This window comes from Triticum aestivum, chromosome 1B (genome assembly GCF_018294505.1).
Source record: "Triticum aestivum cultivar Chinese Spring chromosome 1B, IWGSC CS RefSeq v2.1, whole genome shotgun sequence".
Taxonomy (NCBI): Eukaryota; Viridiplantae; Streptophyta; class Magnoliopsida; order Poales; family Poaceae; genus Triticum; species Triticum aestivum.
In genome coordinates this window covers 677,510,572-677,582,660 of record NC_057795.1, presented here as the reverse complement: position 1 = coordinate 677,582,660, position 72,089 = coordinate 677,510,572, and the positions used below count along the sequence as shown (strand labels likewise).

The following is a 72,089-nucleotide window of genomic DNA, read 5'->3' as shown; positions in this document are numbered from 1 at the left end:
CTGAAGAACAAACAGCAAACTCTATTCAATGCGTATGGTGCAAGAAATAGGTGTGTTCAACCATTCCTGTCAATTCCCTACTATGCCGGCCCAGGTGACATTGTTTCCACCGGTTTTTGGAACTAGAAGGTTACCCAGTTTTTCCGGGGCAGTTTTCTTTCGTCCCAGATTTTGTTTGTCTTTCATTTTATTTTATCTTTTTGTTTTTAATTTTTATAAATATTTGTTCAAATATTTTTTTCTTAATTCGAGAGTGTTGTATTTGTCAGATGATTAATTTGATGATTCCACCGAAGCCTCGAGAAGAAATTATCTGCCGGCAGTCCCGCCGGTATGTGTCCACGGACCCCGGCGGCCTGAATGTGACCGGCCGACAGCAGCCGCGATCACGTCGGGCGACGTGGAATCACCAGAAAATGACCACCGTGACTGACTGCGTATGGGCTTGGGCTGGGTGACCTTTCTCTGCGGCTTGACGCAACCATGGCGCAACCCATTTTTTGCAGCAGTTTTTCTTCTTCTATTGGTTGTTTTCTAGGATTTTCTCGATTTTTATTTTTATTTCTCCTTTTTATTCCAGGATTTTATTATATAATAGTACGTTTTAAAACATGAACATTTGTAAAGCATGATGAATGTTTTTCAGCACATGACAAATATTTTTTGAAACAAACTTGAATTATTTTAAGACACAGTTAGCATTTGTCAATTACACGACGAGTAGTTTTCAACATATGATTTTTTTTTCAAATACATTAATAACATTTTTCAGAATTTCTAAAGAATAATGCACATTTTCAATTCTAAAACTTGTTAACAATAGTTTTAAAGAAAATATTTCTCATAACAAAATTTCTAAGAAAGGATATGAGGTTATTGGGCCACCCATGTTTAGTGATTGATAAGGTGGACTTTTCTTATGTATTCTACACCATTAGAGAAGGCAATAAAAAAGTTATATAATGAACTATCTCTTAGTGTTGTCTCTAGCATTTAATGTTAAGGGATCTTAAAATTTTGGGGTGAGGATAATTAAAACTAGAACATTGTGGATAAGAGAAGACATCTTGTACAATGGACACAAATGTCTCATCTTTCTTCATAAGTGACCGTCCCTTAGGTAAGAAGAAGGCAATACTTTTTTTTTCTATTTCTCCATCTTCCACCTCACTAATTATCCTACATGGTATCGCTAAGATATCTGTATATGCCTTTAATGTCTCCACGTATTTTTTGTGAGGGTAAGGTTTCGTATAAATTGTTATTCGAAACACAACAAAGAATATCGCAAGTACTACAAAACTATCCCAAATGCATGAGCTGCTCTCCATGGACTAGGGAGGGACATAACAGTACTGGAAAACGTCAGTAGTCCCGAGATAGGGTGGCGTGTGAGATCGGAAGTACTAGAGGGGAATTTTTTCAATTTCACAAACATTTTATCGAATTAACAAACATTTTCAAATTTGTGATTTTTTTTTTCAATTTCGCTATATTTTTTCAAATTCATGAACTCCGTGACTTTTTTTAACTTTTGAAATTTATCTGTATTCATGATTGTGTTTTGAGTTCATGAACTTTTTTCAAAATCGTAGTTTACTTCAAATTCGTGAACAAACATTATTTATATCCATGAACATTTTCCGGCATACTTCTTGTGCGATGAGATCCGGCATGCTTTAATTTGTGTAAAATAAGCACCAAAGCTTAATAAAGTAGAATAAGTGAAACTATACTTCACATGTAAAAAAAATGTTCTCTATGTTCCGCTATATATAAAAAATTACAACTAGTTAAGGTAATGTTTGATCGGCAATTATTATATGCCTTGGATGTGCCTACGTTTCAATAAAATTATTTCTTAATCAACTGACATTATCATAAATTTTCCTTTTATTTAAATATGAAAAAGAAAAAACAGATGGATCGTGGCGTATATCTGATGGTTAGGAACCAACTGAAAATATTTCTCGGTCGATTAAGAAACAGCAATCTGATTTTATATGCCTTACACTATGAAACAGGGAAGTATATAGAGCTGGTTTTGTGGTGCCTTAGAGCATCTACAACCACAAGCACCAAAATCCGCCCCTCCAATGCCCGCGGACACGTCTGTTGACAGTGACCGGACATTACAAAATAAATCATTTTCATAACCGAATACCCCATTTGCAAATCCTCAAATCCATATTATTACATGCACGTGAAACCTAATCTAAAGCGGAGCAAGTCCAGCTCGACCGTGTCCATGTCCGGCGGCGGGCTGCACCCGCCCAAATGTAGTCCGGTTGCCAGCGTGGTACAGTAGGACATGTGACATGGAGCGGCTAGCGGGAGTTGAGACCCCGCCGTCTCCCATGCATGCCTTACTCTTTCTCATCGGTGTCTGAAACCTTCACAATGCCGGTGGACAAAGATCGATGATGGATCCATCTTGGAAGGAGCCGGCGACGTCCACCATGATGCGGATCAGTCGTAATGATGACTAAACATGAGAGAACACATGACTAACTCTCAAGAAACCAAGAGAGAAGGTGAGGTCCAACTGAAAATTAAACAAAATAAACAACCCCCTAGGTTGCTCCAGAAATCGCAGTGCCCCAGACTTTTATGCCTTATGCATGCAAGCCTACATGCAAAATAAAAAACATGCAATTTGGAGAGAATATTTCTAAGAACTAATTTGAACATTGTCTGAGATAAGAAAAAAGACCTCAAACTCACTACACAAATTCCTATTTATACTACAGTATGTGTGTTTTCAGATCATTTAACTTTTTGTAACTTGTCATTAGCAAAATTGTCCCGTAAAGAACATAGCTGAGGGCCTAGGAGTAAGCCTAAGAAAATAGAGAAAGAATAAGTAGTACTTCTAAGAATATCTTGCACATTTACAAAGTTCTAGTAATACAAATTACAATTTTTGTTGATGACCCTTGAAGGATTACCATCTTTTCACCAGTAGGACTGAGAGCAAGCCCACAAAAATAGACAAAGGATAAGTAATACTTATTAAGAATATCTCACACGGTTAAACACTTGTATATTAGTATGCATCAGACTGCTGTTGATGACCCTTGAAAGCTTACCTTTTTCTCATCCATATAATGTAACCCCATATGTGCCGAATAATCCCACCCCAACATGCGGATGACTTAGGCAGCCGCAGAATACAAATATTGGAAAAAGGGGGAAATAGGAATCATGCAGTCGCAAACAAAATAAATATAAAGGCTCCCTGAAATAGCAAATAAAGAAGAAATATTAGCGAGTTGACGGCAGATTGGTGCTGATCAGCCGTGATAATTACCACATTTGAGAACACATAACCAAGTTTTTTTGTCTTGATCCCGTTTTTCTCTTGGTAGAGGCCGGAAGACTCGGTTTCCGAAAAATCTCGAAAATTTCAGGGTTTTTCTGTGCGAAATTGTTCAAATGAATTTTGATTTGAAAATTTTCTTGTCCCAAAATATACAACAATTTATCTAGAATGCACACGAACTTGCGCTTGTTCCAGTGGTTTGGTCACGACGCACGTCCTGCTGAGGTCGTGGAATTCATTCTCTCAGCCACCCTTTTTCCATTTTTGCACCGGCAGAGAGTGAGAGTAGGACACCAAAAAATACAAGTACCTGAAGGAGATCTCAATCCTGCAACCATCAGGAAAGGATATGGTAGTTGTTTCCGCTGTGATGAGCTTTGCCTTGTGTTCCAGTTAACGTAGGGCACCTATATGATCGTTTGCGTAATTCGATTTCAAATATATTAAAAAATTGGATGAGAACGGCATCTTGGTGGGTAACAGAAGCGCTGGTTACCGACCGGTTTCTAGATATTTCAGCCAGGAAAAAAAAACCTGCACATAATTAACTGAACTACCAAGACATCAAGAGAGTATTTCAGCCAGACTGAATATTTGAATAAATCGTTTGAGTTGCTCCAAAAATTGGTAGCACCAACCTGTAATCGTTTGAGTTTCTCAAGTTATATGGTATGCAGGAACGCATGGTTATTTCAAAACATGCAATATATATAGTAAAGATGGCAGCATATGCACTATGGTGGAAAGATGAGTTTAAATACTTACAATGGTACTCCCTCTGTTCCTAAATACTCCTTCCGTCCGGAAATAGTTGTCATCAAAATGGATAGAAGGGGATGTATCTAGACGTATTTTAGTTCTAGATACATCTCTTTTTATCTATTTTGATGACAAGTATTTTCGGACGGAGGGAGTATAAGTCTTTGAAGAGATTCCACTATGGACCACGTACGGAGCAAAATGAATGAATCTATACTCTAAAATGCATCTAGATACATCCGTATGTTGGTCCATAGTAAAATCTCTACAAAGACTTATATTTAGGAACGGAGGGAGTACTTGTTAAACATCAGGAGGGGGCCAAATAATTTGTTGGAATTAACCACGATTAGTGGCCATATCCGGATCACACTTGGACAATCACCGCCGGCGCTGCGCGTTCCGTTGTTCCGGCTGATCGATCCCATAGCTAGCTTAGGCTATAGACAGGCTCCTTGCGTGTTTTCTCCAGGATTCAATCAACGTCCTTAAGTTTGACCGATCCAGCAGCTTGCTTAGGCTATAGCCATCCTTTTTACGTGCATTCTCCAATAATCAATCAATGTGCTTTGTATCGCCGGAAAGCCATTCGTTGAAGCCTGCGTGTCTTCATGGAGGAAACAACTCTCGTCAAAGCGATGTATCATTGGGACCTGAGCCAACACAAAGTATTACGACCATGTGGCGGCTCTTTCCGCAACATGGCCGGGAAATGCGTCGCCGGAAGCCTAGGAGCTGCACTGGGAGGCGGCCCGGTGCTCCTCGTCGCGTGGCTCTTCCCCGGCGACCTGGTTCTCATTGCCGGGATGGCTCTTGGCCTCATGTCCATCCCACCACTCCTCAGCTCGCGCCCACACCGCCTCGTCCGCACGGTTGCGCCCGTACTCTGCTGCGGCTGTGTAATGAGAGTGGCACTGTGGTGGAGCTTGACAGAGATTGTTGAGGGGGCAAAGCAGAGTTATGGGGAGCCAAAAGGGCATATTCTGTTTAAACTATGATAATTTTAAAATTTTAGCTTACCACTTAATGATATTTCATATACTTTCTCTAGGGTGGGGGGGGGGGCATAACCCCCCTTGGCCCTAGTGAAGCTCCGCCACTGCTCCCGCGGCCATTTGTTCTCCCCTCCTCCTCTCCGCATCCTCATCGCCGATGCTGCCACATGGGACTACGACCCGGAATCATCCTCCCCCTCCACCGCGGAGGAGCACCACAGCCATATCAGTCGGTAGGTCAAAAAGGTCCCTAGTCGCCGATCCAACCTTACCGAAAACCCATTGTTTAGCCATGCCATTAGCACCGATCCCGAGCACGGCGACAGTGAGCCTCCGCTCTAGCTAGCTTCACCATAGATTAGTAGGAACATCCAGCAGCAGTCTTTTTGAGAAAGTGTAGAATAATGTGCAGTCTGCGGCGGCCGATCGGCTTTGTATGCTAATTTCTATCCCATAAACGTGACTGAAGACTGGATGTTCAAACCTTAGCGTTCAAAATGCTCTTTTTCGGAGAGCCCTAATCTTTATCCGAGTTCTTATATATATATATAGCAACACTAAATCGTACATCCCTCGACGGACAGTTGCCACTGCTAGTATATATGGCATAAACATGGTGGCAGCTAGCGACTAAATTACAGGACAAAAAGCTAGGGGTCGTCTTCCTTTGCATCGTAGCCGTGGCCACTAGGGCAGCTCAGGGTGGAACGGCGAGCACATTCTTCCTTCCCGTAGGCGGCGCCTAGCCCTATTGATGACCTACAATTCCCTTGGATTTTTCTATGATCTGCACGGCTGCTCAAGAAGAAGGTCCTCACAAGAGCAGATGCAAAGGTTGGAGCATTGCTCTAGGTGGCATTTACCTTTCCGTTTCTATCAGAATTTTTCTGTTCCAGCGAGGGATCAACTAGTCTGCCTAGCTAGTGGGTACAGTCAAAGGAAAAACGAGTATTGATTCTCAACTCCTATCACCAACTTATGATCCAAGAAGTTTTGTTTCCAAAAACGAGTGACACCTCTCCATTTCCACCGTACTTTTTCTGCTCCAGCGACCAACTGATCATCCAGTCCATTGGTGTACAGTCAAGATTCTGCCCCGGTAATCAATCCGATATCGTTATGATCATGACACGTGCATATTCTCTTGGCAGTGGGGCCACTGTATGCAGCTTTGTCAAAAGGAGAAAGAAGAAACTTCACCAGGCGAATCACAAGCCTGAAATACTTCCCCATTCCCAGTATGCGTAGTTAGTTATCTACTGAACCAAACGAAAACAATCCATCTCCTGGATCACTATGGTCTTTGCCGATACGGTCACCGTGAACGTGGTACCCCACATGAAGAATCTTTGTGTGTTTTGCTATGTTAATTTCTTTTTGGGATCCTGGGCTCGGATGGTGTTGGTAGGCTAGAGTTTGAAAAATCCACTGGTTAAGGGTGCTTGGCTGGTGCTGATGAGATAGTTTGAGGTAATCATGTTTTTTTCTATTAGGTCGACTGTGTGCATCAATTGATGCAGTCATGCAGATGCAGAGATCGGGGATATATCCTTTAAAAGTAATCTTTTAAAGTTGCTAGCTCTATGATGTTGTTGTCATGTCACCTGTCTTTTGTGGTATTCATGTGATTTCAGCATGGAGAAAATGCTAGAACTTTCTCTAGATGGTGTAGATGTTTTATTTAGCCACTAGAATTTTTCTTTGATAGATGCCGCTTTTATTGACTCGTAAAAGGCAATACAAGTATAATGCATTCACACCTGACCTTCGTATAACTAAGATGCACCCAGCCGCCATGAGCATGCACATGCATCCATGGTTTTTATAGTGTCATCTAACCAGCTATATATTTAAGCACAAATCATAACTTACTTATTATGCTAGAACAATGCTTATAGATGGTCCAGACATGTTTATTATGATTTCTTGACATACGAAATTGAAGTATGCTCTTTAATTCAAAGCAATAAAACTTGTATGTTGTGCTTAATTAAGATGTAGGGGTTGCAAAAATAAATAAATAAATAAATAAACAATTCTCTATTATGATGCAGGTTATGTCTTCCTTATTCGCAGACCCAGCCCATACATGTACAAGGCTTTATACAACACTACACATTTGAGTGATGGTGTTTGACCAATGATTAAATATTAGTTATGCATCATAAAAATATAATGTTGATCTCACAGTCCAAATATATTTTAATTATATAGTTTCTATCATATTCATCCAATTGATGATCAAATTTAAAACTGAACATGAGGAAACAAATAAATTGTGACAGAGGGAGTGTATAGTTTCTAATACAAGCATGTTAGTGCACAAATCTTGACATATTAGATTAGTTCAAGGGGGTATGCATTGTTTTTTAATGGGTTAGAAAAATGAAAAGAAATTCTCAACAATAAAGGAAGTAAAAGTTGAAATAATACATCACAACATGTAAAAAAAATGAATCAAAACGCCATGACCAAGGTATTTGTTGAAAGTGTTCCACAAAATATCTAATAACAAAACTATATTCACACGTAGAATCATTTAGTAGTGGGACATAACCTTAGGTTACCGGGAGGACATGGGGTACATATTTTTCCTAGGTTATGCCCCCCCCTTTATGCGAGTAATACGATTATATCGTGGGATAGCGCAATGACGGTCTCGACGAGTATAAGGTTAATTGGCGAGTTCTGGATGATCTCGATAGGATTTCCAGATTGGGTTGTCTATGTAGCAAATTGAGGTCTTCGGGAGATGATCAATGTGTCCTTCGTCTTGGCGTCGGTTGCCCTTATATAGGGTGTACATCAGTATATTGTCATCTCATCGTCTTAATCTTCTTGCACAATACGACTTGGACTCCTCCAAGTTTAGTAGATGTGGGGATGTTTCAAGGATCTTCCCCTTGATAGTACCAAGTATATATCACACTTCTACCGCTCCACCAAATGAGGACAACTTTGACAAAGATACAAGCAACAATGATATTAGATGAGAGGATTCAGCAAAAATCTACCGGTTGATATCTTATACAGTTTACTATCTTTATTTGGGTAGACCACAAACTTGTTAGACTTGTACTCTAGTAGTTTCAACGAAATTATGTTAGGTTCATAAAGATCAGAACAATATTACCAAGAGTTTGTGAATATTGAAGGATACTATGAACAAGGACACATATAAATCTACTATAATCCATCGATACCCATAAATAATGTAATGATTTTGATTTGCTTGGATCTGAAGTAAAATAAATTTTAAAAATTAACATACTACAAAAATAAAGGAAATAAAAACTACATAAAAATACATTTACATTTGAGCACAACAAAATGTGTTTGCAATAACAAATATTCAAGTTGTCACAAATATTTCTCTTAATAGATTACATTATTTATATCCTAGGCATACCTGAAAAGGAAGTATAGATAACACACAGAATATATATATAGGGTCGCGCTATTCGCCACCTTGGGTGAGGAATTCTTATTCCTCACCCCAACATATCCCACGTCCAGAGTTTTGAAACGTAAGAAACAAAAACACTTGAGGTAAGATTACTGTGGGGAGGAAGGAAACCATTCCTCGTCCGCATAAAAGGGAGAGAGGTAATCTTACATTATGCATGCCACTAAGTTACGTCCTGTGAGAAACTATCCTTAAAAAAAAGTTATGGCGCTTACTAAGTTTGCGCACCCGAACCACTGCCGTAAGAGACAATAGGCTTGCACGGTAACTTTACCTCAGCGTCAAACTACCTCTATGTGCACGAGCTGCATCACATGATACTCGATTCCTTTAAAAAGATCTTTTCTGCTCCTAGAGAAACAATGAGATAGTGATGCATTCAAATTTTTTCTCTCATTTTCGCTCTATGTTTTTATCTAGATTTGATGTGATGGAATTTCACAAAAAAAAGATTTGATTTAATGGAAATATCAGTTGGAATCTGTTTGGAGGTACCATTTCTGGAATTGCGTCCTCAACTATACACTATATTTTTATTTGAATGACATTCCTAAGAAAACCTTATTGTTATCATATAAACACAACATCACCTTTTAATCTGGGGAGTAGTGTTATCTTGAAGGGGCCGAGGCTGAACTTTATTTAAACATTGAAGAATTTACATATCAGCTCGAAGAAACACAGACTACTCCCTCTGTCATATGATATAAGACGCTTTTTGACACTAGTGTAGTGTCAAAAAACGTCTTATATTATGGGACGGAGGGAGTAGAATTTACAGGGTCAGCTCTCAAGAAAAACAGAACTGGAACTCTATACATGGCCTCAGATAGCACACTGATTACACGATCCTCCAGGGAGAACCCTTTGTTTCTTAAGAATAGCAGAATGGTGCCCCATGCTGAATTATGCTTGCTGGCATGTACCACTTGCTATAGTAGTGTAGATGGTAGAAAATGGGCATATAGTTCATTTCTTCTCAAATAATTTTGCTTTCAGACTAACACTTCAATTTTGTTGCAGAAGAACAGTTTGATCTAAAAACACAAAGCATGCTAGGAGCTTACTGAATAGGGGGTGTTGTATCTAGATGAGGCGGCAACAACTGGAAATTAAATAGACCGTGTGATACAATGGAAGCTTAGTGAATCATTACTGTCATAATAAAGGAGCTACAGAATTCTCATATATAGGTCAGAATGTTACAGAAATAAGATACAGCGCTCGCAGAAAGAATTTGGAAGCAAAATCATATTTCCTTTACTCGCTAATTTTGGTCTACACACGAGAACAATTAAACCAATAAACTGTATTTTTTCTATTCTTCTTTACCAGGCCTTCATTGGCATGTCTACATGAACCAGCAAGAAGCACATCTTAAACGGGCTCCTAGTGCTTGTTTGCTAAAGAAATGTTAAGCATGATTAAGGAACAAAATCACCTTTTTCATTGCTATAAACCTCAATTTTAGAGCGTGGAATAGGTGCCCACTCCGCCATGCCCCGCTGCAGTCGGCGAGTCACCTCCTCTCCGCCTGCCCGTTGTTGGTTGATTTCGGGGCCACATTGGGGTTCCAGCCACCTTCCGTGGCCTCTATTCACAATCTGCCAGATGTCGCTCACCTCGCCATCGACATTCTTCCTACTCTGTTGCTGGTGCATTTGGAGGCATCGCAACGATGTCGTGTTCCTAAGAAAATGGAGAGTATACAGAAAGGAAAAGGAAGATTGCTACACAGCTTCACAAAAGGAAGACTAAGAAGAATCAACAATATGAAGGTAATGTTGGAAATATGCCCTAGAGGCAATAATAAAAGTATTATTATATTTCATTGTTCATGATAATTGTCTTGTATTCATGCTATAACTGTATTATCCGGAAATCGTAATACACGTGTGAATACTTAGACCACACTATGTCCCTGGTAAGCCTCTAGTTGACCAGCTCGTTGTGATCAACAGATAGTCATGGTTTCCTGACTATGGACATTGGATGTAGTTGATAACGGGATCACATCATTAGGAGAATGATGTGATGGACAAGACCCAATCCTAAGCATAGCATAAAAGATCGTGTAGTTCGTTTTGCTAGAGCTTTGCAAGTGTCAAGTATCTCTTCCTTCGACCATGAGATCGTGTAACTCCCGGATACCGTAAGAATGCCTTGGGTGTACCAAACGTCACAACGTAACTGGGTGACTATAAAGGTACATTACAGGTATCTCCAAAAGTAGCTGTTGGGTTGACACGGATCGAGACTGGGATTTGTCACTCCGTATGACGGAGAGGTATCTCTGGGCCCACTCGGTAATGCATCATCATAATGAGCTCAATGTGACCAAGGTGTTGGACACGGGATCATGCATTACGGTACGAGTAAAGTGACTTGCCAGTAACGAGACTGAACAAGGTATTGGGATACCGACGATCGAGTCTCGGGCAAGTAACGTACCGATTGACAAAGGGAATTGCATACAGGGTTTTGATCGAATCCTCGACATAGTGGTTCATCCGATGACAACATCGAGGAGCATGTGGGAGCCATCATGGGTATCCAGATCCCGCTGATGGTTATTGACTAAGAGAGTCTCGGTCATGTCTACATGTCTCCCGAACCCGTAGGGTCTACACACTTAAGGTTCAGTCACGCTAGGGTTGTAGGGATATGTATATGCAGTAACCCGAATGTTGTTCGGAGTCCCGGATGAGATCCCGGACGTCACGAGGAGTTCCGGAATGGTCCGGAGGTAAAGATTTATATATGGGAAGTCCTGTTTCGGGCATCGGGACAAGTTTCGGGGTTATCGGTATTGTACCGGGACCACCGGAGGGGTCCCGGGGGCCCACCGGGTGGGGCCACCCATCCCCGGGGGCCACATGGGCTGTAGGGGGTGCGCCTTGGCCTACATGGGCCAAGGGCACCAGCCCCACAAGGCCCATGCGCCTAGGGTTTCCAAGGGGGGAGGAGTCCTACTAGTGGAAGGCACCTCCTAGGTGCCTTGGGGGGGAGGGAAACCCCCCTAGGCCGCCGCACCCCCTAGGAGATTGGATCTTCTAGGGCCGGCCACCCCCCCTTGGCACCCCTATATATAGTGGGGGGAGAGGAGGGACTTCATACCTTGAGCCCTGGCCTTTGGTTGCCTCCTTCTCCCTCCCCAACACCTCCTCCAACTCCATAGTGCTTAGCGAAGCTCTGCCGGAGTACTGCAGCTCCACCAACACCACGCCGTCGTGCTGCTGCTGGTGCCATCTCCCTCAACCTCTCCTCCCTTCCTTGCTGGATCAAGAAGGAGGAGACGTGGCTGTTCCGTACGTGTGTTGAACGCGGAGGTGCCGTCCGTTCGGTGCTAAGGTCATCGGTGATTTGAATCATGTCGAGTACGACTACATCATCACCTTGCAAGCTTCCGCATGCGATCTACAAGTGGTATGTAGATGCAAACTCTCTCCCTAGACTCGTTGCTTAGATGAACTCATAGATGGATCTTGGTGAAACCGTAGGAAAAATTTTAATTTTCTGCAACGTTCCCCAAAAGTGGCATCATGAGCTAGGTCTATACGTAGTTCTCTTTGCACGAGTAGAACACAACTTTGTTGTGGGCGTGGATTTTGTCATCTTACTTGCCTCTACTAGTCTTTTCTTGCTCAACGGTATTGTGGGATGAAGCGGCCTGGACCAACCTTACACGTACTCTTACGTGAGACCGGTTCCACCGACTGACATGCACAAGTTGCATAAGGTGGCTGGCGGGTGTCTGTCTCTCCCACCTTAGTTGGAGCGGAATCGATGAACAGGGCCCTTATGAAGGGTAAATAGAAGTTGACAAAATCACGTTGTGGTGATTCGTAGGTAAGAAAACGTTCTTGCTAGAACCCAATTGCAGCCACGTAAAAGATGCAACAACAATTAGAGGACGTCTAACTTGTTTTTGCAGCAATTGATCATGTGATGTGATATGGCCAGAAGTTGTGATGAATGATGAATTGTGATGTATGAGATCATGTTCTTTGTAATAGGATTCACGACTTGCATGTCGATGAGTATGACAACCGGCAGGAGCCGTAGGAGTTGTCATTATTCTTTTGTATGACCTGCGTGTCATTGAATAACGTCATGTAAACTACTTTACTTTATTGCTAAACGTTAGTCATAGAAGTAGAAGTAGTCGTTGGCGTGACAACTTCATGAAGACACGATGATGGAGATCATGGTGTCAAGCCGGTGACAAGATGATCATGGAGCCCCGAAGATGAAGATCAATGGAGCTATATGATATTGGCCATATCATGTCACAACTATATAATTGCATGTGATGTTTATTATGTATTATGCATCTTGTTTACTTAGAACGACGGTAGTAAATAAGATGATCCCTTATAAAATTTCAAGAAGTGTTCTCCCCTAACTGTGCACCGTTGCTACAGTTCGTCGTTTCTAAGCACCACGTGATGATCGGGTGTGATGGATTCTTACGTTCACATACAACGGGTGTAAGACAGTTTTACACAGCGAAAACACTTAGGGTTAACTTGACGAGCCTAGCATGTGCAGACATGGCCTCGGAACACGGAGACCGAAAGGTCGAACACGAGTCGTATGGAAGATACGATCAACATGAAAATGTTCACCGACGATGACTAGTCCGTCTCACGTGATGATCGGACACGGGCTACTCGACTCGGATCGTGTAACACTTAGATGACTAAAGGGATGTCTAATCTAAGTGGGAGTTCATAATTTGATTAAGAACTTTATTATCATGAACATAGTCTAAAACCTTTGCAAATATGTCTTGTAGATCAATGGCCAACGCTAATGTCAACATGAACTTCAACGCGTTCCTAGAGAAAACCAAGCTGAAAGATGATGGCAGCAACTATACGGACTGGGTCCGGAACCTGAGGATCATCCTCATAGCTGCCAGGAAACAATATGTCCTAGAAGGACCGCTAGGTGACGCTCCCGTCCCAGAGAACCAAGACATTATGAATGCTTGGCAAACTCGCGCTGATGATTACTCCCTCGTTCAGTGCGGCATGCTTTACAGCTTAGAACCGGGGCTCCAAAAGCGTTTTGAGCATCACGGAGCATATGAGATGTTCGAAGAGCTGAAACTAGTTTTTCAAGCTCATGCCCGGGTCGAGAGATATGATGTCTCCGACAAGTTCTACAGTTGTAAGATGGAGGAGAACAGTTCTGTCAGTGAGCACATCCTGAAGATGTCTGGGTTGCACAACCGTATGACCCAGCTGAACATTAACCTCCCAGATGAGGCGGTCATTGACAGAATCCTCCAGTCGCTCCCACCAAGCTACAAGAGCTTTGTGATGAACTACAACATGCAAGGAATGGAAAAGACCATTCCTGAATTGTTCTCGATGCTGAAGTCAGCAGAGGCTGAAATCAAGAAAGAACATCAAGTGTTGATGGTCAATAAGACCACTAAGTTCAAGAAGGGCAAGGGTAAGAAGAACTTCAAGAAAGACGGCAAAGATGTTGCCGCGCCTGGTAAGCCAGTTACCGGGAAGAAGTCAAAGAAAGGACCCAAGCCTGAGACTGAGTGCTTTTATTGCAAGGGGAAGGGTCACTGGAAGCGGAACTGCCCCAAATACTTAGCGGATAAGAAGACCGGCAACACCAAAGGTATATTTGATATACATGTGATTGATGTGTACCTTACCAGTAATCGTAGTAACTCCTGGGTATTTGATACCGGTGCCGTTGCTCATATTTGTAACTCACAGCAGGAGCTGCGGAATAAAGGGAGACTGGCAAAGGACGAGGTGACGATGCGCGTCGGGAATGGTTCCAAAGTCGATGTGATCGCCGTCGGCACGCTGCCTCTACATTTACCTACGGGATTAGTTTTGAACCTCAATAATTGTTATTTAGTGCCAAGTTTGAGCATGAACATTGTATCTGGATCTCGTTTAATACGAGATGGCTACTCATTTAAGTCTGAGAATAATGGTTGTTCGATTTATATGAGAGATATGTTTTATGGTCATGCTCCGATGGTCAATGGTTTATTCTTAATGAATCTCGAGCGTAATATTACACATGTTCATAGTGTAGATGCTAAAAGATTTAAAGTTGATAACGATAGTCCCACATACTTGTGGCACTGCCGCCTTGGTCACATTGGTGTCAAGCGCATGAAGAAGCTCCATGCTGATGGACTTTTAGAGTCTCTTGATTATGAATCGTTTGACACGTGCGAACCATGCCTCTTAGGTAAAATGACCAAGACTCCGTTCTCCGGAACAATGGAGCGAGCAACCAACTTGTTGGAAATCATACATACCGATGTGTGCGGTCCAATGAGCGTTGAGGCCCGCGGAGGATATCGTTATGTTCTCACTCTCACAGATGACTTGAGTAGATATGGGTATGTCTACTTAATGAAACACAAGTCTGAGACCTTTGAAAAGTTCAAGGAATTTCAGAATGAGGTGGAGAATCAACGTGACCGAAAGATAAAATTCTTACGATCAGATCGTGGAGGAGAATACTTAAGTCACGAATTTGGTACACACTTAAAGAAATGTGGAATCGTTTCACAGCTCACGCCGCCTGGAACACCTCAGCAAAACGGTGTGTCCGAACGTTGTAATCGCACTCTATTGGATATGGTGCGGTCTATGATGTCTCTTACCGATTTACCGCTATCATTTTGGGGATACGCTCTAGAGACAGCTACATTCACTTTAAATAGGGCACCGTCTAAATCCGTTGAGACGACACCGTATGAATTATGGTTTGGAAAGAAACCTAAGCTGTCGTTTCTAAAAGTTTGGGGATGCGAAGCTTATGTCAAGAAACTTCAACCTGAAAAGCTCGAACCCAAGTCGGAAAAATGCGTATTCATAGGATACCCTAAGGAAACTATAGGGTATACCTTCTACTTAAGATCCGAAGGCAAGATCTTTATTGCCAAGAACGGATGCTTTCTGGAAAAAGAGTTTCTCTCGAAAGAAGTAAGTGGGAGGAAAGTAGAACTCGATGAAGTACTACCTCTTGAGCGGGATAGTGACGCAGCACAGGAAACCATTCCTGTGATGCCCACACCAACTAAAGAGGAAAACCATGATAATGATCAAGGTACTTCGGATCAAGTTACTGCTGAACTTCGTAGGTCCACAAGGACACGTTCCGCACCAGAGTGGTACGGCAACCCTGTCCTGGAAATCATGTTGTTAGACAACAATGAACCTTCGAACTATGAAGAAGCAATGACGGGCCCGGATTCCAACAAATGGCTTGAAGCCATGAAATCCGAGATAGAATCCATGTATGAAAACAAAGTATGGACTTTGACAGACTTGCCCGATGATCGGCGAGCGATAGAAAACAAATGGATCTTTAAGAAGAAGACGGACGCGGATGGTAATGTTACCATCTATAAAGCTCGACTTGTCGCTAAGGGTTATCGACAGGTTCAAGGGATTGACTACGACGAGACATTCTCTCCCGTAGCGAAGCTAAAGTCCGTCCGAATCATGTTAGCAATTGCCGCATACTATGATTATGAGATATGGCAGATGGACGTCAAAACAGCATTCCTTAACGGGCATCTTAAGGAAGAACTGTATATGATGCAGCCGGAAGGTTTTGTCGATCCTCTGAACGCTAACAAAGTATGCAAGCTCCAGCGATCCATTTATGGACTGGTGCAAGCATCTCGGAGTTGGAACATTCGCTTTGATGAGATGATCAAAGCGTTTGGGTTTATGCAGACTTATGGAGAAGCCTGCGTTTACAAGAAAGTGAGTGGGAGCTCTGTAGCATTTCTCATATTATATGTAGATGACATACTCCTGATGGGAAATAATATAGAATTTCTGGACAGCATTAAGGCCTACTTGAATAAGTGATTTTCAATGAAGGACCTTGGAGAAGCTGTTTATATATTAGGCATCAAGATCTATAGAGATAGATCGAGACGCCTCATAGGTCTTTCACAAAGTACATACCTTGATAAGATTTTGAAGAGATTCAGAATGGATCAGTCCAAGAAGGGGTTCTTGCCTATGTTACAAGGTATGAGACTGAGCTCAGCTCAGTCACCGACCACGGCAAAAGATAAAGAAGAGATGAGTGTCATCCCCTATGCTTCAGCCATAGGATCTATTATGTATGCCATGCTGTGTACCAGACCCGATGTAAACCTTGCCGTAAGTTTGGTAGCAAGATACCAAAGTAATCCCGGCAAGGAACACTGGACAGCGGTCAAGAATATCCTGAAGTACCTGAAAAGGACAAAGGACATGTTTCTCGTTTATGGAGGAGACGAAGAGCTCGTCGTAAAGGGTTACGTCGACGCTAGCTTCGACTCAGATCCGGATGACTCTAAGTCACAAACCGGATACGTGTATATGTTGAATGGTGGAGCAGTAAGCTGGTGCAGCTGCAAGCAGAGCGTCGTGGCGGGATCTACGTGTGAAGCGGAGTACATGGCAGCCTCGGAGGCAGCACATGAAGCGATTTGGGTGAAGGAGTTCATCACCGACCTAGGAGTCATACCCAATGCGTCGGGGCCGATCAAACTCTTCTGTGACAACACTGGAGCTATTGCCCTCGCAAAGGAGCCCAGGTTTCACAAGAAGACCAGGCACATCAAGCGTCGTTTCAACTCCATCCGTGAAAATGTTCAAGATGGAGACATAGAGATTTGCAAAGTACACACGGATCTGAATGTCGCAGATCCGCTGACTAAACCTCTCTCGCGTGCAAAACATGATCAACACCAGAACTCTATGGGTGTTCGATTCATCACAATGTAACTAGATTAGTGACTCTAGTGCAAGTGGGAGACTGTTGGAAATATGCCCTAGAGGCAATAATAAAAGTATTATTATATTTCATTGTTCATGATAATTGTCTTGTATTCATGCTATAACTGTATTATCCGGAAATCGTAATACACGTGTGAATACTTAGACCACACTATGTCCCTGGTAAGCCTCTAGTTGACCAGCTCGTTGTGATCAACAGATAGTCATGGTTTCCTGACTATGGACATTGGATGTAGTTGATAACGGGATCACATCATTAGGAGAATGATGTGATGGACAAGACCCAATCCTAAGCATAGCATAAAAGATCGTGTAGTTCGTTTTGCTAGAGCTTTGCAAGTGTCAAGTATCTCTTCCTTCGACCATGAGATCGTGTAACTCCCGGATACCGTAAGAATGCCTTGGGTGTACCAAACGTCACAACGTAACTGGGTGACTATAAAGGTACATTACAGGTATCTCCAAAAGTAGCTGTTGGGTTGACACGGATCGAGACTGGGATTTGTCACTCCGTATGACGGAGAGGTATCTCTGGGCCCACTCGGTAATGCATCATCATAATGAGCTCAATGTGACCAAGATGTTGGACACAGGATCATGCATTACGGTACGAGTAAAGTGACTTGCCAGTAACGAGACTGAACAAGGTATTGGGATACCGACGATCGAGTCTCGGGCAAGTAACGTACCGATTGACAAAGGGAATTGCACACAGGGTTTTGATCGAATCCTCGACATAGTGGTTCATCCGATGACAACATCGAGGAGCATGTGGGAGCCATCATGGGTATCCAGATCCCGCTGATGGTTATTGACTAAGAGAGTCTCGGTCATGTCTACATGTCTCCCGAACCCGTAGGGTCTACACACTTAAGGTTCAGTCACGCTAGGGTTGTAGGGATATGTATATGCAGTAACCCGAATGTTGTTCGGAGTCCCGGATGAGATCCCGGACGTCACGAGGAGTTCCGGAATGGTCCGGAGGTAAAGATTTATATATGGGAAGTCCTGTTTCGGGCATCGGGACAAGTTTCGGGGTTATCGGTATTGTACCGGGACCACCGGAGGGGTCCCGGGGGCCCACCGGGTGGGGCCACCCATCCCCGGGGGCCACATGGGCTGTAGGGGGTGCGCCTTGGCCTACATGGGCCAAGGGCACCAGCCCCACAAGGCCCATGCGCCTAGGGTTTCCAAGGGGGGAGGAGTCCTACTAGTGGAAGGCACCTCCTAGGTGCCTTGGGGGGGAGGGAAACCCCCCTAGGCCGCCGCACCCCCTAGGAGATTGGATCTCCTAGGGCCGGCCACCCCCCCTTGGCACCCCTATATATAGTGGGGGGAGAGGAGGGACTTCATACCTTGAGCCCTGGCCTTTGGTTGCCTCCTTCTCCCTCCCCAACACCTCCTCCAACTCCATAGTGCTTAGCGAAGCTCTGCCGGAGTACTGCAGCTCCACCAATACCACGCCGTCGTGCTGCTGCTGGTGCCATCTCCCTCAACCTCTCCTCCCTTCCTTGCTGGATCAAGAAGGAGGAGACGTGGCTGTTCCGTACGTGTGTTGAACGCGGAGGTGCCGTCCGTTCGGTGCTAAGGTCATCGGTGATTTGAATCATGTCGAGTACGACTACATCATCACCTTGCAAGCTTCCGCACGCGATCTACAAGTGGTATGTAGATGCAAACTCTCTCCCTAGACTCGTTGCTTAGATGAACTCATAGATGGATCTTGGTGAAACCGTAGGAAAAATTTTAATTTTCTGCAACGTTCCCCAACAGGTAAGCTATATCTTTTGTGTTCCATGGCAGAGTTCGACATCTTCAGACCAACTTCAATTCAGAATGGAAAGGCCATGCCACCCACCTAATCGAGTCAACAGTCACAGAGCTGCCCAAATAGACAAATAATTGTGAAGCAACATTTTGGAACTATTGACTCGATTATAGCTATCGGCATACTGCCGGGGCAAAAAATGGAAATGATCAATTGCAGACTGGATAAGCTATCAGCATACTGCCGGGATGAAAAATGGAAATGAATAATAGCAGACTGGATAAGTAATGTATGCAAAGGCATGCATATAACCAAGCGGATGAATCAATATTAAACGGGACAAAAAAGAAAAGCAAGTCAATGGCACTATGCCAGTGTTACAAATGTATTAAATCACAGAGTAGAAACTGATCATACTTGAATGGACAGCTTTGCAAGATAGGAAAATGGGTTGAAGATGAACAAAATCAATTCCTTACAGTATACATGAATCTAATGTAAAAATGATATGTCGATCTTCCATATAGAATCCATGGTTACGATTTGTTTCAATAATGTGCCAACTTAGATGGTAAATCTGGAAGCTTCGACGGAATGTAGAAACCTTGCAGATATGATTTTGTTTCAATGAAAAAAGGCTGATGTATGTGTTAAATTTTCATAGCAACTAACCACATGATAAGAAAGAAGAAGAAATAATCATTATCTCATGATAGATCAGAAATTATGCCTTGGAGACATGCAGAAGAAGAGCCAAGATTTTTTTTAATTTGTGCATGATAATTGGCATAGGTATTCATCCTACATGCCAACGCTGTATTGAAGTGAAGGAGCGTCATTTTTTTTTTGAATTTTCACCCACCTGAATATATATTGAACCAGCCTAGGCAACACAATATAACAGCAGGAGGGCGGGGGCGGGGAGCAGCTCCCCTAAACTACACAACACCACACACACTTTTTACAGATGCAAGACACCTAGCCACCGTCGACGTGCCCACGATCGTCCAGGGGGAACCGACTACGCCAGAGGACGGCGTCGTCTCGGCAGGCCTTCAGCGTAGCGGCCAGAGAGGGGGATTCCTGCCTGAATACCACCGCATTCCATGCATATTTGAGGGCGAGGCGAATTTATGTGGATCGGATAGCATTGCATGCACATTTGAGGGTCAGTGTAAATTTCTTGAGGCTGAACAGTATGCCTTCCTACTACATATTTTTTGTAATTTCATAATAATTATTTGTACAAGAAGGAAAATTCAGGGTCAACTTATTTTTTGAGTCTGAATAATAGGCTTCACTAATGCATGTATATTGTAATGTCATAATAAAAGTTAAAGAAGAAGAAAATTGCAGGGCCAAATTAATTTATTTATTTGAAGTATTTGTAATTTCATTATAAGTTTTTGTACAAGATAAAATTTCAAGCCACGTTAATTTTTTCATGCTAGACACAAGGCCTCCCTACAACATTTTGTTTGTAAATTCCTGATAAGATTTTGCACAAGAAGAAAATTTCAAGGCCATAGTAAGGTCCCGCAAAACACACATTGTGCTTACAAGCTCGACCTCGCCAAAGCTTATGACCGAGTAGATTGGAACTTCCTAGAGGGTGTGTTGGTTAAGTACGGGTTCAGTAAGAAATGGATAACCTGGATTATGGTTTGCGTCCGTTCGGTCAGATACACAGTGAAGTTTAACGGAGATCTATTGGAGTGCTTTACACCGACGAGAGGCTTAAGGTAGGGGGGCCCACTGAGCCCATATCTATTCTTGTTTGTAGCAGAAGGCTTGACACGCATAATGCGAAAAGAAATAGAGGAAGGATCCATCACGCCAATCAAGATCGCTCGGGGAAGCCCAGGTATCTCAAATCTGCTATTCGCGGACGACAGTATGTTGTTCTTTCGTGCGTCTGTAGAACAAGCAAAAGTTATCCGGAGTGCTCTGGACAGATTTCAAAGTGGCACAGGGCAACTCCTTAGTACTAGCAAATGCTCGGTACTGTTCTCTGAGAGATGCCCAAGTAACATTCAGACTGAGATCAAGAACATTTTGTTGGTGGAAACCTCTACGTTCGAAAGCAAATACCTGGGGCTACCAACGCCAGAGGGGAGAATGAAGGATGAGAACTTTCAACCCATCATGGAAAGGTTCATGAAGAGATGTAGCAACCGGAATGGTAGACATATGTCCTTTGCTGCGAAAGAAGTGTACGTCAAATCAATAGTGCAAGCACTACCGACCTTCACTATGGGCGTGTTTAAAATGTCAGTTGGTTTCTGTGAGAAATATGAAAGATTAATAAGAGAATTCTGGTGGGGAGAAGAGGAGGGCCAGCGCAAGGTTCACTGGATGTCGTGGGACAAAATGACGAAATCGAAGAGAGGAGGAGGCATTGGGTTTAGGGATATGCACTTGTTTAACCAAGCACTGCTAGCCAGGCAAGGATGGAGACTGATCCAAAACCCTGATAGTTTGTGCGCTAGGGTTCTGAAATCCAAATATTATCCAAACGGAGAGCTGATGGATACGGTGTTTACCGCTGATGCATCACAGTCTTGGAGAGGCATCGAATTTGGCCTTGAGCTGCTTAAGAAAGGGTTGATATGGCGGGTAGGAGATGGGAGGAGTATCCAAGTACAGAGGGACCAATGGATTCCGAGAAGGGAGGGCCTCAGAGCGGCAAACTTTACGTGCAGATCTCGAATCCGGTGGGTGAACCAACTCATAGATCCGATATCAAAACAGTGGAACCAGGAGCTTATTCAGCGTATATTTAATCACTTTGATGCCTCTGAAATCCTCAAGATCAGAATACCAGAAGGGGAGGTGGCTGATTGCATAGCATGGCACTATGAGAAGTCAGGTGTGTTTACGGTCAGGAGTGCCTACAAGCTAGCGACGAAGCTCAAGGGAATTAGACCTCAAACGTCAAGCTCGACAGCTGAGGTAGATGATCGTAGCAGCTGGAACCTCATCTGGAAAGCAGGTATACCGGAGAAGATTAAAATATTCGCCTGGAGGGTTGCGACTAATACATTAGCAACCAAGATGAACAAATGCAAACGTACTCTTGCCATTGATAATACATGTAACATTTGTGGTAACTCAGAGGAGAACGAATACCACGCAGTGGTGGAATGCACCAAGAGCAGAGCACTTCGACAGGAAATGAGGGCCAAATGGGCTCTGCCTAGAGAGGAGCTCTTTCGCTACACCGGAACAGACTGGCTCCAAAGCCTGTTAAATTCATGCGATGGAGAGACACGGAACAGAATTCTTCTCCTGCTGTGGCGGGCATGGTACCTGCGCGACAACATTGTCCACGGAAATGGCAAAGAGCATATATCAAGATCAGCCGCTTTTCTAGTTCAGTATGAGCAGGAGATCAACGCATCCCAAGATAAACGGAAGCCTGGGAGCGCACTGGGATGCCAAACTCTGTTTGGGGACCAGGGGATTCAGTTGCCAAAGCCCGTGTCGTCAAGCTGGCTGCCACCGCCGGAGGGTGTTACTAAATTAAACATCGATGCGGCATTTGAGGCCACCTCCGGAGCAAGTGCATGTGGAGCCATTGCTAGAAATGGACAGGGTGTGATCCTCTTCTCAATGGGATGCAAGCTAGATAATTGCTCGTCGGTGGAAGAGGCGGAGGGGCTATCGCTGTTGCATGGCATTCAGGAACTAGCTAAGATCTACAGGGGCCCAATCCAGGTGGAGGTGGACTGCTCGTCGCTGGTCCCTCCGCTAACCCCAGGGTCCACGAATAGATCAAGCCTTTTCCCAATAATCGCTGAAATCCGATCTGTCCTGTCTGGATTCAGGGGCGTTGAAATTGGATGGATTAGTAGGACTGCAAACAAAGCAGCACACTGTCTTGCAGCGCGCGTGAGGACCCATGAGGACTTTATTTTCTTTGACTATGCTCCGAGTGAGCTGCAGGACATTTTGTCAAACTATTGTAGTCCGGCTGTGTAACCCTTTTGGGTTTTCCCTCAAAAAAAAATCAAGGCCATGTAAATTTTCTTAGGACACCCTATTGCAAATTTCTTTTATTATTTATTATAAAATGAATAAGGTTAATTTTTTAAGGCCGAACAAAAACCTACTTGCATATTCGTATTTCCATAATAAAATTTTGTACAAAGAGGAAATTTGAGGGCAAGTTTATTTTTTTAGGCTAAACCGTATGTCTGGCTACTGCATAGTTTTTTGCAACTCCATTATCAATTTGTACAATAAGAAGATTTCAAGGCTAGGATAATCTTTTTAGGCAGAACAATAGGCCATCCTATTGCATATTATTTTTGTAATTTCATTTTAGAATTTTGTATATGACCAAAATTTCAAGGCTAGATTAATTATTATTCTTATGTGAAGAGTACGCCTCCATACTGCATACCTTTTTTGTAATTTCGTAATAGTATGTTGTGCAAGAAGAAGTTATAGGGCCATGTTATTTTTTTAGGCTAAATATAGACCTCCCTATTACATATAAAATTTTGTACAAGAAGAAAATCTCAGGGCTACGTTAATCTTTTCTAGGCTGAACATTAGGGCTGCATGTGTTTTATATTTCATTATAAATTTTGTACAAGGACAAAATTGCAGGGCCAGAATAAATTTTCTAATTTCGCATAATTTTTGAACAACAACAAAATTTAGTTGGCCGCCTAATGCATTTTTTTAAATGTCATTATAATGTTTTTACTTGAAACAAATTTGAATGCCGGGACAGATGTTTTTGAGCCCGAACAATAAACTTTTTATATAAAACTTTACACAAGAAAGAAAATTTCAGGGCCAGTTTTATTCTTTGCTGAAAGTAGGCCTCACTACTACACTCTTTTTTTGTAAAAAAAATCATTGCAAAATTTTGTACAGGAAGGAAATTTCAGTGCGAGGTTAAATACAAGATCCAGCACTCCAATCTGCAGCCCTGATTTCTCCAAAGTTTTTCATCACCGCCGAGCCATGAACCTAAACTGAAACTCTGAAAGTGCGTAGGCAGCGGGGAGCGGCACTTACAACGACTAGTATTACTGCAGACACACGGTTACACGTGTTCAACTAAATACCGGCATGGAGTGGAGTGATGTTCGTCCAGTAGAAACCGGAATGGCACGCACGTTCTTCCAGTAGGCGGCGCCTAGCCGTGGACCTGTAATGGAGACAACATCGACCGAGCAAATCAGGGGGACAAAAAGCAAATCTCCGGGGTTTTTTCTATGATCCGTGCAGCTGCCCAAGAAGATGAAAAGAAAGGTCTCCCAAAAGCAGATGCAAAGGTTTGGGGATTAGATAGATGGATGGATGGACGAGGCATCACGTTGGTCGAGCTTCCGTTTATACCACACCGCCGTTCTTCTTTCCCAGTGATCAACTAGTTCAGTGGGTACAGTAAAAAGAAGACGAGATTCTCAACTTTTCCACCAACTCGAGTACCCGATGATGATCGGACATTCGGACCAGTTAAAGAACCACTGCGTGAAATGCAAGGAACAGAGGATTATACCAAGATCAGAACACAACACGTATGTCGATCAATCATCGACGGTACATATTCTCCCGGCGGTGCGTCTTTTCTTTTTAAGGAGGAAGACCCCGGCATCTAAGCGATCCATGCATCCACTTTATTAATTATTCACAAAAAACATTATAAAGAAATATAGCAGTAAGTCTGAAGCCACCGGCTAGGCAACATCTATCGCTACTCCTATCCAGTTGATGAAGGGATACTGATAGTCCGGGCCTATTGTCAAACAGACCTCGCAGCCAAGCCTAACATCTAAGACTTGAGGCCCCAACCAAGCCAGGCAGTGCGTCTAACTGTGGGTATCCTCTTTGTCACAAAGGGAAAGGAAATACTTTAGCAGACGAATAAGAAGGGTGCGCCTAACCAACTGCACAAAGCGAAAAACAAACCATTTCCCTGCCTCAAAATCTCATCATGGGCAGGGCTAATTATAAGCCATCATGAAGGAGGAATTCCTCGGGTTTCTTTGCATCTTTCACCCCAACTTTTGCCGCCACCTTTGGCTTAATCTATTGCTCGTTGTCTCGTCTCCCTTACCTCTGCATTGCAAAGCTCCATCGCTGGCCTCCCAGCTAAAGTTTTCTCCTATTCCCCGACCCCTCCTCGCCCGTGGACAAAATAATAGCCCGATGGATGCAGATGGTTGCACTCACTGAACTGTACTTGAGCTAGTGAGGCCGCAGCAGAGCAGCTAAGCTAGCTCACTCCAAATTTGCCAAGTTTATTTTCCTCTCCAAGTGGTGTAGCTGTGCAAGCTCGTACCATCATGGGTCATGGGCCAGTTCATCATTGCTTGGCTTCTCTTCTTGTCCTGCTTCCTCTCTACTACTGCCACGGTGAGCTTCCCAACTCGACTACTCTCTCAAGTCTCAATCTTCGTCTGTCAAGGTTTTTGCTCTGCTCTGTTTGGTTGTTAGAGCTGACGAAGAGAGTGCCAGTAGTTGGAGCTGACGAACGAACCACGAGAGCCTCGTGTCATAGCAACAGACAAACGGATGCTTTTCATGGACAAAATTCAGTCCAACTCCCAAACAAAACCGTGCTTTTGCTTGCTTATTAATGATGTAACAAAAATCAAGGCAAGATCGAACTCGTGCTGATTTCAATTCGGTTCGAGCTGCAGCGAGAGGGGTCGAGCAGAGAGCGCTCGGCGACGCGTCGCGGCCGCGCTCTGTGGTGAGGCTGGAGCGCGCGCGCGACATGCCGGAGCTGGACGTGACCACGCCGCTCGCGACGGTCCCGCTGGCGAACCCGACGCCGATGCCGGAGGCGACCGCCGCGCCGACGCTGGCGCACCCGACGGCCGCGGCCGGCGCGGGGAGCTGGTGCGTGGCGAGCCCGAGCGCGGGCGCGGGGGCGCTGCAGGTGGCGCTCGACTACGCGTGCGGGCAGGGCGCGGACTGCTCGCCGATCCAGCCCGGCGGGAGCTGCGCCGACCCGGACACCGTGCGCGACCACGCCTCCTACGCCTTCAACTCCTACTACCAGAAGAACCCCGTGCAGACCAGCTGCGACTTCGCCGGCGCCGCCATCCTCACCAGCACCGACCCCAGCACCACCTCCTGCAAGTACCCATCCACCAGGTTGGTAACCATCAATTCTCACACACAGACCGAGAACTTCTTCCATTTTCTTTGGCTGATCGATGCAACGGCTGACATGCATGCAGCACCGGTGCTTCCGTCCTGAACACGACGTCTCCGGTGACCCCGGTGAACCCGACGTACGGATCCCCTCCCGGCGGCTCCTACAACTCTCCTCCCGGTCCAGGCGGCTACTACAACTCCCCTCCTATCTACGGGTCCATGTCGCCCCCGGACTACGGCGGCAGCATCAGCGCCGCCACGGCAATGATGCCCGGCAGCAAGTGCACGACGGCCGTGACAACGTCGCTGACATGCCTCCTCGTCACGACGATGTCCCTCGGCCTGCACAAGTAAGAAGCGAAGTTCACATGGTTTTAATTCGCGCGCAAATGCACTTGGATGCCAGAATGAACTGAAGAGGATTCAGATGAACCGGCACCAATTGCATCCAGAAAACAGAGGAGGCGCCATGACAGAAGCAGAGTAGCAATGGGCAATGGCCGCCGGGCAGGCTGGTAGTAGTCAGTCAGTGTTGCAAATATTTGTAGCTGTAGTCAGTGTCTGCGAGTTTTGGCGTATGTTTGTACTACTTGCATGACATATTTCTCCATTGTGGAGAACCGAAGTTATTCGGATCTGGCATTTGATCATGTTTTTTGTAATAAATATTTGATCATGTTAATGTTGGGAATCGGCACAAATTTAGGGCCTCTTTGATTCAAAGTATTCAAATGAACACAACAATAGAACATTGAAACTAAATGTCACCGCACGGTAGAATTCTGAAAATAAAAAGCCAGATCTTGATGTGTGTGGACCAATGCTCAAATCCAACGTTTCACTATGCTTTTGCAAGGATATGATCAGCACCCGCACATTGTGCATCGAAATTCAATGCACCAATCCAGCGTCGTCGTCTGGAACTGGAACTGCATGCATGAAACCTCACAACCACCAAACTTGTTTGAACATCCTTTTTCCATGTTCGTATGAAAATGCAGATTACCTACATTGATTCATTCCGAAAGATTGAATTAGCAAAATTACAATTTGTATGTCCGTGCTGTTAGAGATGTAAACATTTCAGTTTGAATTCCAGAGCTGTATATTTGCGTCAAGAATATGATGTGTAACTGAAGACTAGAGTGATCTGGATAGCTATGCGTTCTGACAGCTGCAACTTGTCCTTTCTCTCCACTGAACCAAATATCATGCAGCTACTATGACCTTATGATGCAATGAAGTAATTTGGGTTTACTGAAAAATTGTTGTTTTCAGTTTTGGTGAAATGTAACTGGTAGCACCTCGTTTTCTTGTTGCTTTCAGGAATGTGATGGAACTGACAAAGTGATGCCTACGTGTCGGCATCATCGTGAAACTGAAGCCCTTTTGTTTTTGGTGACCATGGCTTATAGTGTCGTTCAGCTTAGGCCAATGGTTCATGGTGTCATTTTTGTGATTGTTTTTAAGACTCTAGAACTCGATTAGTAATTAAGTAGATTGCAACTGGCAGCTTTTGGCATGTTTAGGTTGTTGCCTGGGTGGTGGTGTTGCATCCAGATGTATGCTTGTGTTTTGCCCTGTGGGATGTTGTTGCATTCTGATGCATGCTTGTGTTGTATGGCATTTTGATTATCTTGGTTGATATACCATTGATCTTAAAAGATTATGTTTTTATTGCTTCCAACAGTAGTTGATGTACTTTATGGCAGGTTCATGTTGTCGCAAAAGATTGGATTTTTATTAGGGTAGCGTGTAGTTCATGTTAAAATGAAAGTGAACCAAATTTATCCCTAGGTACCAAACAACCAAATATGGTAGATGGGGCAGGGGTGGGATGTAGAAGGAGATTAGTGGGGATTTCAAAATAATTATTATTTTCACCAAATCCTAATAATCTCTAGCCCCTTGTGGGCTTGAAAACCCTCGTGTCAAACAAGTGCTTAGGGTAGCACTGGGGATTACACTCGGATCCATGATTCAACAAGGATTCGATTATAAGTGAGTGGTTAGGGGAGGAAAGAGGAACACATACAACTATTATTCTTTTATGAACAACCTCCTTGCATCAAACTATGCAATTGTCTAGAGTGTACAAAACTCTAAAATGAATTATGAAAATAAATACAGAGATAATACATTGATGAAAAGTACAGTAACCTTTACAAAGTTTCCAGCATGTATCGTAACCTCATTGTTGGTCATAGCAGTTCTTGCATCAAGTTGCAACAGTATGCAATCGAATTGGTTTTCTTGTGATCAACTCTTAACCACAATAACAAAGAATTAGCGATTAACAATTTGAACACAATTCCCAAGAACTACATTTACTTGACAAGCCTTCTCTACATCTATAACTTGTATGATAGGCCCCAGCACACAAGAGGTACCTCAGATTGTCAAAAGAGATCTAACCATTAATTGATCTGGTTGTTGCTTCTCTAATTGTCGGAAATGCCGCATTTTTTTGTAAATACAATGCAACATTTTTTACCTGAAACAGCAAGAGCTCTGCTTTTGCATTTATAGATGGGAGCAAAGACTACAGGGTACAGGAAAAGAGAAGAAACAAAAACACTGAACATGAGAGAAAAACAATGCAAAACATTGTACAGGAGAAAACAAAAATAGAGCGGGACTACAACATGGTGGCTTCGCTTAATAAAACAATGTCGTACTCACTTGAGTGCTTGTGACCTTGATGCTATGAGAGGGAAACTCTACATTCTTTTCGAGTTCCGGCGGTACATGAGGTGGCACCAGAGGCCATGCATCCTCAGCCTCACCCGTGTCTCATCGATAGTTCTCACATGTGGAATCAAGAAAAATCAGGTTCAGATGTCAATCACATATCTCCCGTGAGGATTGGTTAGGAACCGTATCACCTGGTACACGAGTTTCATGAGGCAATATTATGATAATTTTAATTGATGTAGATTGAAATGGGTGCAAATTTGCATTTGTAATTTGGAATCAGACACCAACCTCACCCTAGATTCGGGTTAGTTGATTAATTACCCCTACCACGTAGACAAACCAACGATCCAAAACGCTAAAAACACACTCAAGGGGTGATCTGTTCAGTTTTGGTTAGTTCAGCGGATTAAGATCCCGGTTTGCAGTCTGAGGGGGTGATGTGCTCCAAATGTGATAGTTCACGGGGTATTTACATTTCTTTCAATGTTTAACTTATTTATACTGAACTCTTTTACATAATCATAACTCATCTCATTATTGTGTGTGTGTGCCATTCTTAATGATACATTCTTCCATGTATTATTTTAAATTTTGTTTATCAAATATATCTAACAATATTAACCACATGTATAATTTAAATATTTCTCACTACAAATACATTTTTGTGTGCTAGATTTCATTATATTTTGCCATATTTTATTTAAATTATGTGCTTATAATTATTATCGTATAGTGGATTTAACCAAAATCTAAGCAAGCAAAAATAGTACATTATTTTCTAAAGTAGTTCTATATTCTTAGTGTGAGTTTTCCGTTACAGTAGAGTACGGTAATCCTACTTGCATAACTATATTTTTTTCTCTATTTTTTGAATTTTTAACATTTTTGTGGCTAAATTTTTGTAGAAGATTATAAAATATGGACAAGATAACACAATTCAACAATAGCAAGCTAAGACTAGTGTATGTAGTGTATCTGATTTATTTATGCGTTCCCTTGTAGATAGTATTCCTAAATACCCAAGATTTGGTATAGTGTTTTGAAGTGTATAATTAGGGTGGGGGAGGGGGTGATCTTGGTAGAAGTTTGTAGAGTACAAAACTATCAAGATCAGGTGCAACTCAGTAGGGATTATTGAATGTATGAGATGTCTACAATATATATTTTGTGTGATTAAAATGTGTACTTGATCGAGCTTAAAACCAATCACACACATGCTATATGACTTTACTTTTATTTTTATGCACACTTGGAAGTACTAGAGTAATCACGCATCTTATTGATAACAAACAACGTTACATGAAGAAACAAATATATGAGATAGGGAGGATAGTTGTCCTCAAAACATTGTAGGTAGGACACCAAAAAATAGAAATTTACATAACAACCCCATGGATCCTCCCAATGCCACGAGGTTTGGATTTGTTTTCTTCTTTTACCCAAAGAAATCAGGACTTCACCAATCCGATTTTTTTTCTTCTGAAAATAGACAGACTTTTCAAAGATACTTTGAAATTCAAACAAACAAGAAAAATTGCACCATCTGAAATTCAAACTACCACTAAACTAGAAAACATTTATTTGAACCACTCGATTTCTAACATTTTTTTATATAGTTAGCTTTTAACTGAGTAACTTGTTGACTGTAATGGACTAAAGTGATGTTATGCCAGGATCACCGGTAATTTCCAAAACCATGGCCACCACCCAACTTTAACGTTGTTGATTCTCATGCCTGAAGAGAAGCCGAACACCCATCATTGGTACTATACATAGAATCAACATCTAGAGAGGCTTTCGTCGTACAAATAATGTCGACCAGTGTCACCGCATGACAAGACAGACTAATTATCAACATTCTACCTATAAGTTACCCATACTCAAGCCTCAAAAGAACTGGCACTTACTTTACTTGCTACATGCAACACTCCAACAACTCAATTATCACCGCCACTGATAAATTATACCTAGCAAGTATTTGTTGCAAGTGTGATTGAGAGTGAAGCATGAGCGGCTAAAGGCTTATCAATATTCTGTCACTCTTATTGTGTTGAATACAAATTAGCGTAAATACTCCCAGTGAAGACAACTTCAATGCCTTATACTTGTGTGTGTGTGTGTGAATCTTCCATATACACGCCATAAAGATGGAAACGCCACTATATTGGTCAAAACCAAGTACAAATTCTACTTCCAAAATATCCCCGACATCGACCAACCGCGGTTGTCAATCATACCATGTGGTGTTGAAGCATCATTTGCATTGAATCTCCTTGCTTTGAGGCTACTCCAAATTGAGTGCTCGAAATTTCACATTGTTGTTGAAGTATGTTGGGAATTAGAGTTTTACGGTCTATGTGATATAGAAATTTTCAAATAATTTATTATTATTCTCTCCTTTTTGCAGGATCTGCTATTTTCTCTCTTATGTCATGTTAGACCCTATAAGTATATATTTATCTGTTTTCGTACTTTTTATGACACAAAAAATGTGACAAAATTAATTTAATGGACATAATTAATGTGAAGCATCGTAAAATGTAATACAGATAAAAACAAGTACTAAATCAAATTTTGATATACATATTTGTTTACGAATAGTTATGCATGGAACTAAGTAAAATGAGATAGGTATGATATTCAATGTCTTTCTTTTTGTTTGCGGAAGGTATCATATTCAATGTCAGTTATATAGTCGTGTGTTTTTTTTTTTTGCGATCAATGTAGTTGTCTAGTTGACAAATTGCCAAAGCCGTGAATTAAGTTGTGAACCACATATGGATGATTGTTACTTTCATATTTTTATTAACATAAAGAGATGTATGGCTTGGTTGGTTTCTTATAAACTTTTAACTTGTCATGTCATGTGTGCATCAGTTTGTTAATCAATAATAATAAAGATACACACCTCAAAAGAAGATACGTGCTGAGAGCTAACAAACGAATCGTCCAAACTAGAAAGCTAAGGTTGGTTCTTTTGCTCTATGGCAATTGCCAACCTCCATTTTGCTCATAACTCGCCACTCCTCCTACTAGACTCTTTGATTCTTTGAGGGTTGAGAGATCTAGACTCGAACTACAACTTGATTAAACCGATGCATTCTCCCCACTCGATTTCGTCATCAACACTTGTTACTCTTGGAGCTTGGGCTCCTAAGCGGTAGAGGTTTAGCCATAATCTTCCTTGCTTGTGGTGTGCTTTGGAGAAGTTTGTAAATATGTGGTGGTCGCCTTCATGACAAACCCCGAGCGATTGAGGTGACTTGAAAGGGGGTAATACGGTGAGCTACTTGGTAGCACCCCAGAGCCTTGGATCGGCACCACTCCAACAGAGATTAGCACTCTCACAAGTATGAACTTCGGGATAAATTTCGCGTCCTCGACTCATCTATGGTTAATCCTTTCCCGCACTTTATTTTTTGTGGCTTGGTAGTTTGTTAAGGAGCTCTAGCTTTAATTATTTGCTTGCTTGCCATGTAGGATGTTCACTTTGTTGCATATGTAGTGAATTTTATTTATCGGTTTTACCAGTAAAATTCGCAACTAAGTTGAAATTTGTTAGTTTTCTATTCACCTCCCACTCTACTCGACATATTGATCCTTTCACCAGCACAATATCGTTGTTGATGCTTGCAGCAAATAGTAGCACGTGGTGCTCCGGCCTGTAGCAGCGTCAGCATCGCGATGGTTACAACGGGTTGCTTTCATTTGGATTGGAGAAAAGTGAAAGGAAAGAGGTAGACTAGCCAGTCTCGATCTAGATAAAAAGGAAGGAAATGAAAGGGGATCGGGGGATTTCTTCTAGAATGACCAAGAGGCTGGCAGGCCCGAGGGGCACGTGGCGACATGTCGAGGTGGTTGACGCGAACAAGCCATCGGCTGCCCGAGGGAAATCGCTTCCCAAAAAACAATTCTATGGAAAAATAGATGAGAGAGATAATTATCGGTTGAGAAGTCTTAAGATGCTTGTGTATCCTCTTTGCGTCCATTGGCTCGTGGCATCACTGCCAACACTCACACACGATAATTTTTCGCAACACAGTGTCTCTCCGCTCGCAGCGGTGGCAGTAGGGGATTGCAGCATCCAGTCTTGCTTGGAGCAGTGCGTAACCTTGGTTGTAGCAACGCGACGAGCTTGCAGCAACCAGCCCTACTCGCACCAGAGCGTGACCTTGGTCGTAACGTCGCATCTCTCGCTCACATCGGCGACTCAGGCTTGGAGGATTGGTTGTGCGGAGAAGCTCGCAACATCGATGAGGGTCTTTGCAACGACAATAAGAACAAAGGCCACTGGCTTGCAGCATCACATGTCTGAATCGCAACTTCGAGCGGCCGACTTGCAACATTGAGCGGCTTTGCTACACGACTGTCTATATTTACAAATAACAAAAGCGGTGTGGTGGGCGGCCTTGCAACATCGAGCGTCTGACTTGCAACAATGGTGTTGACTTTGGTAGCAGCAAAAATCATATAATAATATATGTAACGCCTCAAACATTTCACCGTAACAAGAAAAAAAGAATATAATTTCAACAAAAAATTAAAAAAAAATTGCGACAGCAAATATTTTTTTCAAAAATGAAAAACAGTGATTGCAACAACAACAACAAAAGATTCACAACTTGAAAACAAGTCGTGAATCAACTTTTTTTAACACAGTATAAACGCAGACGCTCGTACACGAACACATACACTCATCCCTATGAATGCACGAACACACATCCTACCCCTATGAGCAACTCCAAGAGAATGAGCTGGCACATCATCTTGAGATTGACGAAATCACCGCAGACGCCTTCGTGGTCAAGGAGAACGTCTCCTTCCACTGAAGGTACATCACCGGAAGGACTAGAATAAATCCAGGAAAATGTGAGCACCAGTGTCAAGTCTTAAGACTTGAACCTTGGCAGGTTGTAGATATCACTATCCTCCTAACCATCCACCCATACTTGCCAGCCTAGCTTGCATCGACTTGACCTTCTTTTTTTCTTGCGGTATGCATCGCCTTGACCTTGACGCATAAATGAGAGATGGGATAATAAGAGAAAGAGAAATATGGGTATGGCGCGGTGAGAGAAATGAGTGGACGATAGAACTTTCCCCAATTTATCGAGGCGTTAGATCACGCCTAATCGGACAGTTGGGCATTTTTGAATTGTTTTTCATTATTTATTGCTAAATCATCATAAACCAAGCATGAAAAAATTACTGTTTCTTGGGCATGGCAGCCAAGCCCAGTGTACATCCGCGCCATGGACTGGTAGCCTCTGATGTCGCCCGAGCGCAGGAGATTACCCGCGCTTACACCACCAATCAATATCATGTACTCACTCTGTATACTAATACAAAAGCTTTTAAATCACTATTTTAATGATCTAAACATTCTTATATTAGTTTTCGGAGAGAGTATATATGTGTAACCAACAAAATCAATATCATTACTCACAAAAAAAAACTAAATCAATATCATGGCATGCTTGTTACGTAGTACTTTAAGCAGTTTATATAATGACTCACTAGAACTGACTTTGGAGAGTCGACATGCTGCACGCTTTAAACATCAAGATTTGTGCACGGCCGCCATTCTTTCAAATTGTCACTTGTCGCTTCCATTTTATACGTAATCGGATCCACGATGAAGGACAAAATTCTTCACGTCATGGGCGTCGTGTTAAATGCAGCCACCAAGACAAGACATTCAATCGATTTTAAAGTTTCTTACCGTTTGTGAATGGATATCTGATACCCTTATTATTCTTACAAATATTGATGAGTTTCGTCAGAGTAACAACAGTCTAGTGCTTCCTAAATTCCGAATACCAGCAGGTGTTATGTTAAAAGTGAGCAAAATATTCTGAAAACTAGTTTCTGCGGCTCGGTGTAGAGGCAACTCAAAGTTCCCATTGAGGCGCTAAATCCTTGAAGGTAACAAAAATTTCATGCATCACAGATTGATTGTGCACAGTGACAACGTAAACTCCATTTTGTACATATCCGTATCAGGATATTTGATATACTTATCTTTTTTCGATAAAGGGCGATTTTATTATCTCAAATGTAGCATCAAGCGGATACAAAGCATTATGAGTAACATCCAGCCTCTACATAATAAGGATGCACACGGCCCAATATGAAGGTCTGATAAAAAACTTACGAAATAAATCGACAAATCGGCAACAGTAGAGCCCTATAGACCGACACTATATGCCTATGTCGATGGAGGTGGTGGATCGATCCGAAGGTTATGTTGCCACCCATGTTGGAAAAAAATCTCCATAGCCACCTGCTCCAATCGCATACGCACCGCCTTGAACAGCGGTTGGTCCTCCGGTCGTTGTAACATAGACCAAATACGTAAAAATTGCGTACACCGGAAAATAACATGTGGAGGAGAAGCATTTTTTTTCATTAAAAACAAAATCATTTCTACATAGCCAAAGGGACCAAATTAAGGCATACGCTCCCACCCTTATTAGTGTTTTGAACCTATTTGAAATACCGTCCAACCAATGACCAAAAATATTGGCAACAGTTGTGGGCGGATACAAATTTGACGCTATTTGGATGACTGACATGTAGAACATGCAAACTTGTATTGGAAAAGGAGGTGTTTGATTGTCTCATCATGAGTACAAAAACGACACTTCTTACTTCCTTGTCAGTTGCGTCCGTGCGAGATTGTCTTTGGTTAATACAACTCCCCTACGAAGATACCACATGAAATTTTTCACTTTTAGTGGAATCTTGGATATACTTATCACTCTAGATTATTGAGGGGCTTCATTAGAGTAAAAGCCTACTTGTGGTTTCTAAATTCCAGATCTTTTGCACATGTGCTTATGAGATCAACACTGTAACGATCACATTCTATTCCCTCTATCAATATAATGATATGCAAATCTTTTGCGTATTTAATAAAAAAAACAAATTTCTACCACCTTAGGCAATTCAAAGAGTTAAATTATTTGAATCCTTGAAGATAAAACTAATTCCGACGGGCTGGGGGGGGGGGGGGGGGGGGGGGTGAGAAATACAGTACATGTGAAGAAGGAAGGAGACAGGCTTTGGTTGGCTCCTGAGCTGAACTCGACTGAACCTGAAACTTGACTGCACGCACGGTGCAGCAGACAAGAGCAGCAAAATATTCAGACTCTGCTCCTGCTCATCTTGCCTCCTTCATCTGCTTTTCTCTCGTAATTTCTCTTCTCAATACAGCCATCCGTACAAGCTCAGCGGCGTAAGAATTATTTTACTCTTAGATTTATTTGAATCAATTTGGTCAACAGCCCGAAGCTACCCACCACGAGCCCTCTGCCGCAAGCAGTGGAAATGACAGCGGAGCACAAAATGTGGTCGTCGGTCAATTTCTGCAACAACAAAATTATTGCCGCCATCTGTGCAGGGTAGAGGGAGCAAACAAGACTAAGATCATGAGCTGAAGCAGCAAGACTAAACTCAAGACAGCATTAACAGGCACCCAATGCACACCCCTATAATTCGCGCTTGTAATTCGCGCAAATGCACATGGAGGCGGGAATGAAGCGAAGAGGATTCAGATGAACAGGCACCGAATGCATCTAGAAAACAGAGGAGGCGCCATGGCAGAAGCAGAGTGGCAGCGGCGCCGGTCAGGCAGGCTGCTAGTAGTTGTCAGTCAGTGTTGCAATTATTTGTAGCTCTAGTCAGTGTCAGCGAGTTTTGCGTATGCTACAGATGGGACGATTGTACTCGAGCGTGACATATTTCTCCACTGTCAAAAATGCTAAACATACCAGACTATTACTTTTGTCTATTTATAAGACGGGATTGTTACGGCCCTTTCCTCTAATTCCCTCCACCCTCTGAATTTCAGTCGGATGGGACTCGTGTGTCCCACTTAATCCAATCATTTTTCTTTTTTGGCAGGAAATCCAATCAAAATTTGTCGGGTCAATATCAGCCCGCATACCTTAAGTAACCTTCTGTGGATGTAGCATTGCCCGTTCATTGTAGAGGAGAAAAATATAGTACTCACTCCGTTCATTGTGTAGTGTCAAAAAACGTCTTACATTATGAGACGGAGTGAGTAGCTTGTAAACCCAATTTTGTGGCATCTGGTATTAGATCATGCTGGGAATCAGCCCAAATTAGGGCCTCTTCAATTCAAAGGGTTCAAATGAACACAACAATACAATATAGTACATATATATTTACTAATTGAAGCACCAATAAAGCCTCCACGTTAAACTCAAGAAACACATAAATTTAACTTTCAAATCCTAAATCTACGGTCCAGATGAAATAAGTGGTGTTTAGAGTCCTAGAGTTATACTAGTCTCCAACGTGAGGAATTGTAAACATAACTTCTCTAGCCAAAAAAGTGATGTTTAAAGTCTCACGGCTTCAGAGATATGCGTCCTCTTCCCCCTCCTGCAAGCCCTCTAGCTAGAAGAGCATTTCTCTCCCTAAATAGTTTTGGTGTTGATAACCACGTAATTTGTGGACTAACCATGTGTTTAAACTCCCTGTGATAACAACGTAATTTTTAGAATTTTTAGTGTGACTGCAAAGCGTGTGTGCTTTTTGTTGCTGCCGGGATCGAGTCGATTGACAATTTCTCAAACTTTTCTTCTTCCTCTGCATTTTAATCTTGCACCACCTGATCAGGCACGTCATCCAACATCCCAATCATATTCTGACGGCATCCCTTTCCTCATATGTATCTTCTGAATTTGATTCATCTTCCTCTTCACCCGTTAGTTACATGTGTGTTGTCATCATATCTCTGATCGTCAACATGATAAGTATCAACGTCATCGTCACTGCTGGCCGCATCCTCACTGTGCGATGTCCAACGTGTATAACCATCAGTAAAACCCCTCTTCACCAAATGATATTGCATTTCTTCTTTCGATCCAACCATTCCTGTGTTGTCACATTTACGACATGGACAACACATCGTTCGTCAGCCATTAACCTCCATGTGTTGGAGGGCAACTTGAAGAAACCCTTCCAACTTCTCGATGAAATCATCGGTTGCATTGTTCTCATACCATTTCCATAGGTACAACGGTGCCTACTTGCATTGACCAAAAATAGAAGGGCGGCATAACCAACCTCAGATATGTATGAAATTTGTGTTTCCGAGATAACACGTTGATCAAATTACCAGGTAAGGTGGATCAGGAGGCTTTCGAACTAGCAGTACACAGAACCAATGAGTCGCAGCTATCAAGACACATGCAGCTCACCACCTCAGTAGCTGGCCAAAATGATGCGCGAAGGAATACAACAACCTGTTGTTTGTACAAACGGACCATATATAGAGTTGAATCATCACTGACAGGCCAACAAAAGGCAAGTCAGATATAAGACTGGACAGTCCAGCATTTTGGCAGGAGACTCATGATGGATGGACAACAAAAGTGGAGGTCAGTGAAGGTACAAACACCACTTACTGGCCATGTTGTCCAACCGGTCAGTGAAACGAAGCCGGTCACTAATGACATAACGTGGCTGACGCCTGGACTCACCACGGACAGCCGCCAAAGAGAGCCCTCTGTGGTAACAATGTAGTCATGGCTTAAACAAATCACTGACGCGTCCACCCTGGTCCGTCTGTGATAACCCTCATCATTGACGTGTGGCCAGAGGTCGGTTAGTGATGAGGGGCCAGTAATGTTCGAATATGTAGTATTGTATGATCACAGTCAGTGCCTAGTCTTTGAGCATGATCCCAACTTGTTTGGGCTACGATTTTTAGACTGCAGGTCGGTTGCCTCGATGCACACTCTGTGTTTTCTTGGACTCCGACCGTTATCCAACCTCTTGAGTCTTGATCTCTCTCAACTCCCTCAATCCCACCGCCTCTCCTCCTCCTCCTCTACTTCCCAATAACCAAGCGCTACCAACGTCGTCATTATGTCACCGGACAATTAATGTGGAACTCCGACATGGTGATTCTGAGCTTCATCCTGCCTTACGGTCGCTACGTATTGACGCTCAACAGTGGCATGCCTGTGTTGCACAACAAGTTTCGTGATAAAGTCCTCATGACAACCATCAAAGGTGACCAGCCTCCGGTCTCGCCGGACGACTTGGCCACTAACTCAGAGTCGTGACTCGAGTCAAACTCTGGATGCCGTACAAAATGCCTACTCTGGATGGTGACCCACCACTGGGCCAGGGTGGTGGCAACGGGAGCCCTTGCTCTGCTCGTGAGGGAAGGATGATTATGAAAAAGGTAGGACGGGTGAAGGTGTTGGGGGGCGATTAAAGGGATAGAAGAGATTTTTTCTGAGGTGAGACCAAGGCATTATTTTCTGTGTAGTGGCATTTTGCATGTAATAACGCTTCATTGAAGACCTATTTTCATAAAAGGAGGGTTTCCCCTAAAGGGAGGCTCGGGAAGCTAATCTTCTGTAGCTTATCAACATTTTCCACAAAGGATATTGTTATTAACTCAAAATGTAGCATCAAGCGGATACAAAACATGATGAGCAACATCCGGTCGACAAAGGGCGCCTTTATTAACTCAAAACGTAGCATCAAACGGATTCAAAATAAGATGAGCAACATCCGGTCTCTACAGAGTTAAGATGCACACAACCAATCTAGCTTACGAACATGAGAGGGAAAGAGCTTAGAAATTATGCTTCTCGGTAAATTTTGAGTGATTTTTTATTTGTGCTTAATTTCACCCGTAATCCCACAAAGAAGCTGATAAGAAGTGACGCAAAGAGTGAACTACTCTTTGAAAGTCTCCCGTAAACAGAAAATCGAAACTTGGCGCAAGCGAAGAATCGCAAGCAAATGCTTTTGCCACCCGTCAGCCCCCAGCCCTCTAATAATGTTCTAAAAAATGGTGGTCATTGTGCACGCTTCTTAATTTCGGCCCTTCCCTTTCTTTCTGTCGCAGGAGTTCTTCCTTGAAGGCTGTTTTATCCGACTTGGCAGTTTCCGAGACGTGCGAGGCAAGCGCAGCAAATAGGAATCCTTTCTCGGATTTCGCAGTTTCGGGGACGTCCCAGGCAAAGGCACCAGATAGGAATCTTTCCTCGGACCTTGCAGTTCCGGAGACGTGGAACGCATCATAAAATCGATGTTATCCACCGCATCACAAAGGTTCTCCAGTTCCCTTGAAGGTGCTCATCTTTCTTCAAGTTCGCTCCCAGGTTGTATTCACTAGAGAGCTCGCACAGCTTGTGGAGCAGGGAGACCACCATGGCACCAATTGCAACGACTGGGTCTGCTGTGTAATACTTTTTCGATAAAGGGTGCTTTTTCATGACAGTAGAAATGGAATCCGTTCTCGCGTATCTGATAAGATGCAATAAAAATGATGTGTATGGCCCGATATATATGGTTAAGGGAAAGAGGAAGAACAAGTCTGATGTATAACGGCATGATTATCATCTGAGAAACAAAAATCAGTACCTGGTATTCTCTTCCGTACTATTTTTTTCTTGTACTTGAATCACCGGTTGTTTTTCTACAGTGTGCTCCTGTTCGTCTGAGTTCTTGAATAAAGAAAGGCACGGCAAAAAAGGGGAAATCATGTTGCTGGTAAAAAAAAGATATCATCCATACGTACCAGGGAGCACAGTCAGCAGTTTGATATATAATGGCAAATTTTAGCATGGTCCCTTCTTACCTCTCCTTTTCACATGAGAGGTAAAAGTACATAATAGGTCTGAGCCATTGATTTGATTAAATAGTGGTCTGATTTACTCTTACCTTCTTACCTCTCATGTGAAAAGAGGGGGTAAGAGGGAGCATGTTAAAATTACTCGATATATAATACCTTGGCTATAGCTAAACTTTCGGCATTATCGATCTTATCCACTTCATTGACAATATCCGCTATGGTAGGCCTTTTCTCTGGGTCGAACTCCACACACCTAAACGCTATTTCAATGCATGTTATAACTTGCTCTGATATATGCGATGACATTGTTTCCTGCATCCGCTTTCTCCAGTTTCCATGTACCTGCAAAGGTGGAATACAGTGGCCAAATGTTCCATGGAAAGTAGTAAGAGGCAATAGGATTATCTTTTCGGAAAGGGGACTATTGTGCACGATAAAAAATATCTTCCTTACATGCTCAAGAAATTCATGAGGAGACATATCTTCACATTTGGAATAGCCCTCAAATCCTGCCACTATCCGAATGATTATAACACCAAAGCTGAATACATCAAACTTTGGTGTGATTGCATGTCTATCGATGAATTCTGGTGGCATGTATCCCCTACATGACATATATTTAACGCAATTATTCTTGCAATTTATTTCAAAAATAAGTTCACCATTAATATGAGATATCAACTTACATTGTTCCCATAAATTTGGTTGTGATATGCGTTTTTTCTGTTTGGAAAAGTCTTGACAAACCAAAATCTCCAATTTTCGGGACCAGGTTCTCGTCTAGCAATATATTCTCAGGTTTCAAGTCAAGATGGTAAATAGAATCTTTGCATCCATTATGAAGATAATTTATTCCCTTGCTAATTCCCTTAATAATTTTGAAGCGTGTGTTCCAATCGAGTCCGCAGGATTCATCTGTATAGGCAAACATGCAGCGTACATATTACCAAGACGTAAGTCTAGGAATGTAAGAAGTGCATCATTTTAGGGATTATTCTTCTCTAATGTAAAACAATAGTATGGGCTAAGTAGAGCAGTCATACCAGAAATATGCTTATCAAGGCTTCCACCCTGCAAATATTCAAAGCAGAGAATCCTTTCTTGTACACGGGCAAAAATATATTCACCATTGTACTTGAAGCGTTCATGTCCTAGACCATAGCAGTAGCCCACTAATCGGATGATATTTGGATGCTGGGCCCTCATAAGGTTATTAAATTCGTTCATAAATTGCTTGTCGTCAAGCCCAGGCATGTAGTGAAGCTTTTTGAGAGCAACCTCTTCTCCATCGTGCAGTAATCCCTGTTAAAAAAATTATATGGCTTCTGGAAACGTCTGGTAGTACAATTATAACATATGCAAGCAATAATAACAATTACCTTATAGACTACTCCATACCCACCACGACCAATGACATGCTCCTCAGAAAAGTTATCTGTAATTTGTTTCAATAACTCGAGTGTAAACTCCCTTGTCGTTGCACTTGTATGTTGTATCTTGTTCGCCATGATATCCTATCTATATCTCCTGCTGGGATTGACTAGGTCGAACATTTCATCTTTCTAATAACACCGAAAACATTTCACATAGTTAAGAGAGCGCGTACATAACTTGTATGTGAAATAGACATGTTGCATAGTGCATACAATTTGAAGCATCATACGCTTAAGCTGATTGACAAGCAAAAGAAAGCTAAAGGTTTGTGAAAAGGGTGCGTGTATACCACGCGACATATGTGGTAAGCAATCCGAACAATCCAAAAGAAAAGGATCATGGTGTGTATACAATTACGTATGTCATTTAAAGGTATCAAAATAAAAAAAAAGATAGTACAACAAAGGACATCTCCTGGACATTCCCCTGGTGTTCTTCCTTCCTAGTCTCGAAAGGCTGTCAGCTATGCTAGCTCACTATGGACAATCCTCGGGCCCCTACTACCTTTGGGACTTTGCGATTCACGATGTCAGAAGAAACACAATATTTTCTTCTGGCACTCATCTTGCACAAACACTAGGACTATTCATGTGTTATCTGTGGGGATAGAGCTCTAGAAACAGGGGATCACATGTTGGAGCTATATCTCCCCCGGCCAGGGTGCCAGCTCTGCATCGGATCAGCCCCTATAGCAGCTTCTGACTGCTATAAGTTGTCTTTTTCCCAACGAAATCATCATTTTATAGATGCCTTGGCTATTTGGATTGATCCACCCGCAAAAAAAAAAAGAAATAATTTGATTATCTTCGAAGACATGCAACCTAAGTGTTTATGGATGGAGGGCCAAATTTAAGGAGCAGATGAACTTGGTCTGCCTTAGATTCCTCAAAACGAAATATTCAGGCATCCAACCATGGACATACAGTCTTAGGTGACTTTGTTCCCATGATGAACCTCTAACATGGTCATAGCCTAGATTAGCTGTAGTCTGGTATTTTTTTTTGGGGGGGGGGGGGGGGGGGGGGGGGAACAGCAGCGAAAATCAACGGAAGCAGGTTCCGGCTTATTGGGAAGGCGAAAATCAAACCTGGAGATCGCCGGAAGAACTGCTGAACTCCTGGTCGAGCGGGGATCTGGTAAACCTGAGAAATGGCACTGAGAACGTATATGGAACGGATCTGGCCGGAGTGAGATAGACGACGCGGCTCCCTGTTTGAAGGGAAGGGAAAGGGTCTGGCCGGATAGCGAGATAGACGACGCGGTTCGCTGGTTGACGGGAAGGGATCTGGTCGGAGGGCGAGACATCGAACGACGAAGGGGATACATGGATGCAAAAAGAAATTTTTTGCATGAATAAGCCGCCAACCATCGTCCATGTAGCAGTGCCCAACGCTGATTGATCGCCTTTAGATGCTACTCACGAATTTGATTCTGACTGGTTAAGTAGTTTGTTCCCGCGGAATTACCTTATGTACGATGTTCTTCCGCATGATTTACGTAGGACAAGAGAGGGCTTGGTTTCTTTCGCTATGGCCCGCAATGGCATATTAGGCTGACGTACCAAACATGTGTATGTAATTTTGAGAGAAGAACCGTGATATACGTGCGACAATTCACATACGAATTCTGTCCGACGGAGCAGATCAAACCGTATGTCAATTGGACTCGAAGTCGGCGAGCGAGGGCTGGATGTTGCACCGTATCAAATCTGACAAGCCATAGTATTTTTTGGGGAGGAGGGGGGAGGGGGCGAATGGCAGGTGCTCTGCCTTTGCATTATAGTACTCCCTCCATCCCAAAATTCTTGTCTTAGATTCGTCTACAAGAATTTTGGGACGGAGGGAGTACTAGATAAAGAATGTACAAGAGGGTTGCCATAAGGCAGAGTTTAAGGTACAAAAGGGATAACCTCAGTCTGGTTCAGGAGGGGGTCTACACAAGGCTACACGTAAATGATTCAAGTCTAACGCAATTAAGGAGACAATCTCGTCAGCAGTCGAAGAGATGTGCTTGAAGACCCGCCGGTTACGTTCATTCCAAATATTCCACGCAAAATACATGACTTGTTGGGCGTTCTGCTTGGGGCCATTGCTGTGGCGAGCCCACCAATCCTGAGCAGTGAGGAAGTGCATGTTGTTGAAGCTTGCAGCAGCATTTTGACTGGGTTGCAGGGTGCAGTGCAGCTTGAAACAAACTTCAGAAGTGAAGGGGAAGTGGCAAAATAAGCGAGCCGCAGTTGCAGTCTGATCACAGAGAGAACATCTGTCGGCAGTGTCACAGCGTCTGGCTCGCGGCCGATAGGTAGGGGGAAGCGTATTCTACGCGCGCCAACAGCCAAGTGAAGAATTTCACTTTTCCTTCAGACTTGATATGCCATTTGTCCAGGGCAGGACGGTTGATGGAGCCCAAGAATTGAAGGTCGTATGCCGAGGATGCAGAGTAATGATTTGATGATGAGGTCTTCCAGCAGATTGCATCAGGTTCATCGGTGAGGTTGACTTGCTGAATATGTTGCCAGAGGGAAAAGAAGCAGTGAAGGTCTGTAGTTGTTGTCAGCCGCTGCGGCCCTCTCATCCAGTTGCCATTGGCTAGCGCAGCTGCAACCGACGCATTCTTCCTCCGCGCGAGCTTGTATAGGTTGTGTGCAATGTTCTTGGGGGCTGAACCATTTAGCCAGGAGGAGGACCAAAATTTGGTTGATCTTTTATTGCCAAGAGTGATCGAAGTTGCAACGTTGAACAGGGCAACGTCAGTAGCAGAGCATGGTATTTGGGAGCTGATCCAAGGTCGCGATGGACTGGTCCAAGAGTTCCAGAGCCAGCGAAGCCGGAGGGACCGGATGAAGAGCTCCAGGTTCTTGATGCCCAGGCCCCCAAATCTTGTCGGGGTAACACACTTGTTTCCAATTCACTGCACAATGGCTTCCAGCAGCTTCGTCCTCGCCACGCCAAAGGAACCCTCTCCGGAGCTTGTCAATGCATTTGATCAGCCACTCGGAAGGGGCAAACATTGTAAGGTAGTAGGTGGTGATGGAGGTGAGCACTGCATTGATCAGAGTTATGCGCCCAGTCTTGGTGAGCGTGTGCCACCTCCCCTGGCGAACGTTCGCCAGTTAGGAGGGGTCCTAAACTCCTAACCAAATCCATCTCAAAAGCTCCCTAAAACAACCATCTCAAAAGCTCTGACTTGTACTACTGTCAAGTAGTAATTGCTACCGCCTTCTGTCAGCCCTAGCCCTAAGTCGTCATCGCGCCCGCTTCTTTCGGCCATTCCCTTTCTTTTTCGCGCCGGAGGTCTTCCTTGGAAGTTGTTGTTTCTGACTTCGAAGGTTCGGAGATGTGTCAAGCTCAGAGGCCCAGAAGCGCGCCAGAAAGGAATCAACGGTATTGTCCACCTGATATGAGAGGTCATTTACTTCCTCGGTCCAGAGCTTAACCACAGAATCCAGCTGCTGGTCCTGTGGCACCTCGGCCACCTTGTGCAGGGCAGCTTGCATGCCCACCAGCTCGTTGTAGACGTACTCTACGTCTTTCCTGCAGTCCGCATGCAGGTAATGGTACTCGTCGCTGAGGAACTCGAGCAGCTTGGGGAGCAAGGAGCCCATGGGGCCAGCTGGGAAATCGACCAACTCAGCGTGATTCTCCACGAGAGTGGAAATGCGATTTGTTCTCGCGTATCTGGTAAGATGCATGGAAATGTAGTTATGGCCGGGTATATATGGGTAAGAATAAGTCCAGTCCCATGTACAACGGCATGATTGTCATGTGAGAAACGAAAATCAGTACCTGCTACCGTCTTCTGCACTCTCTTTTTTCTGTTCTTGAATCTCAGGTAGTTTTTCCAGAGTGTGCTCATTTTCTTCTGTGTTCTTCAATAAGGAAAGGCACAACAAAAGGGAAGTCATGTTGAAGGTAATAAAAAAAATCATCCATAGATACAAGGGAGCACAGTCAGCAGTGTAACATGTATAAATATAATACCTTGCCTGTAGCTGAACTTTCGGCATTATCAATCTTATTCAGTTCATCAATAATATCCGCTATGGTAGGCCTTTTCTCTCGGTCAAACTCCACACACCTTAATGCTATTTTGATGCATGTAATAACTTGCTCTGATGTATGTGATGACATTGTTTCCTGCATCCGTTTTCCCCAGTTTTCATGCACCTGCAAAGGTGGAACACAGCGGCAAAAGGTGGCATGGACAGTTAGACACGACACGACTATCATAATCTTTGCGGAAAATGGGTTACTGTTCATTATGTAAAATATCTTCCTTACATGCTCAAGAAATTCTTGCAGAGACATATGTTCACATTTGGAATAGCCATCATATCCCGCTACTATCTGAAGGATTATAACACCCAAACTGAATACATCAAACTTCGGTGTTATTGCTCGTCTATCGATGTATTCTGGTGGCATGTATCCACTGCATGATATATATCGACCACAATTATTTATGTATTTTCTTATTAATTGATTATTTAACATGAGGTATGAACTTACACTGTTCCCATAATTTTGCTTGTGATATGGGTTTTTTCTGACTGAAAAAGTCTTGACAAACCAAAATCTCCAATTTTTGGGAACATGTTCTTGTCCAGCAATATATTCTCAGGCTTCAAGTCAAGATGGTAAATAGAATCTTTGCATCCATTATGAAGGTAATTTAGGCCCTCACTAACTCCCTTAATAATCCTGAAGCGTGTGTGCCAATTGAGTCCGCAGGATTCATCTGTAGAAATATGCAGTGTATTGCCAAGATGTAAATTTACGGATTATTTTCTACATGCAAAACAATAGTATGGGCTAAGTAGAGCACAATAATACCAGAAATATGCTTGTCAAGGCCTCCACCCTGCAGGTATTTGAAGCAGAGAAATCTTTCTTCTACTGGGGCAAAAATATATTCACCATTGTACTTGAAGCGTTCATGTCCTAGATAATAGCAGTAGCCCACTAACTGTACAATATTAAACTCATTTGTAAACTGTGTGTCGTCAAGCCCGGGCATGTAGTGAAGCTTTTTGACAGCAATCTCTTCCCCATCATCCAGTAATCCCTGTTCAAAAAAAGTACCATGGGTTCTTGCAGCGTCTGGTAGTACAATTACAACATATGCAAGCAATAATAACAATTACCTTGTAGACTACTCCATACCCACCACGTCCAATGACATGGTCCTCAGAAAAGTTATCTGTAATTTGTTTCAACAACTCGAGTGTAAACTCCCTTGTCGTCGCACTTGTATGTTCTAAATTGTTCGCCATGTTTGTAATCTATATCTCCTGCTAGGATGGTTGAACGTTGTATCTTCCAAATAACACTGAAAATATTTCACATGGTTAAGAGAGAGCATACATGAATAACCTGTATGGAAAACAGACATGCTTCATATAATTTGAAGCATAACATGGCTATAGATTTGTGAAAAGGATGTGTGTCTGTAGTTACGTATAAAGGTGTGAAAATATCGAAGGGCCCGAGGCTGAACTTTTATTACTCCCTCCGTAAAGAAATATAAGAGCGTTCTCTTATATTTCTTTACAGAGGGAGTACTTATTAGTAGGAAGGGGAATACAAGAGTGTTTATAATCAAGCAATGCTTGGACTGAAAAGAAACAGAGCAAAAGCTCTGATAAGAGAATACAGCACAGGTAACACCACAGCACTACAAATACCCCGCAGGAGCTTCACGGCTGAGTCGCAATGATGCAGCGAGCCGCACGCCAGGCCTGGACGTTCTCTGTAATGAGGTCCAGGACGTGCTCGGTACCAGCAGCAGTTTGATCAAAGATCCTGCGTTCTGCTCCTTCCAAATTCTCCAGTGAATTAGGATGGTAACCGTGTCAATCAGTTTGGAAAGGCATGTTCGAGCTGTATCTCCCCAGACCAGAGTGCCAGCTCTGCCTCGGATCAGCCCCTATAGCAGTTTCTAACTGCTTCTAACTGCTATAAGTAGTCTTTTTTCATGGAAATCATCATTTTAGATGTCTGGGCTGTTTGAATCGTCAGACATCATTCAATTATCCTCAAAGGAATTCAACCAAGTGTTTGTGGATGGAGGGCCAAATTTAAGGAGCAGATGAACTTGGTCTGCCTTAGATTCCTCAAAAAGAAATATCCAGGCATCCAACCGTGGATAGACAATCTTAGGTGGCTTTATTCTCGTGTACTTCTAGCATAGCCTAGATTACCTGTAGACTGGTAATACTCCCTCGGTAAAGAAATATAAGAGCATTTAGATCACTATTTTAGAGAAAAAGAAGTTGATGAAAGGAAAATCAGGATAGGTAACGCGCGAACTTCATGCTGTAGCACAGGGCAGAGAAAATCAACGGAAGCAACTAACCTGCCGGCTTTCTGGGGAGGGAGAGGGGGGGAGGGGTACCTGGACTCAGCCGAAGAACTGCTCGCCGGAGAACGTACACGGAACGGATTTCGCCGGACAGCGAGATGGATGACGCGGCTCGCTGGCTGACGGGAAGGGGATCTGACCGGGGAGCGAGATTTTTTTTTAAACGACGCGGCTCGCTGGCTGACGGGAAGGGGTCTGGCCGGAGAGCGACGCGGCTTGCTGGTTGACGGAAAGGACATGTTCGGAGTTGGAAAGGACGCGGCACGCTGGCCGAGAGCGAGATTTCCCTAACCTACCCCACTATCTCTGACTCCAAGATAAATAGAAACCCGTAAAAATAATAAATCATAAATGATAAGTGCCACACAATTTAGGCCCGTGACACTCCGGCCCCGACGTTTTCATCGCAATTTCAACCGGGTAAGGATGGCAAATTTCAACGACACACTATAAGTTTCTGTCAAAAATAAACTGAAACATGAAGTTGACATGCTTTTCAACTAAATTTGTCATTCTCGAGTAACTAAATTTGCCATAAAACCGTTCGGAGTTGTCATGTGCTCGTATGTGACGTGTACCATTTATAAGGGTCCAAAAAGTTCAACTGCCTTCCTTCATCACCAGTAAATACACAAAACTATCGGCTCAAACCGCCAGCAACCGTCTAAACCGTGCTGTCCGGACGTGTTTCGCCCATCCAACATGGTCCGGCATCGATCCGCCAACTGATTTGGATCTATTTTTTTCCTGAAAACCGAAAACAAAGTGGGAGGGCTTTGCGGTCGTCCGGGCCGCTGCCATGCCCGTTTCCGACAAGTCTGGCCCACCCAAAACCCTCTCCCTCGCCCGTGTGCATTCCCGCCCGACGCTAGGTGCCCGCATTCATGCCGTTGTAGAGCAGCCACTTCACATTGACGCTAGCCCAGAGCGGACGTGACCTCTCACTGGCGGCAGCATTGAAGCCTCGCCGGCTAAGGGCGCCGCCCGCGGCGTGTCCCCGGTGTCCGCACCTGACGCTTGCTCAATGTTGAAGATACTTTTATCGGACGGGACATGACAGATATCTACCACACCTATTCAATGCCCGTTCGTCCTTCTGCCACCATTAAATAGGCTCGCCAGCTGAGGAACCAACTCCACCGCTCGCGCATTGACGCACCCGGACACTTGGCCTCACCGGAAACCGCTATTTAAGGGCGGCCACACAGACATCCGCCATGATCGCGGCCAGGAACGCGTTGTGGGAGAGCCTATCGATGGAGCAGAATCACGAGGTGGCTGCCTTTGTGGCATCCATGCAGAAACGCCATTCCGAGCGGATCGAGGTCGGCATTCCGGCCAGCTCGCCTGAGGTGTTCGACGACGACCCAACGATGCAGATGTGTTCTGACGACGACTCCACGATGGAGCTCGCGCCTGTGCATGTTGGCTTCATCATGGAGCAGGCGCAGATGCACTTCACTCCTGCCATGGAAGAGGAGCAGCCTGCCAGCGCCTATGTCGGTGTTTCGATAGGCGCAGGAGGAGCAACGATATAACATGTTCCTCCTCGAGCAGCATGGGCTAGCGGAGGGCCAAATCTATGTAGAGAGGAGGTCGTGGCTACGACGAGCGCACGAGCGAGGAGGCCGTGGCTGCAATGGCCGCGGCGAACCCCAACTTCGTCGTGGAGTAGCGGGCGCTCTACGAGGCTTCACGTGCTCAAGCCGATGCTTGCAATGCAGACGTGGCGCAGCTGGACACGTAGGTGGTCCCGCTAGTGCAGGCGATCGATGACGAGAACGCCGTCAGCTGTGCATCCTACGCGCTGCCACCGAACTTTAGGGGTTGCATGTGGTAGGAGGACAGTGATGACCCGTCCACGTCCACCGGCGACGGACAAGTCGCAGACTCCGACGATGATGAGTAGGGCATGCGAGGCAGCGGGGGCTCCAGTACCAAATGGGTTGGTCCATCTCCCATTTTCTACTCTTCCTAGCTGGCTATCGCACCTTCTCTTCACAGGTTTTGCCAACCGCTGCTCATGGAGATGGCAGATGAAGCATGTGATCGTCGATGTGTAATACAAAGGAAGTGAACGATAGCCGATGACGTAGGCTAGGTTTAGGTCTGCCCGCAATTTTTTTAATGAAAAATATCCAAAATGTAATGAATGTGCTCTTGTTTAGATGGAAATTATCTGGTTTGCATGTAATTCGTCCGGTTGAAATCCAGTTTAAAATGTATGCGGCTACGGTTGGATAACTGCCTCCCACATTAGTGTCTCCGGACTGGTCCCCCCGATCCGTGGCAGGATGCAATGTCCGGTTTGCGGATCAGCGTTGGAGAGATGCCCTTAGTTAACATTCCTAAAACTACTTTTTAGGGGTTATTTAGTTTGTGACTAAGGTTGACTTAAGTTGCCACACCTAGGAGCATCTACAACCACATATAACTAATATGGGTTGCCATACGCTCGCGGATGCGGCCGGGTGATGGCCTGCAAGTGCATAGGGTTTAGTTATAGCTTTTTTGAAGTATGAGTATTGAACCCATAGGGAGCACATGAATGAGCCTTTTGTCTCTTGTAGTGTTCAAATAGCAGTGCATGCAAGTTAAATAGTAATATAATAGAAGTGGTGTAGCAAATAGTGAAGTAAATTGTAGTGGTAAAATAAAGTAACATGAGACGTGAGTGAAAGTTGTTGAAATCGATAGGACTAAGGCGTCCCAAGGAGTCTGGATTTCCCACTAGCATGGGTCTAACGAATGATACCTAAGCATAATGCTACGTCAATTCCCAAGCAACGTTGTATGTTTCTATTTGCGGACTGAGCCGGTACAGATACGTGCATACACGTAGCAGCTCTGTATCACATACGCTGCCACCATTCTTCTGCACTCTGGTTACCAAATGGTGATTAAGAGGAAAAAGATCCCTACGGAAGCAGTCTGTAAGCGGTCTCCGTTTATCCCCTGCTGCATTGATCTGGGATGAAGAGAGATAGGCCTTTGTCACTTACTACCTCCACAACCAGCCGGTTCACCAATAGTAATAACCTTCCGTTCAAAATTGGCATATGTTGGATGGTCGATTTCACCCAACATCAAGAAGACTATTAACATAAACATACAAAGAGGATATGAAATGCTAATACCAAACTATCTACTTCCTCCATCCATATATATATAGCGCCTAATGTGTTTTTTGATATTGTTTTGACTACTGATAAGGTTAATAGTATGTGAGTTGTATAAGGAGAAAATTATATTATTGGAAGCTCCTTTTTAAGTATGAATTTGACGGTATGCTTTGTGTAACTTGCATTTCATATATTATTGCTCTAACGTGTGATCAAAGTTAGCCTCAAAAATGCATTAGGCTCTATATAGATGGATAGAGGGAGTATTACACACTAGGTTTCCTCCATATCCTCAAGAACTATGGAAATTGCTCACACATCAAGGGCACAAACGAGATGAGATGAATCATGATGAAAATGATGATCTCACACAAGTAACACAAGATTGAATACACTCCAACTATTGTATTACAAATAGATGAGGATGAAGTTATGGTGATGATGATGTAGCCTTCTTGATGCACTATTGCGATGACAGAGTCCTTGGATTGATTCCCCCTCCGGAGGCAAGGGTTCTGCCTCCTGTATGTGTTTTCTAGTGGCTCTCTTCATATGACCCCCGATCCAACTTCACGGGGTGGAAATAGTGGACAAGGAGATGTTGATGGCATGCCATACGACCGCACACGCTATATGCTAGCCCGTCTTCTGCTCTGGACTACCGCATGGACTCCTTTCTTCTCCCTTTGCTTCATTATTTATGGTAGTCAATTATCACATTGGATGACGCTATTCCATCATAATTTCCTAGGATTCCATCCAAAGAGCTTTATTTATTACAAAATACCTTTCCTGGAAAAACCGACAACAAAAGCAATGTGCGAACGCAAAAAAATCCACAAAGCCTACCATGTAGGAAAAAAATACTATCAAAATTATCATACATTTTTGACTCATCAACTCCCCCAAGCTTAGAGGTTTGTTCGTCCCCGAGCAAATACCGCCGCTTGTAAGAAAGAAGTCATGTGGATAACAAAAATGAAGCCCATTAGATGATTCAAGAATTCATGTCAGATAAACAATCATATTGTGCACTATCATTTCTCCATCTTAATTAGATGCTCATGAAGGCTTCGACACCTCTATGCGATAATTCACTCGTCTTTCAAACGAACAAGTTACACCGGCCTTCTAATTTTCTTATTCTGCTTCTCTTTAAAGATCCAAGACTATACCCATGTCGCCTCGAATTTAATTTTTAGGTGTGACATGAAAAGATAAACATGGTTCCTTGCATCAATAATGGGATTTTGCAAGCATTAGATATATTTCAAAAAAATTCTTACTAAAAAAGCAACTTGGTCTTTATTGTTTTTATTTTGCTTGGGTCACTAGACAATTGTCTTCAGCAAGTATTCCATTAGGAAAACTGAAATATAGATGATTTATCTCATCTACTTGTTAACCTCCTCTATCCCATCAATACTAAAGATGTGGATGACTTATACTCATCTCTCTCAAGTGGGAGTACAATAGCACACAATTGAATTACATATCTAAGATAATTTCAAGAATATAATAATAGTGCATCCATCAAAACATCCATGACTTAGCGGATATAAGAATCTTTCCTCAATCGAAAGAAGCATGATTGTCCACTTTTATTCAACCGAACTAAAAACTTTTAACTGAAAATTAACTAGAAAAATGATAGGGGATACAAAGGGCTTCAAAATCCCTCCAAGCTTAACATGCTAAGCCAATTGGATTCATTTAGTCTCCTCTTTATTGTAAAGGTGTTCTCTTGAGGTGACGCTGGTGAGCATGTCGATGAGAAGCTTGTTGGTCACCTCCAAGTGTGTGATGCGAGACCTATATATCAGTATATGTGCAGCGTCTCATCTTGGTTGGCGATGATTCTCAGGCTCGTATTCAGCATAGCCCGAGACAGAGGAAAGGTACCTCCCGCTGGCGCTGGTGGGTGAGGATGGAGAGGAGAGGGTGATGGAGATGGTCGCATAGCAGTTTGGGTATGGCCAGTCAGGCATACGTCATCAGGATCCCCTGCCTACGACGGGCCACAGCTCCAGCGTATGGTCATCACCATGTGCAGCAAGAGCAATGCCACATAGAATAGCTAACCAATGGGAAGAAGTAAGGAGTCGGAGTCTTGGTTGGCTCCTGAGCTAAACTCAACTGAACTGTACTTTCAGCAGTTACATGGACTTTCAGACACAACTAGTGCATTGCAAATTTGCAATATGGGATGTGGAAACACAAGATGAATGCTTAAATTCATAATGTCGACCGAACTGCCGTTCTTGGTGGCAATGATCGGGAGCATGTGCGCCGCAGCCTAAAGGCCATAAGATTGCCAATATTAAGTTATGTTTATCTTTTATTTTCTATGGCAACACGAAAGCATCAAGTGATTGTCATTATCAGAGAACTGAAGCTTAAGTTGACCTCAGTCGGTGTAAGGCTGAAAGGCTCCACAAGAGCAGGATTGGCGAAGACACCCGGCAGGACATAGTCAGTGTTTCCCGTCAGGAACTCAAAATAAGATGTTGAAGCTAAAACATGGTTGATATGACATTTTGCAGTCCTTGGTCTTTGCGGTGAGGCGATAAATCTTCGGGACGTCGGCCTGGTTATGATGTTTGGGAAAGGCCACGCTTCCGTACAGATCATACTCGTCGACCAGCTTTAGGATTGTGGTGGGACGTTCACATTGCCACGAGGCATCTCAGCGTTGTCATCTTTGTCCCCATGGCCAGAACCTGAAAACAGATTATGTAAATTTTGTTACCTACCACAAGATATTCAAAAACATGTTTTCTGGTTACTCCTTTCATCAAGGTAACAATGGTATGTGGATGATCTTTTGACATTTTGCTTTTGTTTTGTTGGGTCATTGTATGATGCCTTTCTTTGGTGTTGTACTTTTCTTTCTATCTAATGAAATACACGCAGCACTCCTGCATATAGTCTTTTTTTATCTTTTGACATTTGTTCATATAGACATGAAAAATTTAATTACTAAATGTTTATAACTGAAACAAAAAAAATGGTTACTAAAGTTGTATAATTGACTTGTACTTACTCAAGTAAGACGTGTATAAGAAGGCAAGATATTGTTACTAAGTTTGCAAGTTACCTCACCGGGCGACATTCTCTAAATGTTTTGACAAGAGTAGTGATGTTCTTCTTCGAACCAGGCCTTGACAACGCTAGGATCATTGGCTTGCGAGGATTGGTCAGGAACTGCATCACCTATTACACGAGTTTCATGCAGAAATATTATGATAATTTTAAATGATGTATATTGAAATTGACACGGATCTGCATACGAAATTCGGAATCAGACACCAACCTCAGCCCAGATTCGGGGTAGTTGATTAATTACCCCTGCCACGTAGACAAAACCAGTGTTCCAAACCGCTAAAACCACACTCAGGGGGTGATCTGTTCAGTTTTGGATAGTTCAGCGGATTGAGATCCCGGTTTGTAGTTTAGGGGTGATGTGCTCCAAATGTGATAGTTTAGAGGGTGTTTACCCTTTCTTTCAATGTTTAACTTATTTATATTGAACTCGTTTACTTAATCGTAACTCATCTCATCATTGTGTGTGTGTGTGTGTCACTCTTACTGATACACTCTTCCATGTATCATTTTAAATTTTGTTTATCAAGTATATCTAACAAAATTAACAATTTTAACTACATGTATGTATATAAGGTCATTTATGTCATATAATTTAAATATTTATCACTACAAATACTATTTGGTGTGCTACATTTCACTATATTTTGTCATACTTTATTAGATTGTGTGCTTATAATTATTACTAGATCATCGATAGCGCGCGTTGCTGCGCCTGTCTATTTGTATAATAAAATGGTATAGTCTTGATAAATATAGAGGCACAAAACATGTAACTTAAATTTGCATGAATTGAATAAAATTTGAAGAAAATCCACATGATTGGGACTACAGTGTCTCAATATAACTGGATTCCGCCATTGGAAGGTCAAATGTTTAAGATAAATAGCAAATAATATCCAAGCAAAAAAAGTGCAAGTAATAGAGTATATGCAAAGAGGGAGAAAAACTGGCTAAGAAACATGGTCTCTTTCTTATGGTCTATAAATGAAATGTGAAGAACAAAACAATGGTTTAAGTGTAAGATACAATATTATGCATACTCACATATGCAATTGTCTAAATCTTTCTCTAGCAACCGCAACAGGGAGATTGAAAAAGGATTTCTATTTTGTGTCACCAATCAGGCGAGGCTCCAAGCATACATAATTGTTTAAATGTGGTACCACCATACTGATCTTTCAAGCCGCGGACCTGCCAAAATGATATTTAGAGCATGGAACAAGGAAATAGAAAAATCAACCACGAAAGAATGAGATGACACTAAGCCGAATATCATCTCGATAAATAAAGGCATCAGGAAAATTCATTCCATGATAAATGTAAGTTTTCATGCCTCATTGGCATGCAAGATATACCTTGCATAGCCTCACGACGCAAAATTACAAAAGTTGCACTGATACATAGACTCCCCTTGAACTGAATAAAAGAATACAATATACCAGACCACTAAATCCATGATAATCACTTATAAGTATGATTATTTGTTACTTTGTTAACTAAAATGACTTCTTTACTTGTGAAAATAATATGCAATGGGTTACAACTTACAAACCAGATACATACCTTCGATAGAAATTTCTCACGCCCAAGATAATATGCCTTCACACCATTCTCCAACGCCTGAGCTTCTTTTCCACTACTACCAGGTAAGGACATAAGTAATACTGTTAGATGAAATTTTCTATGGTAAAAATTGCAACACAATCAATCAGATAACGATCCATAGTCAACGTAATGTTTGTGTACGTGTCAACTTGTTCTCACCCTAATAATACCAGGCTGCTAGTAAAACAAAACATATATAACTATAAAGAAGGTAGATTTTGGAGCCTTCGTACCAAGTGAAAATGACACCCACAATTTCACCAACATATTTACTAATCTTTTGCGTAGCTTTTTTTCATTACAGAAAATAACATGCATAAAGATCAACTACTTGGTTCTTCTCAATTTTTTATTACGAAATCACTAAGGTGGTGCCTTGTTACATGGAATGAGGTCCGAGAAGTTTCAAACTTCATGCTCTTCTTGATCTGTTTTCACATATCCATGTGGAGGCACAATTCAATCCAGCATGAACAAATTCAACAACCTGAACCAGAAAAAGGAAAAAAAATCCATAGACAATAATGTAACCTCTCTGTAAGGTTGCGCTAATACCTTCACTCTCCCTACCTAGACATGGAAAGAGTCCTTGGGTGGCTAACTCCATTGGCTTGGCACTCTTCTCCTTGCCCTTCTTGTACTAACCATCATCGCGAGCGGTCACCCTTCTTGCACCTATTGGGATTCCATTCATTTTGCTCCTCTGCCTGAAAGACATAATTCATGCAGCCTAGTCGTTAATGGCATGCAACAAGGGATCGTCCCAATTAGTGAAAAAATTGAGGCTCGCCTGTCTTCAGTGTGTCTAGCTGGCCTTCCAAACTTGAGTCCTGGAACAACCAGAGGAAGGTGTAAAGTGATAGCTTGAATGAAAATCACTACAAAGGGTCAAATAAATCATTTCTTCTTTCTGCAGGGACACAGGTAAAACATTTCCATGGTGCAAGGAATTAGCTAAGAGTAGCAATAGTCCACCAAGACAAAAATGGTGCATCCAACCATGAAGCAACATCTATCGCAAAAGATGCTCAAGTCTCTTATGAATTTTGATAACCTCTTCTATCTTTCTTAATAGGAAGAATTGTGGCAGTAGCAGCCTCATTATGCAATATCAGTATCACTGATCTATGGAACTGTGTATAGATTAGCATTTCATAATTATAATCGTAAACTACTTAAAAATTAAGTATTCTACAGGATATGGTAAATAATACAATTAGTTCAGTTCTATAAGACCACAGTATTGTAGCTCCATGTCATAAGCAAGCATGAATTAACGCTAAATCTTGGTCAGACACGACTGCATTGAGGAAAAGGAATGTAGCATGTTCACCTCCAACTTATAGTGAATATGGGTGAAGAGAAGAAATAACAGATAAAGTATAATCAGTAGCAAATCATTTCCCGTTCGAACCACTTTACCTCATGCAAAAATGTCCTTGAAGCAAAAATTACTACATGCTCTTTCACTCAAAGAAGACTTACTCGCCCCCTCCGCCACCAACCTCACCAACAAAATGGAATCTCAATGACTGCATCGGCCTCAAGTTTCAGGTGCACTGTGCAAACATCTTGCTTGCAAATGCAGGTTCTTGTTAGAAATGCCAAGGATAATATTCAGTTGAAAAACAAAATTCACAAGTCAAATAGTAGCAGAATTATAAGTAAACATGCATCCACCTTCCTTGACAAACATGGTACCATATTGTTTATTTCCCTTCAGGTTTCAACCTAACCATGGTCCTGTTATTTGATTATAGAAATTATACAAATAAAGTTGGATGCTCAGTCGCTCATAGCCATACCCATATAAATGCTACCAAGAATGAAAACCTATCAATCATCCGGCAGATGCCTAGTGACTTGTCAACTGAAATAGAAATAAGTGGCATACATGACAGATTGAAACCTAGAAGCAGGCACAAAAATCTGTAACCCCAAGAGAAAATCCAGGAAGGGAAAAGGTAGATTACGATTGAAACCTATCCATGATTATTTTTCTCTCCTTGGTTGTCCACAGTCATCAAAGGAATTGGTATGTACTCGTACCTTGTCTACTTGAGCCGTCATATGAGCACTCTATTCCCAGATCGAGCGCCACCTCGCCTGCTCGCCATTGAGAATTCTGGTTAAAATCCGCCACTACCATGAATCAACCCCGCTCCACTCTCTCTTTCTCCCTCTCCCTCTCCCTCTCACTCTCTGACCAGGGCGAGACTGGGAGGATGCATGCACGGGAGTAGGGAGTGAGGAGTACGTCAAGCACGCGACGGCGTACCTGTCTTCGTGCACACACGCTGGTGGAGACGGCAGCCAGCGCACGGCACGCTGGGAACCTTCTTCCGCCACCATGTCATCACCACCCGGACGGGCGCCAGTATCCTCTCGGCGGCGACCAGCCTCGATGCCCCCTCTTGCTCTTCCTTTCGCTGTCATTAGGGGTTCCTTCTTCGGTCGCTCTTCTGTGCAACATCGCGGCCACAAGGCCTATCTTGCCGCCGCCGCTGCCGTCACCGCTCGCCTTGGTTAGGGTTCGCCAGCACACCAATCGCTCCCTCGCTTCGGCTGGTGGCTATGCTAAGTGGGCTGTTTGGCCCAGTTAACCACGTTACTCCAAAAATGTTATGGGAGTAGCTGCCCCACGAAGCTGCGGGAACAGAAGCATCTAGAAAAATTCGCTGCGCATCCAACAGCCAGGGACGCTCATTACGTGAAATCGAACGGCTCCCAAGGCTGATGGCCTGAGGGAGCTCCTAGAGTGCCCAGTTATAATGTTTTTTAAATTGTATAGTGGATTTCACCAAAATCTAAGCAAGCAAAAATATTACATTATTTTCTAAAATAGTTTATTATTCTTAGTGTGAGTTTGCCATTATGGTAGACTACGGTAATCCTAATTAGATAATTATATTTTGTCTACTTTTTGACCTTTTGTGGCTAACTTTCTGTAGATAAAATATGCACAAGATAACACAATTCAATAATACACTAGTAGAAAAAGGGTCAAATGTGAAGCACATTAGTGCCGGTTTGTAAAAAAACCGGCACTAATGTGATCAATAGTGCCGGTTCGTGGCTGCGATCAATAGTACCGGTTCGTGTTGAGCCTTTTGTACCGGTTCGTGCCACGAACCGGTACTAAAGGGGTAGTGGCAGGCTGGCGTCAGGCCGGGTCCTACCGGTTTGTGTTACCAACCGGTACTAAAGGTCTAACCTATAGTACCGGTTCGTGCCACGAACCGGTACTAAAGGGGACAAGCCTTTAGTACCGGTTCGTGCCACGAACCGGTACTAAAGGGGCCAATTTTCAAACTCTACCCCCCCCCCCTGTGTATCGCCATTTCAGCTTTAAAAAAATCAAAAGAAAATGATAAAAACTTCAAAAAATAAAATCCTTCGAGAGGTAGTTATATTACTATATCTACTAGTTAGGAAAATTTGAAAACTTAAATTTGGACATGTTTTGCAAAAAGTGTAGGGAAAATGTAAAACGGCTATAACTTTTGCATACGATATCGAAAAAAACGTATAATATATCAAAAAATTCAGCACGAAAATCCGCATCCGATGGAGACGGCCTACGGCCTGTTTGGAATTTTTTAGAATCCTCAAATTTGAAAAGGAAAAAAAGATATTAATGTTACCACATAATTATTCAAGAAGTATTAATGTTACCACATTTAGAATCCTCAAATTAAAAAAATTTGGTTAAATTTGGTCAAACTACTTATTCAAGAAGTATTAATGTTACTACATAATTATTCAAGAATATTAGTGTTACTAAATAATTATTTCAATTTTTTGAATTTTGGTCAAACTATGGTCAAACTTATTCAAGAAATATTAGCGTTACTAAATAATTACTGTTTTTTTTTAGAATAATAGTTTCAAACTCAAATGGTGAAATGTGTGACTTCATGCTCAAGCTAAACTCCTGAGGGTTAATAGGATTGACATCTTACTATTGTCAGGAAAACAACAAGTGTAGACTCGGAAACGAAGGAGAATAGAACCCGAAAGTTAAGCGTGCTCGGGTTGGAGTAGTGAGAGGGATGGGTGACCGGTCGGGAAGTTAGATGATTTGGAATGAGTGATCCACACTTGAGCAGTTAAGAGAGGTGATTAGAGACTAAATCATCAAATAATTCAGAAAAATTAAAAATAGAAAAAAATCAAATTTTTTTCAAATTTTTCAAAAAGAAAACCTTTAGTACCGGTTGGTAACACGAACCGGTACTAAAGGTCCCCCATACTAGGGCGCGAGCTCACGCCACGTGGTGGCACTTTAGCGCCGGTTCGTGCCGAACCGGTACTAAAGGGGGGGGGGGGCTTTAGTGCCGGTTCCATAACCGGCACTAAAGGCCCTTACAAACCGGTTTTAAAGCTCTGTTTTCTACTAGTGATAGCAAACTAAGCATGTGTATGTAATGTATCTGATTTATGTTTCTTAATGCAGTATGGTGTATTAATGTGCGCCCTTGTTGATATAGTATTTTCAAGGTTAGGTGCAACTCAGTGGAGATTGTAGAATGTATGAGATGTTAACAATATTTATTTTGTGTGATTAATGTGTACCTGATCAAGCTTTGAAACAATCACACACATGTTGTATGACTTTTGTTATGTTTATGCGCACTTGGAAGTACTAGAGTAATCACACATTTTATTGATAACAAACAACGTTACATGAAGAAACAAATATAGAGCATAGTTGTCCTCAATACATTATAGACAGGACCAAATATATGACATAGTGCAATAGTACTTTAAGCCGTGTATATAATGACTCAACAGAAATTAACTTTGGAGAGTCTACATGTTGCACGCCTTAAACGTCAAGACTTGTGCACGGCCGCCATTCTTTCAAATTGTCACTTGTCGCTTACACCATGAATCCATGTTTGTAACTTTTGTTAATCTTCAAAAAAAACACAAAGTCAAAAAGATGAATTCCAAAAGATGTTCATGACTTCTACAGAATGATTACAATTTTAGAAAAAGTTCATGAATTTTTTTTAATTATGAAACTTAAAATGTTTATGGATTTACAAATGTTCACAAATTTTTAGAAAAAATGTTCAACATGTATTAATTTCTTTTCAACATATGTTAAAAAATTCACGAACTTTTAAAAATTGTGAAACTTAAAAGTATTTATGGATTGAAAAATGTTAACAAATTTTTGAAAATTAAACGAGTAAGAAAAAAATGTTTAACATGTATTTGAATTGTTTTTCAACATATGTTAAAAACTTCAACGTGTATTTGAAAAAAGTTCAATGTTTATTTAAAAAATGTTCATCATACATTAAAAAAGTATTCTTGTATAAAATTAATTTATAAAATGATAATGTAAAAGGCTGAAAGGAAAGGAAAGGAAGAACCCGGGTTCCTGAAGAAACCACAAAAAACTTGGCTGGAAAGTTCCGTCCGCATAAAAACCGGGATGGCAGTAAAGAAACACATATATACGCTGAAGTATCTATGGGTGATTGGCCCGTATCGCTCACTGCAGGCGATATATAACAATTGTATATGTAATTCCTACCGAATCAAAAGGTGAATTACATCCTGATCACACAGAGCCTAATAAGCCCAGGGAAACAAAAATTCATTATACAAGCGAGAATAAAATTCATACGTGAAAAATGGCCCGCAAGGCGCCCGTTAGCCACTAGTGTGTTACAAAACCGTACGGACCCCGCAAATTAACCCGGGGAGACTATTATAGAATCTCACATTAGGTGAGATCAATTTAGTTATTTATTTGAAAATACAAAACATGTTAAAACATTCTCAAAAAAAATTGTAGACACAAATCAATGTTTGATCTACAAGCTTCAGCTCCTAATTTGACCTACACTAATAGAACAAAAAAAAGACAAAATTGCATATGAATAATGTCAAAATACTACTCACCCAAAGTTGCCATTATTCAGAATTTTTTGGAATGTCTTCTTAATATGAATTTTTGTGGTTGATCTCACCTAATGTGAGATGAGATCCTATACTATTCACCCAAAGCTGACTCTGTTTTTCTTGATAGCGACATGATAGCGACAATTTGTGGACGTATTGACTAATGCCAAAATGTCGGGACATGAGAGCCTATCGTCCACGGACATACCTACCCTGCCTTACTCATCTGACCTTGTCACATAGCCTTTCCAAACTCACTCGTCTTGTCATTTCGGATGATTTTCCTCTGTCACGCTATAAAAGCATATATGACAAGTGCTCGCCGCTGACGCGGGGGGGGGGGGGGGGGGAGGATTCAGATCATGTCTCCCTCCTCCTCTGCTTCTCTCGCAAATTCTCTTCCCAGTACAGCCATTCGTACGTACAAACTATCTGTCTAGGGTAGGGAGCACACAAGACTAAGATGATGAGCTGAAGCAGCAAAAGGCATCAAGAGAAACAACATGGAGAAACCACTCAACTTGCACAATCTGTATATCACCAGATATCTTAAAGACGACGACTAGCGTAACAAGAATAACGTCAGCATAGTAAATTCATAACCAGTATAGCAGGCATCAGCTAGAAGTATACTATATGCAGGGGAACATCATCGCGATAAATCATAAGGTAGGTAGGTAGGCAATTTTCCATAACTCAAAATTTTGATCTAAGCTTCTATCTTTCTCTCTCCCTCTCCCAATAGCTGCCTCGATCATCAGCGACTTCAGGGACTCGACTCGCTCCTGGCAACAAACCAGCTGGGTCTCCACCATCCAGAAAGTCACCAGCAAACAAGATTTTGAAGTCTTGTGTGGAAAAATAAAATACCCTACTGATTTTCTTGTTCTTGATTCCCCACAAGATGACTTTTGTCCCATTATCTTTGATAGACCTCTCTTGAACACTGTTAATGCTAGAATAGATTGTGAGAAATAAATTGTCGGTGTTAGCTTTGGTGATGAATCTCATGAATTTAATTTTTCCAAGTTTAGTAGAAAACCTCATAAGAAAGATTTGCCTAGTAAGGATGAAATTATTGGTCTTGCTGCTATTGTTGTACCTCCTACTGATCCTTTAGAACAATATTTGCTAGACCATGAAAATGATTTGCATATGCGTGAAAGAAATGAAATTGATAGAATCTTGTTCGACAACAACCTCTGCTTAAACATAATCTGCCTATTGAAACTCTAGGAGGTCCTCCTCCACCTAAAGGTGATCCTTTGTTTAAATTAAAACAATTGGCAAACACTTTGAAATATGTTTATCTTGATGAGAAAAAGATATATCATGTTATTATTGGTGCTAACCTTTCAGAACATGAAGAAGAAAGATTATTGAAAGTTCTAAGGAAGCACCGAGCTACTATTGGATATACTCTTGATGATCTTAAGGGCATTAGTCCCACTCTATGTCAGCACAAGATTAATATGGAACCTGATGCTAAACCCGTTGTTGATTACCAACGTCGGTTAAATCTGAAAATGAAAGAAGTGGTAAGGATGGAAATATTGAAACTTCTGGAAGTAGGTATAATCTATGCCATAGCTAATAGTAGATGGGTAATTCTTGTTCATTGTGTCCCTAAGAAGGGAAGTATAACTGTTGTTCCTAATGATAAGAATGAACTCATTCCACAAAGAATTTTCACAGGCTATAGAATGGTAATTGATTTTAGAAAAATAAATAAAGCAACTAGAAAAGATCATTACCCTCTGCCTTTTGTTGATCAAATGTTAGAAAGATTATCTAAGCACACACATTTTTGCTTCCTTGATGGATATTCTGGTTTTTTACAAATACATGTTTCTCAACCTGATCAAGAAAAGACCACTTTTACTTGTCCTTTTGGAACTTATGCTTATGGACGTATGCCTTTTGGTCTATGTAATGCACCTGCTACCTTTCAAAGATGTATGACTGCTATATTCTCTGATTTTTATGAAAAGATTGTTGAGGTTTTCATGGATGACTTTTCTGTTTATGGTAAGTCTTTTGATGATTGTTTGAGCAATCTTGATCGAGTTTTGCAGAGATGTGAACAAATAAATCTTGTCTTGAATTGTCAGAAGTGCCACTTTATGGTTAACAAAGGTATTGTTTTGGGCCATAAATTTCTAAAAGAAGCATTGAGGTGGAAAAGGCCAAGGTTGATGCAATTGAGAAGACAAGAGGGAGACACGCCTAATATCACGCGGTGAGAGAAAAATTTCACTGCTCATTGCTCCAACCATCCATTTTATCCAACGACCGAGAACAATCAGGAGGACAATCCGACGGTCCAGAACGCCTCAAGCACGAGATAGGATGGCCGAGAGGCTCTGAGCTCAGAGGAGGGTCAGGTTCAGACGGGAATATAACCTTGGATACACTACTCATTACATCACCATCAGCTTTGCCGTTCCTCCTCCCCTGCCCCAACCAACATCATGGCCTCTGACGACGACCGGTGCTCCATCGCTGGCCCCTCCCCCGCCGACAAGCGGTGCCGCTGCCACTCCGGCGTCCTCCAGTTCGTCGACGACGGCCGGTGTCGACGACGACGACAACCTCGACGGCGATGACGGTATGGAACCCTACCCACATTGGTTACCTGGGGTTGCTGCCCCACCTTGCTCGCTGATGATTTGCCTAATCCTCTGTTTGTCTAATCCTCTGTTTGCTCCAAATGTGATAGTTCAGGGGGTGTTTACCCTTTTTTTCAATATTTAACTTATTTATACTAAATTCCTTTACTTAACCATAACTCATCTCATCATTATGTGTGTGTGTGTGTGTCATTCTTACTGATACACTCTTCTATGTATTATTTTAAATTTTGTTTATCAAGTATATCTAACAAAATTAACAATTTTAACCACATGTTGTATATAAGGTACATTTATGTTATATAATTTAATATAATTTAAATATTTATCACTACAAATACATTTTGGTGTGCTACATTTCACTATATTTTGTCATATTTTTATTAAATTATGTGCTTATATTTATTATTGTATATTAGATTTCACCAAAATTTAAGCAAGCAAAAATATTACATTATTTTCTAAAATAGTTTTATATTCTTAGTGTGAGTTTGCCGTTCGGTAGACTACGGTAATCGTACTTGCATAACTATATTTTGTCTATTTTTTTGAAAAAAATTAACCTTTTTGTGGCTAACTTTCTGTAGAAAATTATAAAATATGCACAAAATAACACAACTCAACAATAGCAAGCTAAGCCTGTGTATGTAGTGTATCTGATTTATGTTTCTTATTGCATTATGGTGTATTTATGTGTGCCCTTGTTGATAGTATTTTTAAATACTATCAAGATTTGGTAGAGTGTTTTGAAGTGTATAATTGGGGTGGGGGGCTTGGTGGAAGTTTCCAGAGTAAAAAAATGTCAAGGTTAGGTGCAGCTCAGTAGAGATTGTAGAATGTATGAGATGTCAACAATATTTATTTTGTGTGATTCAAATGTGTACCTGATTGAGCTTCGAAACAATCACACACATGTTGTATGACTTTTTTTATGTTTATGTGCACTTGGAAGTACTAGAGTAATCACACATTTTATTGATAAAAAACAATGTCAGATGAAGAAACAAATATATGACATAGGGAGCAGTTGTCCTCAAAACATTGTAGACAGGACACCAAATATATGACATAGTGGAGTAGTACTTTAAGCAGTGTCTATAATGACTCAACAGAAACTCACTTTGGATGTTGCACGCTTTAAATGTCAAAACTTTTGCACGGACGTCATTCTTTCAAATTGTCACTTGTTGCTCACACCACGAATCCATGTTTGTAACTTTTATTAATGTTTAAAAAAACCACAAAGTCAAAAAGATGAATTCCGAAAGATGTTCATGACTTCTATAGAATGATTACAATTTTATAAAAAGTTCATGAAATTTTAAAAATTGTGAAACTTAAAAATGTTTATGGATTTACAAATGTTCATGAATTTTTAAAAATTAGACGAGTAAAAAAATATTCAACATGCATTAATTTCTTTTCAACATATGTTAAAATATTCATGTCATTTTAACAATTGTGAAACTTAAAAATATTTATGGATTGAAAAATGTTAACAAAATTTTGAAAATTAGAAGAGTAAGGAAAAATGTTCAGCATGTATTTGAATTTTTTCAACATATGTTAAGAAAAATCAATGTGTATTTGAAAAAAGTTCAAAGTGTATTTAAAATATGTTCTTGTATAAGAAAGAACCCGGGTTTCTGAAAAAAAAACTTGGCTGGAAAATTCCCTCTGCATAAAAACCGGGATGGCAGTATCTATGGGCGATTGGCCCGTATCGCTTGCTACAGGCGATATATAAAAATTGTATATGTAATTCCTGCAGAATCATATGGTCAATTACATCCTGAGCACACAGAGCCCAATAAGCCCAGGTAAACGAAAATCCATTATACAACCAAGAAAAAACTCGTATGCGAAAAACGGCGCGACAAGGCGCACGTTAGCCGTTAGTGCGGTACAAAACCGTACGGACCCCGCAAATTAACCCCGGGAGAGTATTATAGAATCTCACATTATGTAAGACAATTTATTTATTTTTTGAAAATCCAAAATATGTTCAAACATTCTCAAAAAAATTATATGCACAAATCAATGTTTGATGCACAACCTCAAAAAGTTTCAGCTCCTAATTCAACCTACACTAATAGAAACAAAAAATATATAATTGGACGTGAATAATGTCAAAATACTATTCACGGTAAGATGCCACTATTCACATTCGAACTTGTCTTTTCTGAATCCCTAAATGTACATTGAGTTTTGAGCTGAATGTTTTCAGAGTTGTAGAGGTATGTTGTCAAATAATTTCAGAATTTTCGGAATGTCTTAATATGATTTTTTGTGGTTGATCGCAACTAATGTGCCTCTATTTTTCTTGATAGAGGCCATTTGTGGACGTATTGACAAATCCCAAAATGTGGGGACATCAGAGCCCATCGTCCACGGACGCAGTCAGCATCCACGCCTTGTGACATACCCCTTTTCCAAACTCACTCTCCTTGTCATTTTGGATGATTTTCCTTTGGAAGCAGAGAAGAGCAGCAATGGCCGCCTGGAGAAGGAAGGATGAGACGGTGGAAGCATACCTCTTTATCGGCGCCGGAGGCGACAGAGGTAAGGTCCCCAAGGGGTACCTCCAGCTGCCGCCCGTGGGCGAGGATGGGGAGGGTGGTGGTGCGCATCAGGGCGCTCAAGGAGGCGGCAGTCCTGGAGATGGCCGCAGAGCAGTTCGGGTACGGCCAGCCGGTCGTCCTCAGGATCCCCTCCAGGGTATGGTCACCGCCATGTGCAGCAAGAACAATGCCACATAACTCTGTTGATGGGAACAAGGAGACCGAGACTTGGTTGGCTCCTGAGCTGAACTCAACTGAACCTGAAACTTGACTGCACGCACGGTGCAGCAGACAAGAGCAAAACTATCTGTCTAGGTAGGGGGCACACAAGACCAAGTTGATGAGCTGAAGCAGCAAAGGCATCAAGAGAAACAAGATAGCGAAACCGATACTCAACTTGCACAATCTGTATATCACCAGATATCTTAACGACGACGACGACTAGCGTAACAAGAATAACGTCAGCATAGTAAATTCATAACCAATATAGCAGGCATCAGCTAGAAGTATACTGTATGCAGGGGGAACATCATCGCGATAAATCATAAGGTAGGTAGCCAGGTAATTTTCCATAACTCAAAATTTTGATCTAAGCATCTATCTTTCTCTCCCTCTCTCTCTCAATAGCTGCCTCGATCATCAGCGACTTCAGGGACTCGACTCGCTCCTGGCAACAAACCAGCTGGGTCTTGACGACGAAGCCTCGTCTCCACCATCCAGAAAGTCAGCAGCAAGCGAGCCCCGGGGTCTTCAAAAGGCAATCGACCAATCTTCTTCTTGTGTGGCCTGCAAACAGCACAGCAGGCAATATGGTTAGCAAGATAAATGGGTAAAAGGTGTATACAACCCATCTCGAGACCTAGAAGTAGGGTCAAAATGTTTGATGCTAAATAATGACCTACAAAGACATGAAAGGTTATGCCAATTTGCTTCTATGATAATTCTAACTCATGCTAGGATAACAATCAGGTTTGTGGCTAGTTACTTTGTGAACATGTGCTTGATAAATATGTTTCTGCGGGCAAAGAACATTAAAACGGTTGTGCTTTTCTAATTTCAAACGAAAATATGGTTCATGAATTTATTTTTTATCAGAACCAGAATACTACTCCCTCCGTTCCTAAATATTTGTCTTTATAGAGATTTCAACAAGTGACTACATACCAAGCAAAATGAGTGAATCTACACTCTAAAATATGTCTATATACATCCGTATGTGCTAGTCCATTTGAAATCTCTAAAAAAAAGACAAATATTTAGGAACGGAGGGACTAGTATATATATTAGAAACAAAGAGATGGCAGCTGCAGAACAAAGACCATCCTGATCAAGAAAACAGCAAGCCTGGTGATAATAAAAACATGGCATGCATCACCTGTAACGTTGACAGCCTCTAGTCTAAATACTGAAGGATAGAAATGACATCATATATAAGACACTCTGCCCAAGTTGCATTATCTACGCCACAAACTGACAAAAGCAACCTAAGCGCATGCCACTGGTTCCACAACGAAGATATAATCTGACAGGATTGTGGTAAAAATAACTACAGCACGCCATGGACATGGACTCATGCATAATGTTCATGATCAACATTGAATAACAGAACATCTACAGGAAATGTAAAAGACAACACTCAGGATCAGATACAGGACGACATGGGAACTGGGAGAAATGTAAATGCCATCAAAGGTCAAATGAACGTATCTACTCCCTCCGTCCGGAAATACTTGTCGCGGAAATGGGTATAAATGGATGCATCTAAAACTAAAATGCATCTAGAATTCTAGATACATCCATTCCTCCGACAAGTATTTCCGGACGGAGGGAATAGTATAGAATAAATAGAATAATGCTGTTCAAAGACTAGCTTCTCTTAGCTACTAATTGCAAAAGTACCTCAGTGGTGATCTGTTTCTACTCCGCCTTCTTGGTCCGGAAGTTCGACCTCATTGACGCAATCTTTTTCTTGCACTGCACCACTGTTTTACCAGGGACAGCAGCAGCTACTCGCTCCCATCTTTGGTTTGCATCCTTGGGAAACGCCTTCAAAGCTTGAACAACGGCCAGCACCTGGGCCTCTGACCAGGCATCTGGATCTGTTGCAGAAGGAGCTTCTTCCAGGACAGGATCAGCACCAGTTTTCTCCTTAGCTGCCTGACTGCTGCTGGCAGCAGGTTGTTCAGCCGCCTTGGATGGTTCAGTGCCAGTTCCCACAGTTGAACCACCAGCCGTCTCATCTCTTGTGGAAAGAGGCGATACAATAGATGGAGCTGCTTTGCGTTTCTCAAGGAACGAGTCAAAAGCTTTAGCAGAGTCTGGCTTCTGCAGAAGAATGGTTTTCGTGGCCTTCAAAATCTCGTCAGCAGATCTACCAGTACCAATAAACTCTGAAATAACCTCCCACCTCTTGTTAGTTCCCTTCGGATACTTATGTATAGCTTTCCTAAGCAATTCAACCTCTTCCTTTCCCCACTCTTTCTCTTTTTTCTCATAGTTGCCTAGTGTAATGACTTGTGGGGCTGTGGATTTTGGAGTGCCTTGTGGGACAGTGGATTTTGGAGTAGAATCCGCCACACCATTGGCATGAATTTTCTCTTCTTGTGAGGTATTCGAGGAGTTTTCTTCTTTGCTCAGTGCAGCTCTCAGCAACCTGGCCCTTTCAGCTGTATCCTTGTCCTCCATAATATCACAGAGTTTCTTCAACTGTTCAAAATCATGTGATGTGCATACTGTTTCAACATCCTCCTTTGACAGACTGAAGTGGGACTCACCAACTACCTGGCCCACAAGTGCGCGCAGGCGATTTTTCTCTTTGCGTAGCAACTTCTTCTCCTTTTCCTTCAACTTCTTTCGAATGTCAGCAGCTGCTGCGGCTATCTTCGCCTCCTCTTCTTTCCTCTTCCTTTCCTCTTCTGCAGCCCTTGCAGCTTCCTCCTCCTGCAGTTTCTTGGCCATGTATTTTGCCTCCTTTCTCCTCTGTTTCTCAGCCTTCTCCTGCTCCTTTCTCCTCTGGATCCTTGGGTCTTTCCTGTACGCATTGTCAACAAGATTACGTACTCGCGTATACTCTACCTTTTTGGCCTTCTCTTGTATCTTCGCATTCTGCCTCTCCATCCATCTCTTGTGTTCACGAGACTCAGCTTGCTCCAAGTCATACTCATCTTCATGTGGAAATTCCCTCCAACTCTTGAAGTTATACCAGAAATTGTAGAACTGGTCAACATCCACTACAGGAGTAGCATCATCTCCCAAAGAAGGAATCGGCTGGGTAACAGACCATCGGCCATTCCTCATGAAGGCTGGTCCGAAGACCTTAAAGAAGTCTTGCGGTGCACAGTCAGTTGGGATATCATCATCAAACTCATCAGTTGAGTCAAAAATCCTTCTCTTGGTAGGATCCATGAGGACCTCGTAAGCTTCCTGTATGGCCTTGAAATGGCTCTCTATCTCATCCTTCTTTGCTTGCTTTGCTGCCTCTGTTGTCTCATGGAGAAGAAGAGCAGCCTGCTTGTCTGGATGATGTTTAAGAGCCATGTCACGGTAACTCTTCCGAATCTGATCTTCGGTGGCCAAGAACCGCAAGTTGCCCAATCCAAGCAATGCATAGTGATCTTGCTGTTGACTTCCAGAACCAGACTTCTTCTTTCCTTTGCTGCTGAAGTTATCTGAACCAGCAGAAAAATCTTGGCTCTTGTCATCTGATGACACACTGCGATCATCAGTTTCAGTGTCTTCTTTCTCATCAAGACCACGGAGCTTCAGTGCGACCGCATGGAAAGAATGACCAGCAGGTTCATACTTGGAAGCTTTTACAGGCAGGCAATTAGATGACACATACAAAGGCACGCCATCTACTATCTCCGGAGAGTAAGTGATCAGAAGACAAGTCCTCTTAGAACCCATTGAACAGTGTAGTCAGGTTACAAACAGAAACTCCTCAATCCAGATGCAAACAACTGAGCCTCAGTATTATACAACCTGCACTCCTGCAGAAAATCATGAAACTATTAGATAATTAAATAGCACTTATATACTAAAAAAGGGAGACAGCGAATATGAGCAATTAAAGTATAAAGTGGAGAATTGTATCCATGTGAATTTAAAGAGCAAGGCACTTGACAACCAACGCATATACAGCAGCAGTAGTATTTGGTACTCCCAATCTTTATGGTTTATTGTGCACATCTCTAAAAATAATTTAATCAAGGCAACAAGAAACCAAAAAAAAGGATAAAAACTGGCCAATGCACGTGCTAGTTCCACCTCCCCTTCTTGATTCTCCCATCTGGAAGGACTTAATTCTCTAGCGCATGCGCCCAAATTCCTCGGGAACTGCCCATTTAATGCAATGTCACGCGTTAGCAACTCAAAGGAAACTACCCCCGCAAATGCGAAACTCAACCACTCCCACGTCATCGCTGAAACAGCTGGGAGATCTGAATGTGTTGTCGTATCTGGAAGGCCTCCGGCGCGCTTTATTTCCTCCATCGGCAACGGCTGGCATGCAGCATACTCATAGCGCCGCACTTCCCAATTAACGCGGCGCAAGAAACAGGGGGAAGGGCGGCGCGTGGGGTTGGAGAATTAATTAAACATCTACCACATGCCTTATACAAGATGGAAAAAGTGATTTTTCAGCTGTGGCTACACCGGAAGCAGCCAGTTTTGGGCCGTCTGTGGTGGCAAAGCTACTGCTTTGTTAGGCAGCAGCGGATATGGCCAAGAATATGCGTTTGGCAAACTTGCTGCCAAAGAGCAAGACGCCCTCCTGCACTATTGGGGTTTTCCTTGTCCCAT

General features: G+C 42.4%; 4 protein-coding genes across 5 annotated transcripts in view; 1 reads left to right on the top strand and 3 right to left on the bottom strand.

Annotated features, from left to right (window-relative positions):
* Window positions 1–25,046: 25,046 nt before the first annotated feature.
* Window positions 25,047–27,044, top strand: LOC123100116 (PLASMODESMATA CALLOSE-BINDING PROTEIN 2). The gene is made up of 3 exons (XM_044522097.1): window positions 25,047–25,480; window positions 25,768–26,227; window positions 26,314–27,044. Exons 1-3 carry the CDS (start codon window positions 25,411–25,413, stop codon window positions 26,582–26,584), a joined length of 801 nt encoding a protein of 266 aa, XP_044378032.1. The 5' UTR covers window positions 25,047–25,410; the 3' UTR covers window positions 26,585–27,044.
* Window positions 27,045–39,561: 12,517 nt separating this feature from the next.
* On the bottom strand, window positions 39,562–43,292 carry LOC123148398 (putative receptor-like protein kinase At4g00960). The gene is made up of 8 exons (XM_044567798.1): window positions 43,075–43,292; window positions 41,933–42,124; window positions 41,597–41,855; window positions 41,240–41,468; window positions 41,007–41,157; window positions 40,710–40,895; window positions 40,343–40,425; window positions 39,562–40,225 (listed from the first exon to the last, which is right to left on the bottom strand). Exons 2-8 carry the CDS (start codon window positions 42,059–42,061, stop codon window positions 39,997–39,999), a joined length of 1,266 nt encoding a protein of 421 aa, XP_044423733.1. The 5' UTR covers window positions 42,062–42,124; window positions 43,075–43,292; the 3' UTR covers window positions 39,562–39,996.
* Window positions 43,293–43,733: 441 nt separating this feature from the next.
* LOC123148389 (putative receptor-like protein kinase At4g00960) lies at window positions 43,734–48,607 on the bottom strand. Its single transcript, XM_044567787.1, has 9 exons — window positions 48,381–48,607; window positions 47,131–47,315; window positions 46,820–47,051; window positions 46,496–46,724; window positions 46,268–46,418; window positions 45,968–46,153; window positions 45,773–45,855; window positions 44,838–45,664; window positions 43,734–44,576 (listed from the first exon to the last, which is right to left on the bottom strand). Exons 2-8 carry the CDS (start codon window positions 47,257–47,259, stop codon window positions 45,232–45,234), a joined length of 1,443 nt encoding a protein of 480 aa, XP_044423722.1. The 5' UTR covers window positions 47,260–47,315; window positions 48,381–48,607; the 3' UTR covers window positions 43,734–44,576; window positions 44,838–45,231.
* A 19,050-nt stretch (window positions 48,608–67,657) lies between these two features.
* Window positions 67,658–72,089, bottom strand: part of LOC123148374 (dnaJ homolog subfamily C member 2) — a 4,996-nt gene continuing 564 nt past the window's right edge. Inside the window, exons 2-3 of one of the 2 annotated variants that reach the window (XM_044567768.1) lie at window positions 69,189–71,278; window positions 67,658–68,075 (exon numbers count right to left, since the gene is read on the bottom strand). In XM_044567768.1, the coding sequence (XP_044423703.1) occupies window positions 69,207–71,195 (1,989 nt within the window). In that variant the 5' untranslated portion in view covers window positions 71,196–71,278 and the 3' untranslated portion in view covers window positions 67,658–68,075; window positions 69,189–69,206. The remainder of the gene's footprint in view (window positions 68,076–69,188; window positions 71,279–72,089) is intronic. The other variant, XM_044567775.1, reaches the window with a different exon arrangement.

Coding starts and splice junctions, on each gene's coding strand:
- LOC123148398 (XM_044567798.1), bottom strand. CDS start 42,061: ATGGCGAACAAGATACAACATACAAGTGCAACGACAAGGGAGTTTACA. Junction 40,896..41,006: donor CTCATGAATTTCTTGAGCAT/GTAAGGAAGATA, acceptor CCACCTTTGCAG/GTACATGGAAACTGGAGAAA. Junction 40,226..40,342: donor AGTACGGAAGAGAATACCAG/GTACTGATTTTT, acceptor GCATCTTATCAG/ATACGCGAGAACGGATTCCA.
- LOC123100116 (XM_044522097.1), top strand. CDS start 25,411: ATGGGTCATGGGCCAGTTCATCATTGCTTGGCTTCTCTTCTTGTCCTG. Junction 25,481..25,767: donor TCCTCTCTACTACTGCCACG/GTGAGCTTCCCA, acceptor TTCGAGCTGCAG/CGAGAGGGGTCGAGCAGAGA. Junction 26,228..26,313: donor TGCAAGTACCCATCCACCAG/GTTGGTAACCAT, acceptor ACATGCATGCAG/CACCGGTGCTTCCGTCCTGA.
- LOC123148389 (XM_044567787.1), bottom strand. CDS start 47,259: ATGGCGAACAATTTAGAACATACAAGTGCGACGACAAGGGAGTTTACA. Junction 46,725..46,819: donor CCTTGACAAGCATATTTCTG/GTATTATTGTGC, acceptor ATATTTCTACAG/ATGAATCCTGCGGACTCAAT. Junction 46,419..46,495: donor AGCAAAATTATGGGAACAGT/GTAAGTTCATAC, acceptor TATATCATGCAG/TGGATACATGCCACCAGAAT.